General features: G+C 32.6%; 4 protein-coding genes and 2 long non-coding RNA genes across 8 annotated transcripts; 3 read left to right on the forward strand and 3 right to left on the reverse strand.

Annotated features, from left to right (window-relative positions):
• The first annotated feature begins 4894 nt into the window (after positions 1-4894).
• On the forward strand, positions 4895-6487 carry LOC107900289 (uncharacterized). Its single transcript, XR_001684870.2, has 3 exons — positions 4895-4945; positions 5418-5500; positions 6358-6487. It is a non-coding gene; the product is annotated as an uncharacterized lncRNA (long non-coding RNA).
• A 4167-nt stretch (positions 6488-10654) lies between these two features.
• Positions 10655-12781, forward strand: LOC107901093 (WD repeat-containing protein VIP3). The gene is made up of 2 exons (XM_016826960.2): positions 10655-11149; positions 11795-12781. Exons 1-2 carry the CDS (start codon positions 10799-10801, stop codon positions 12407-12409), a joined length of 966 nt encoding a protein of 321 aa, XP_016682449.2. The 5' UTR covers positions 10655-10798; the 3' UTR covers positions 12410-12781.
• A 6809-nt stretch (positions 12782-19590) lies between these two features.
• Positions 19591-21601, reverse strand: LOC107901092 (threonine synthase 1, chloroplastic). The gene has a single exon (XM_016826959.2). It carries the CDS (start codon positions 21428-21430, stop codon positions 19820-19822), a length of 1611 nt encoding a protein of 536 aa, XP_016682448.1. The 5' UTR covers positions 21431-21601; the 3' UTR covers positions 19591-19819.
• A 23330-nt stretch (positions 21602-44931) lies between these two features.
• LOC107901090 (L10-interacting MYB domain-containing protein-like) lies at positions 44932-50647 on the forward strand. Of its 2 annotated transcripts, XM_041095333.1 has the most exons (5): positions 44932-45476; positions 47829-48197; positions 48288-49653; positions 49739-49970; positions 50085-50647. In XM_041095333.1, exons 3-5 carry the CDS (start codon positions 49267-49269, stop codon positions 50303-50305), a joined length of 840 nt encoding a protein of 279 aa, XP_040951267.1. In that variant the 5' UTR covers positions 44932-45476; positions 47829-48197; positions 48288-49266; the 3' UTR covers positions 50306-50647. The 2 variants fall into 2 exon arrangements, with proteins under 2 accessions (XP_040951267.1, XP_016682446.1); XM_016826957.2 differs by lacking the exon at positions 50085-50647 and having other exon boundaries at positions 48288-49862.
• On the reverse strand, positions 45082-47547 carry LOC107901091 (uncharacterized). Of its 2 annotated transcripts, none has more exons than XR_001685131.2 (4): positions 46963-47547; positions 46658-46801; positions 45722-45837; positions 45082-45554 (listed from the first exon to the last, which is right to left on the reverse strand). It is a non-coding gene; the product is annotated as an uncharacterized lncRNA (long non-coding RNA). The 2 variants fall into 2 exon arrangements; XR_001685130.2 differs by having other exon boundaries at positions 45082-45551; positions 46963-47532.
• A 15820-nt stretch (positions 50648-66467) lies between the features above and the next one.
• LOC107901089 (glycerophosphocholine acyltransferase 1) lies at positions 66468-69830 on the reverse strand. The gene is made up of 8 exons (XM_016826956.2): positions 69648-69830; positions 69407-69526; positions 69182-69239; positions 68990-69090; positions 68799-68894; positions 68608-68701; positions 67076-67313; positions 66468-66970 (listed from the first exon to the last, which is right to left on the reverse strand). Exons 1-8 carry the CDS (start codon positions 69723-69725, stop codon positions 66619-66621), a joined length of 1137 nt encoding a protein of 378 aa, XP_016682445.1. The 5' UTR covers positions 69726-69830; the 3' UTR covers positions 66468-66618.
• Between the last annotated feature and the right edge of the window lie 2259 nt (positions 69831-72089).

Raw genomic sequence — 72089 nt, forward strand, 5'->3', positions numbered from 1 at the left:
GAATATATCTAACATAATTGAGTGAAGTTACATGCAGTCATAGAAATAGGACAACATAAATTTATTGGATTAAGGTCAAATCTAATAAGAGAATCTATAGATCGAATTAATGCGACAATAAAAGTTTTAATTAGAAAGTGATTTCAATTAATTAACCTAGAGTCAGTTGTTCTTACTCTCGAAAGAAATATTAACATAATTTAGAGATTTCTACAGACAAGTGAATAAATCATTTAATTCAAATTCAAAATAATAAGTGAAGTCTAGGTGAATTCTTTCCTTAGTGTTGTCTTTTTCTTTGATTATCTTTGATTATTTTCCCATTTCGTTCTTTGTTGCATTCATAGTTAAACTAGATTAGCAAATTTAAATTACAAAACAATCACTTCAATTTGTCGACTAAATTATAGTTAAACAGTAAATACTAGTACTTTTAGTCCTCGTAAATATGATATTTCCTACTCAACATAACTATACTATTGTCCGATAAGTACACTTACCTTAGTCGTATTTATAATTAATTTAGTAACCATCATGTATTAAACCCCTGTCACAAGGAGGAAAGCAAGTATTTATTAAAAGAATTTTACAAGCAATTCCTACTTACATGATGTCATGTTTTCTTTTTCCAAATTCATTTTGTCGTGAAATGAAACAAATTATTGCCAAATTTTGGTGGTAAAATGCCATGGTAAAAGAGGCATTCATTGGTGTGATTGGAAATCATTGTGTTTTTTAAAGAAGGGGGACTAGGTTTTTAGAGCCTATCCAAGTTTAATATAGCCTTATTAGCTAAGCAAGGATGACATTTATCTTGTTATCCAAATTCATTATTGGCACGCACTCTAAAAGCGAAATATTACCCGAATGCAAATTTTATGGAGTCAGGGTTAAGATCAAACCTTTCATATACCTGGAAGAGCGTTTGGGCAGCCAAGGGATTGCTCAAGTTGGGAATGCGTTGGAGGGTGGGTTCTGGTTCCAGAATTTCGTTCTGGAATGATGCTTGGGTGCCAAGATTGGAAGATTATAGGCTGCAAGGAAATGGTATGGGACAACATTATAATCTGGTTTCTGAATTGCTAGACCAACATTCGAGGAAATGGAAGGAAGAGATAATTACCCACATTATGTCTGCAAATGAGGCGAGGAAAGTCTTGAGTATTCCTCTTTCTCGTCACTTGCAGGAGGACAAACAAGCCTGGAGAGCTGAGGCGTTTGGTAAGTATTCGGTGCGTAGCGGCGGATACAAGCTCTTGTTGAAAGAGTCTGCTGAAGTGGAGCCTAACTTACAACGATCTACATCTAGGCAGGTTTACAAGAAATTATGGCTTATAGAGCTTCCAGAAAAAATAAAAATTACACTTTGGACAGCCTACAAAAAATTTATCCCTATTTACAAAAATCTACAGAAAATAAGGCTGCGAAATACAGTTGCTTGTCCTAGATGTACACATGATGATGAGTCTCTCGAACATGCCTCTCGCGACTGTCAAGGAGATTTTGAGGATGTTAAATATCTCTTGGCCTACGTCAATGTCGTGCGCAAGTTACAAACAGTGGATGGACTGGTTATTTATGAATACCTCATCAGATTTATGCAGAACAATTACCTGTGCCATTTGGGTTTTTGGGGTGACAGGAACAAACAAGTGCATGAAAGGAAAATCAGACATAATATAGAGACGGTTCGATTCATAACAATGTATTTAAAAGGACTAGAGGAGATCAAGGGTCGTTTATCTGCCAGATGCGTCCAAAAGGCGAGATGGCGGCCTCTTGAAGGGTCGTTTGTGAAGATAAATTTTTATGCTTCTTTTCAAGGACAACTGTTAAAATCATGCTCGGGGTTAGTGGGTAGGGATTCAGCAGGTCAGATTGTGGGGATGAGAATGATATTGAACGATTATGTACCTAGCCATTTTGCGGGAGAAGCGATTGCATGCCTCCAAGGAGTTCAGATGGGCCTGGATCCTGGCTTCCATGGGGTGATTTTGGAAGGGGATAGTCTCACAGTGGTGAAGAAATTGCAAAATAAAAATAAAGATATCTCAGAGATCAACCCTTTTTATTCAAGATGTGAAAAGAGCCAGTCGGGGCTTCGTAGAGTGTAGATTTAATTTTGTGGGGAGAAATACAAACGGGACAGCACATCGGTTGGCAAAAGAAGGATTAGTCAATGGTGAAACTTCTTACCTGGATGGAGAGAACCCCTAAGGCAGTATGGAAAGCAGCGGAGGAAGATAGTCGCTGGGCTGAGTTAGGGCATCTGCATCGCTTTGGTTTCCTTGGGAGGGATCCTTGATAGGACTGAGAGGAAATGAAAGGTTTCTGCGTGTGAAGTCTCTATCTACTTTTCCAGAATTGAGAGTATAGTAATTCTTCATGGCATAAGTGGTGCATCTCTTATAAGTTTGGGTTTCAGGCTTGTCAAATTTGACCGTTGATGTTTGTTTGTTTTATTTCTTTTCCTAATGAATAAAAGTACTGTTTGAGTTTATTTTTTTATATAAAAGGAAAAGTATTGGTATATTGATATATCATAGTTTTTATTAGTTATATTGTTTGATTGAAAGTTAATATATTGATACATTTTATTAATTGTTTGTAGAATAGTAGGTTTATTTTTTGTTTAAATGTTAAGGTATTTTAAAGTTTTGTATATTTTTTTATTGTTTTATGTTTATTAATGGTTTTTATTAGAAAATATAAAGAATATTTTAAAGTAAGATTATTTTATTTTTAAATTTAGTTATTAGTATTATTTTTTAGATTATTGTTAGGTTCAATATTAGTGTATTGGTATATTGATATTTATATATATTATTTTTAATTGTTTGAAAATATATAGTTTTTTACTAGTTTAAATATTATTTTTATGCATTTTTTTTCTTTTGTTTTAAGTTTATAGTAAGATTTTGTTTTTAAGTATTTGAAAAAATTATTTGTATTTTAATTATAAATTTGTTATAGATTTATGTTTATGGAATTGTTAAATGTTAATATATTAAGATATTATTTAAATGTTATTATATTGTTATATTTTAGTTTATTGTCAATTTAAATGTTAGTTACTAATTGCACATAAATTACAGATTCTGCAACAAGGGCTAGTGAAGGGTTGAGATCCGAATATAGACATATTTTGTCATGCATTGATTAATCGTTAAAATCTTGTAATTGAAATTTTTTTTGCATGCAAAAAATTTGGTTTTTTTTAAATTTTATATTAAGAAGTTTTTATTTATTTTATTTAAAAATTGTAAATAATTAATATATATATTATTACTGGCACTGTTAAAGGCAGCAGATGAATGGAGGCGCATCATCTGGTATCGAAATTTGGGTATCAAAGACTCGTATTCAGTCATTGTGTCATATCTTATTAATGTTGGGTTTTTCAATGTGTCTCTCTCACGACATTGGAAAATGATTTCTACATTGGTTATAATGTTGGTTGGACATTGGAGGCCTGAAACGTACAAATTCCACTTTCCCTGCTAAGAATGCACGATAATATTAGAGGACATAATGCTAGAGGTGAGCAAAACTCAATTTGACTTGAAAAAATTGAAAAAAAATCGAATTTCGAGGCAAACGAATCGAGTTATTCGAACAATCAAGTTATTCGAGTCAACTCAATTTTTTTTTCGAATTTCGAGTTCGAATCAAGTTTGGTTTTTACCTCGAATAATTCAAGTAAATTGAATATCAAACTATAATAATTTACATTATTACTCTAAACTCCTAAACCTCTTCACTTTCCTCCCAAAACTTTTACTCCCTCTCACTTTCTCCCCATAACTTTTGCTCTCCTCCCATCACACCCCCTTCTACCCCAAACCAATTCCCCCCTGCCCTATTTTTTTGAATTTTTCTCTTCCAAAATTTTACTCCCCCTATTTATTACCCCCTTAAATTTTACTCTCTCAACCTCCAAAACTTTTTATTTTCCCATAAACTTTACTTCTCGCTCTCTACCCCTAAATAAAAAATTAAAATTAAATTTCACATTTTGTACTATTTATATTATTGAATTGTTTTATCATATTGAATCTTTATAAATTTTTACTAAATTTGAATTATTGATGATGTCATAAAATATTCGTATTAAAATTTTATGTTGGTATCAATTTCACATTTTATCTTTAAGATATTTTTTACATTTAATATATGTTTTAATTTCAAAATACATAGTGACAATAATCAGAAGATAATTAAAGCAACTAAGTAAGCTAAGAAGTTAACACGTATATAAAAGATTAATAAATAAATTATAAGTGGATGAAAGTTAATAACAAATTTGATTACGGTGGACAAATTTGATTATGGTGGGTGACAGTGATTACAATAACCTAAAATATATATTTTTTAATTTAACTCGAACAAATATATTCGATTCAATTCGAATTCCATCTCGCTCAACTCAATTCGAGAAAATTTCAAATCGAGTTAGGATGATAAATGTAACAGCCCGATTTTGACCCTAATCGGAACAGTAGTTTTGGGACCACAAAATCGAGTCTGAAAAATATTTTAATATTATTTTCTGTGTTAATTATGTGTGAATTTACATATGTGAAAGTTTCGTGAATTAATTTTATGTTTGTGTGCTTAATTTGAAAAAAAGGGCTTAATCACGTAAAATGAAAATTTGATGGTTAATTAAGAAAGTGCCTAATTGTTGTTGTCTTTATAAGTTTGAGGCCTTATGTTGTAATTTAGCCAATAGTAATAGGTAGTGGATGGCATAATGATGATATGTGATTTATATATATATATATATATAAAAAATAAAAGTTAAAATAATAATAATATAATAATATATGTTATAATAAAACAAAACATTAAAAGCCACCATTTTATGTTCATCTTTCTTCACCGAATGTAGAAAAGAAAAACAAGGTTTGAAAGCTTGAAACATTATTTTGAAGCTTAATTCAAGGTTGGTTTTTGTTCAGTTTTTGATAATTTTTACGTTTTTGAAATCATTGCTTTGAATACTTCAAAACCCATATCTTAATTTTGTGAATTGTTGATGATTTTGAGAAATGCCATTGATGAATGCTTGAGCTTTGTGATAGTTGATGATGGAATATGAAAGATATGTGAAAGATTAACATGTTTTGTCTTTGAATTTTTGATGAATTTGAGTAATTAGGGTTTAATTGTAAAAATAAATTTTTGAGGGACTAAAATATGAAATAAATGAAATATGTGGGCTTGTATGGACACTAGGAATATTCGGCCCTTAAGGAGTGAAGTCAAATTTTGTGTATTTTGTGTTTTGAGCAAAAAGAACTAAATTGTAAAAAGTGTGAAATATTAGGGGCAAAATTGTAATTTTCCTATTTATGTGTTTTTAGGTTAAATTGAATAGAATGATGTTTAAATAAACTTAATTTGAATATGCTTAGATCAAGAATTAAAGAAATCAGATTTGGATCGGGGAAATACAAAACTGGTTGAGTAGCCGATTTAACAGTCGACGACATCCGAGGTAAGTCTATTAGCATATAAATGTTGTTGAATTTGTAAATATATATATGTTATTTGTTGAATTGAATTTTGTGGATATATATGTGTATTGGTCGAATGTGTGATAAGCCAGGAAGTTTTATTTCGTGTTTGATTCGATCGAGATACATTGTCCGAGAGCCCGTACGAACCTTAGGAATAGATAGGATACATATGTCATGACATAGGATTTCCGATATGTGTTATCGTGTAAGACCACGTCTGGGATGTTGGCATCGACTTGTGTTTACGTGTAAGACCATGTCTGGGACATTGGCATCGTATTTGATTCGTGTAAGACCCTGTCTGGGACAGTGGCATTGATATGTGATTACATGTAAGACCACGTCTGGGACGTTGGCATTATACGAGTCTTTCGACTATCCGAGTATCCTTTTTAATTCTGAATGGTTCAACGGGAAAAGATAAGTTGTGTACGAATGTATAAATTAGGTTAAGTGACCAGGTATGTGATCGTTGATTACCTTTTGAAAATAAGGTAAGTTGTATACTTGAATTGATGATATGAAGTTATGTGAAATATGAATTATGTGATTGCATATTTGAATATATATGTATTCGGCCTTTGATGTATATGTGCATTGAGGAAAGTGATGATTGGATATATTAATGTTCAATTGATTATTCGGTAAAGAGGAAAGTTATTACAAATTATATAAGTTTTGATATATATAAATTGATAAATTGAATTATATGTGAAATTATAATGATTTATTACTAATTGTCTAGCTTAATTTATGTAAATGATTAAATGTTTATTTGCTTATGGCTTACTAAGCTTTAATAGCTTACTGTGTGTAATTGCTTTCAATTTTATAGATTTGGAAGTTGGTTAAGAGCACGAGAATCGTCAGAGAAGTCTATCACACTATCAATTGTTTTCGGTATTTTACTAAGTTTGAATTTAAACTTATGGCATGTATAGTCTAGTTAATATGTTTGATTTTTTGGGTATGTAAATATGAGCCATGCAAAAATGGCTCATTTTTTTGTTAAGCATGGTTTTTATACTTTTGATCAAGTGATAGATATGTTGATTTTGGTATTTCAGCTATGGCATATTTATTTTTGTGAATTATGTTTGATATGTTTTGTTAAGAAGGTGGTAAATAATTCGGCATAGGTGAGCTTAGTTAAAGCATATAAGTGAAGTGAGTTTGGTATAATATGTTAATCTCTGAATTGGCCATGGTGTATATATATATTATGGTGTTTTAGTCATGTGCTTCGGTAATAAGGTAAATGATATTCAAGCTTAATTAATCTTGGTTATGTGTTATATATATATGATATGTGTGATATGTTTGGTTTTAGTCTTAGTGTTTCGGCTATGGTTTATTTATAAGTAAATATATGTGAATCTTGTTTGATATGCTTTGTTAAGGTATTGTTATGTAATTTAGTAATTAAGTGAACCCGGAAATGGCATATTTTGACTTATGATTTAATGGCTAAATCTTGTACAAATTATGAGGTTATTTATGGATGTCAATTTGTTATGAAATAAATTAGGAATGTGGAGTATTTAATAAAGGTACGATTTGCTCATGCAAGTGGACTTAATATTCGATTTTATTTTTGTAAAATGATATGAATTGTATGGATTTTTTTTTTGATATGGCTAAAATGGTGTATTCATATGCGCAAACTTGTAATAGATAAATATGCATGTTTTTGGTCTTTTAAATGATATATATAAATGATTTCAAGGTAGATTTAAAATTTATGAATAAGATACATACAAATTCGGGTAATGATAGTTAAGTGAGCAATACAAGTTTGAATTTAGCTTTTATAAATTTATTGGATTAGTCGATTAAATGATAAGTTGATTTGTATTGAGCGTATATAGTTTATGATTGAATGATTTCATTGAAATGGTCATATGTGTATAATATAATGACATCAAAGGTATGTACGACCATAATATAATGTTACTAATGTTGTAAATGTGATTGGACATTAAGTTGTATACATATTGGTTTCATTATGTACATATACAGAAGTTATGAAATGCAATGTTTGATATTTAAATAGTGAAATTATGTACGGACATATTTTCTATATATGAAAAGTGAAGATATATGCTTGAATATGATTTAATTATGAAAATGTCATTAATACGATGGATTTAGGGAATTCGAATATTGAAAGTATTATATAATTTAACATGACTCTGATGTATACAAGTTTGGTTCGAATTTGTTAATTATAGAATATGTTCGATTGAGCTTTGATGTATGTTTAAATTGAATTAGTTTGAATTTTGAAATGTGTTTATTTGTGATACATGCTTAGTAAGGTATGATTGATTTGAATTGTAATTATTATTTTATATATTTGAATTTAAAATAAGTAAATTGAGGATATTCAAGTTTAATAATGTTATAAATGTATCGTTATTCTTTGGTGTATGAAAAGAGATAAATGATTGTGCTGAACTGTGTCTTGTTCGGTAATGCCTCGTAACCCTAATCTGGTGACGGATACGGGTTAGGGGTGTTACAATAAAATATGATTCGTCAACTTGATTAACTCAAAATTTTTTCATTCGATTCGATTCGATCGAAAGCTCACCCCTACATGGCGCCATAACTTGGTCTCTCAACCGACAATTGGCTTGTGATTGGAAATGATATTGTCAAGCACAATATTTATGAGATTTATGAGGAGTACTTGGGCATGGCTTCGGAGGGTGAATACGTAAAAGGTCTCCATGTAAAAATAACGTGGTTGAAACATAATTTTACAATGAATGAAATTCAAGTGCAGAGGATTTTGAGGCAACTAAAAAAGTATATGTTCTGCGCTTGATAAGAGGAAATGATGCAAACTCTTGCTCGGAGTTGATTACGAGTTGCGAATGTTCCCAATCGCAAATTAAGTAGTATCGCAATTGAAGGCTAATTTTGAAATGGTTTCAAGATGGTCAGTTTTCAAAGGGGTGTTAGATGGATAATTTGGCTAAGTTGAGTTTAAAATTAAGGTTGAAAAATGAACCAATATTATAGATGGATATTGACTCGATTCTTATGTCAACACTTAGTGAAGGAATTGGCTAAAAATAACAAACCGTGACCCTCTATCTAAAAACATAGGAACCAAACAGTATAAGGATGAACGCCACACTTGCTGGAAGTGATAAGTTTAGAATGAATCAGATTGACGCCACTAGACTTAGCTACATAATTCAATTGAGTCACAAAAGAACAAAGAGTTGAATAACTCACAATTTGTTTTAAATTCATAAAAGGTGCAAAAAGTTCTGATTACATTCTTTGGATCAAATATTTATAGGCTGATACAAGATCCAACCGAATGGACAAATTCTGAATCAGCTTAATTGAGCTGGCTGCCAATTAAATTGAACAATGATTTCCCTTGAATGTTTCTAAGCTTGGAAGACGCCAACAACCATGGTCTTTGCATTTCCCGAGTGGTCAGCTAGATGAACTTGGAAGTTAGCTAAATCATGCAAGTATCTGATCATCTAAGATGTATGAACATGAATTAAACATTCTTGGGTAGCCGAACAAGCATCATTGATTTATTGCTGGTTGTGGTGCACAAACAGCCACCAGGTGTGAACAGTCAAAATTGGGTGGACACTTAGGTGTGAACTGAAATTATTCAGTTGTTTAATCAAGTGAGGAAACTCTTGACCATTGGCTTCCACGAAGAGGTGATTGGGAGAGAGCAAACAACAGCTTCTTGGTGCATGCATGTCCAGATGCATGATTTCCTTAAATGATGTCCATTGAATCTGTTAATGAGCAGCCAATGCATTCAACCTACAAGACAAAATTAATACTCGGTTTAAATACAATCAAAGACTTAATTTAGACACAATTTAATTTGTCTAAACAATAGACACAATTAAAACGTCTGAACTAAGACCAAATTAAAGCACATAATAAAGCTGTACAAAATAAGACAAGATTAATAAACTTAAGACATATTTAAAATGCTCAGGTTATGACATATTTAAAACTAAAGTTATTGATGTTCAAACCATGTCATAATTATGAAACCTTAAACTAATTTAATTAACTAACTAGAACCGAGTTAACTCTTTATTCCAGCAATTATATTAACAAACTGAAATTAAAACTTCATTTTGCACTTGGGCCCCTCATGCTTGGGCCAATTCCGATGTCGTCGAATTGTATCATGACATGATGAGGCCATGAATGTCGGACAAATCTAGTAATTTGGTTCACGTGGCATATCTCCCAGTGATAGCTAATCTAGAGTAATGTAGAGGCTGCAGTTAGGGTTCAGTTGTCCTTACATTCTCATACTGGGAGATGTGTCGAGGTGCATTAGATAGGGTAGGCCAGATGGAGCCATGGAGGGTTGTATAACGTTGTTGCAATCCTAGGCTTGGTATAAAGTACCATTCCTTACCCCAATTACAAGAGCCTCCATTGAATACCCTCTGGTGGCAAGGTAAAAGTATTTATTTTCCTATTTGATTACATTCACAGTGTAGTTATTATTTTTTAAATTAAATGGTATTGTTATTTTTTAATAAAAAAATTATAACTTTTTTTTATAAATTTTGTTTATAAATATTTAATAATTTTTAAATTTTAAAAGGGCTTAATTTTTTTTTAATTTGTTACTAAGGCCTTTTGGATCCTTTAGCCTTACTAGTTTCAAAAATTTCTAATTCACTTCCAATAAAAGAGTATGGGTCAAATTGAATAAATGTGTAAAGGTTGAGAGCTAAAATTTGTTATTATAACTTATATATAAACACTAAAACAAACATTTATCAGTGCAATTTTAACGGAGGGGTTTTTTTTTTGCTCACTCATTTAACGTAAACGAGTTAATGTACCCATCTTTAAGTAGAAGGGGCTAAAATGCAATCTAGAATATAATAAAAAGGTTTTGTGCTACTATTATCGATAAAAATACCTTCAATTATACTTATTGTTTTATAAAAATATTAAATTTTTGGTAATTTTACAATTGAGTTACTGCCGTCAGTAATATATATTTTTTAAATTAAATAAAAACTTTAAATAATAAGTGTAGGTATGAGTAGGCCTGTTATATTGTCATGGATCTTATATGTATAGCCCAAATCTAATAAGGCCCTATACCTATAACCACTGCAATCCAATTTCCAATCCTTCTTCCACATCACAAATCCAACAAATCGGATCTCCAGAAAGGAAATCTCAAAACTCCCCAAAAAACCCAAACTTTTTTACACTTCATTTTTACTTGCAAAATCAGCTACCTGCTACAAATGGCGAAATCAATGAAACTGGCGGGCCTCAAATCCGTGGAAAACGCCCACGATGAGTCGGTTTGGACTGCAACATGGGTTCCCGCCACCAACTCCCGCCCGCCCCTTCTCTTAACCGGCTCACTCGACGAAACCGTCAAGCTGTGGAGGCCCGACGAGCTCGAGCTCGTGCGCACCAACACCGGTCACTGCCTCGGCGTCGTTTCGGTGGCTGCCCATCCTTCAGGTGTCATCGCTGCCTCCGCCTCGCTCGACAGTTTGGTTCGCGTGTTTGACATTGACACCAACGCCACTATTGCCACTCTCGAAGCTCCGCCTTCCGAGGTCTGGCAAATGCAATTCGATCCCAAGGTAAGCGCTTTTTATTTCTTATTTTGCTCTTTTTCTTCAAGTGAGCAACTATTTTAATTATGGAAATTGATTAATTTATGAATTATTTGAATATTAAATTTGAAGGCCACTGATAAAGATACAATTTAGTATTAAATGAAGTGTTCATTCAATGAAAGAAATTCAAAATAATGATGGATGCCTCAATCAGAATCTAATAGAGTAGCGCAGGCAAAATCGAGTATTCCATTGTAATGAATGGAATTGTTATTGTAGCCATTACAATTGGAACATTACGTTAAATGAAGTTAAGCTTGGTAATTGGCAAATGCACTCTTTCCAACATGTTATATCACTTTTCCTGGTAACCTCATGTTAACAAAATTATCTCCAAGAGGCTTGCTTTGCATTAATCTATCGGTTTGTGTTTGCTACTTTTGTCATGATAAATTATCTCTATTTGTCTTTGTTGAACTTCCCTGGGATTTAATGATAAAATATTAATATCTTTTCAGTTTTGCTTGTAGTCTTATTTTAGTATCATTCCTACTACTTAATGATGAATAATTTTCGCGATGATAATTTGTGAATTAGGTGCTATGCTGAATGTCTTTTACACTCTTAAGGGCTTTTTTAGAATTTGTTTTGGGTGGCTTTCAAAATTAGGGTACAACACTTGCTGTTGCTGGTGGGGGTAGTGCATCAATCAAGCTGTGGGACACTGCAACATGGAGGTTGGTTTCAACTTTATCAGTCCCTCGTCCTGAAGGACCGAAGCCCTCTGATAAAAGCAGTAGCAAGAAGTTTGTACTATCCGTTGCATGGAGTCCTGATGGACGACGACTTGCTTGTGGCTCAATTGATGGCACAATTTCCATTTTTGATGTACCTCGTGCCAAATTTCTACATCACCTTGAAGGCCATTACATGCCGGTTAGGTCTCTTGTGTTTTCTCCTGAACCTGATGGACGGAAGCTGTACTCAGCATCTGATGATGGTCATGTGCATGTCTATGATGCTGAGGGGAAAGCTATAATTGGGGCAATGTCAGGTCATTCTAGCTGGGTGTTGAGTGTGGATGTAAGCCCCGATGGTGAGGCTATTGCAACTGGCTCAAGTGACAAAACTGTAAGACTATGGGATTTTAAGATGAGAGCAGCTATACAGACAATGAGTAATCACACAGATCAAGTCTGGGCTGTGGCGTTTCGACCTGGTGGAGGGGGTCGCCTTGCTAGTGTGTCAGATGACAAGAGTATATCGTTGTATCATTGTTCCTGAAGTATTGATGACTTATTGAAATTAATAACATTAAGGAGCATTTTCGTTACTTGATGTTGCTACATGTTTAGCTGTATGAAACTTGGCTTTTGATTTTGTGCTGTCTCGTTTTTTCATTGAAAAGAGAAGTAAAATTTTGGCAGACTTGCATGGAGGAAGGTTCCTTTCAACCATGAAGAAACCTGTCTTGTGATTCGCTTTGTTATTGTTTGGGAACATCATAAATGTTAGGGTCACTATTTAACTTAATTTCTGGCTTTGTATTTTGTTGTTACTTAGTGGTTTCAATGATGTTGTACATAAACTTGACAGTGAATTTGGAAAGTTTCATTTCACATTGTAAATGGAAATGGAAGAGACAATTTTTCTGTATTGATGCTATCCTTTTTATCGTAATATTCATATATTTGGCAATTTCTTATTTCAAAGAAATGCAGTTGGTTTTAAGATGTAGCTTACCGTGGGCATTTATATCAAAGATTCAAACCATCAATGCATTAAAGCTTCTTGCATGCATCATTCAAGTAGCAAGATAGTGAACCAAATGATATGCCACTATTTTGCTAGGCTAATTATACTTGGATTAGCAATTTCAAAACATAAAGAACCTTAAAAGATGATGAAATAAGATACTGAACGGTCGTTTTCACTTCTCTTCAATGGAAAAACCACGGTAAATGGGATAAAATACAGAAAATGCCATTTTCTTTTTGAAAAAAAACTAGATTAGGCTGATTTTTCCAAAATTTATCGGATAGGCCGAAAACATGAAAACGCTTCCAATTAGAAGCGTTTTCCATAACGGCTACCCCACCTCCAACGACTATTTTATAGGCTGTTTACCCCCATTCCCAAGTCTCTATTGTTCTCCCTATATAAACCTCTAATTCTTATTCTTTTTCAATTCAATCTCAACTCAACTCTCTCTCACACCGACACAAGAACAAGGACCGATGGCCGTACCACCCCTGATCAGTATGGCTCGACTTATTCCGGTGTTTTCCGTAACATGTCTTAAACAATACTTATGGTGTGTGTGGTCCTAAAGGTTTTTTTGTCGTTCAATTGAGGCTAGTATTCCAGGTCCCCTGTCGGAGATGATGCATATATTGTGTTGGGGGACAACATGTCTCTTCAACCTAGACAGAAAGAAATCCCAACCGTCTGTCTTCTCCTACAGTGTTATTGCAAAGGCAATTGGCAGGATTTTCCAATTGTCATTTTATGTCAAAACCAACAACAACCGATGCGTATATCTCTCGTACATAATGGTGTCGTCGATTTGTACCAGTGGTTTATTGTACCAGAATGTCTGTCAGCATTGCTTGAAGGTCCAGAAGAAACGATGGAACACTCAGCATCCATGGACCAACCGATCGTTGTAGTATGTAGGTATAATTTCCAGATCGATTACGCAATCTGGAACGTACTACTTCAGTAACTGACACCATTGCCACAAAATCATTGTACGACGTGCCCCGCCTATTATGCATCTTATTTAATGCCTTCTGTTTTGCGATACATGCCTTGCGGTATAACAATGTATAATCGTACTGGCTACGAATATTTGCAGTTAAAACTAGAACAACAATCCTGGAACAACACGAGTACGTTAAAATTAGGGATTCAATATCCCAAATATAATACAAGCATTGTACGATGAGTACAGGCAACACATGTATGCGAAGCGGTATATTTTTTATGGTCCACAATCCTGTCTTTTTTTTTACAGAAGCCATGACTTTTCACGCACATTTATTGTTTCGCATTGCGCATTTCACCTCGAATTTGTTCGATTAAGATTTAACAACATGGAAGTTTACCCTGCTCTTTATGCTGTATTGCTTCACTACTGTGACCAAACCATCTTTAGAGGAAAACTCATTCTCCACTTCAAAATCATCTGAATCCAACGAAGAACTCGCATGACCCGGTCTTCTATGTAGGAATTCCGCAAACTCTAACCCACTTTCTGTTAAGAGGCCCACATTAAGCATGTGGGTTGAAGGTGAGTATACCCTGAACCACGAATCTTCTTTGGCATCTTCGCTTGGACCTTCACCATCTGAACCTCCATCTTTTAGTTTAGTTGGAACTAGCTTTGGTTCAAAAAATAATGTAATTTTTGAACCATCCGCCTTGGGCTCCCAAATTGGATCGACATCGAATTTAGTGCCCTCTTCATTCTCAACCCTATCAGCATGTCTAGGGTTGGATGTCCTCTCGCTGTTAAAGGTCGTAGAGAGTACATAATCCCTTCTTGTATAGTTATCAAAACAACCAAAATCACCTGTTGATTGCCAACCGCTGGAACTAGATGTCATACCCTTATAAGTGTTCCCAGCGTTGAACATCAACTAACCAAAGTTCAAATCAAAACCACTAACTGAGTGTCGTACCGGGGTCAAGTATTCTGGGTTACCACCAAACCCCGACTATTGGACATTCTGCCTATCGTGGTTGAAATCTAAGGTTGAAACTGGTGAGTGTCCTCCCATTGATGATTTAAGGATATTATAATGGGAACTTTCTAATAAAGTAGTGAACCCATCGCACAATTGTGTCGTTAGACTCTCAGCTTGTTCTTCTGTTTTGGACTCTCGAACTGGAACATATGTTGTCACACTTGGTTTTCTTTAAGTCCGGAGATTTAGGAATAGTTGATCGATTAAATTGAAAGAAGTCATAAGTTGGCGACCTTTACTGAAAAAATTAGGAAAGATTTGTAACTAAATGAGACAAGGTTGAAATCCAAGTCTGATTCAATTGCCGAAGAATGACTTCCCAAGAGACTTCTTCTCTAGTTTGTTTTGTTTTCCTTCTTCAACTTTTTTCTTAGTAACCCCTAAAAGAAAAGGATATAATAAAGCTCTGTATGGAACGATGATCGAGAGGTTTAAGTAAAAAAAAGTAGAGAAATTAGTAAGCTGGTAAGGTTCTAAGCCCTTCGATATACGTAAAACTTAGAAAACAAAGCTAAGGGTTTTTAGAACCATTTGAATTGGTTGTCATGTTTAGCTGCCAGGAGAAATATAAGCTCTGACGTTTTGGAAAGCTAAGCGGACAAAGAGAATAAGCATAAGGTGAGTTTTTGCATTCAAAACCTTACAATGCTAAGTATGTTGTAAGGTTGCATGGGTTTAAAAATATCCGCCATTATAGTTCAATGTGCATGAATTATCTATGATTCAATGGTATTGCATCCATGAAATACATGTAATTCATGTAAGGGAAACATTGTCGAGGTACGTGAAGTTAGGAAGGGAAAATGGGAAAGATAGTAATTCTATTAGATACCATCATATGGTATTGTTGAGTGCAAACCTTGATGAGCAGAGTTCCGGGCCTTCGAAGGGGACACTGCGGTGTTTAAGCATCAAGGTTAGAAATGGTAGAATGGAGGAATGGAATGAATGAAATGAGAAGAGTAAAGATCATGGTGAGACCATGGGATCAACCGGAGGTTATACGCTTAAATTGAGTATGACCATGGCTAAAAGACGTTATGACATCATGATAAACAAGACTAAGACCATAGCTGAAAGACGCTATAACATCCTAATAGTTCGCCAGAATAGTAAACACGGGAAATATAATGTGTAAGACCATAGCTGGACTATGGTAACCCAGATATTCTGTTGGGACAGTCAACACAAGGTTATATTCTGTAAGACCATAACTGAAAAACGTTATGACATCAATTGACGAATTGACAGTAAAATGAGTAAGACCATAGTTGAAAGATACTATGACATTGTAAAGAGTCCGATGGGATGTTAAACACAGGAATACGGAAGTGAAGGATCATAATAGGACTGTGACAATTGATGAAGTCCGTTAGGACATCAAACATGAGACCATGTGAGTAAAGCCATAGCACGACTACAACAACTTGTGGAGTCCATTGGGACACTGAACAAGGAGAAGCTCACTTGGATAGTAAACACGAGTGTTCATCCGAAATGATAATCATGGGAAATGTTGCAATAAGGAAAAATGTTAGAAAGATAATGAAAGTATGAGATGCAATGGTTAGCCAACGGATTGAAGGAATCTGTCAATAAATGAGGAATGTAATAAAAATGGGAAGAGACTACTAGAATGGTAGTTGTGTAAACCAGTAGGGGATATTGGTGGTAACTCAGCCAGAGAGAGAGTCATGGGAAATGGCATTCTAATAGTGCTTGGTGTGATGGCAAATGAAAGATGGTTTATCCAAGGATCGTAGATGATGTTCCACTATTACCAATTGCCAGATGGTCCTTAGAGGAACCTTGTAAGCTAGATGTTGGATATAAGGTATACTGGCCAGGTTATAAGGAAATGAGGAGTTAGAGAGAACCCACTATTAAAAAAAGGTATACCGGACGAAAAATATGCTTGCCAAGACCATTCCTTCCTAAAGAAAAATAACTAGGTAAAGGGTAACAGTCAAATGGCTAGTTTCGTAATAACCAGAAGGTAAGAAAGAGAACTCGTGAACCGAGATGGTCCCTCATTGACAGCGATTGAGTATTTCAGGCCTTAGTGGTCTGCAGTAGGAGGATGTGCTATGTTTAAGAGTAATGCGCTCAAGGTGGATTATGAGGAAGTAATCTGGTTGCCATTTAAAACTAAGCAGGATTTAGTTTGACAATGTGGCATGTGACCCTGTTAGTCATATCACCGAACGGCCGGACGAAAGAATCTGCCATGGACTAGTTAGATTGAGAATACTCAACAAAATCCTTTAGGAAGGCAATCAGGTAGGCCACATTAATCAGGCATAATGTTGGGAAAGAGAAATCCATATTGAGAGATAAGTGGAAGAAAGAAAATTAGTTTAAAGAAATGATAAAGTCCACCGAGATGGTGAGACATCCAGAGAAACTGGAAATGCTGATTGAAGGTTGATATAATGGCCGGAGAAGCAACCACACTAAGATCTATTTGCCAACGGATTGGATAAGGAATAAGATAAAATCCACTACGATGGATTAAGAGAAGTTACTTGTACAAGCAGAGAGTTATTCGTATCTAGTTCTTTTTATTTAAAACCCCTGTAATGAGGGGTCCATTATTGTGAAATGCAGAAACTCACTAAGTTCATTTGAACTTACAAGAATTGTTCTATGAATGCAGAAGATACAAGAATAGAGACTCAAGAAGGGACCAAGCCAGATCGTGCTGATACAAGGAAAGTGTCATGCATATATGATAGGTGGTCACCTTTAGGAACTTCGCCAAGAAGACGAATAGGTTGTAACCATATAACTTCTTTAAGAGGCCAGAGTTAAACCAATAAATCTCTATTTTAAATTTTATAGACGTTGTTGTACAACCTTTAAATAAATAGGAAATGTAGTTTGACTTTTTAAAACCTAGAGAATTATGTGTATATACAATAACCTGATCCAAATGTGACATCTCATATCCGGATCTGATGTTTGGGTCGGGTAGGAGTGTTACATATGTTAACCTCCGATTGCCTTTATATATGTTTGCAAACTCCGCATATAACTTGAGTATTGGTGATCCACTAGCAATATGCACCTACACCATTGCCTCCATCCCCTCTTGCGCCTCTAATATCAAAAGTATCATATTTGATGGGGTTGACCGAAGCACAAAATTGATATTTCAATGGCGATACTCTCATCTGGGTGGATCTGACCATTTTCACCTAGTTATTGCAAGCAACTCTGCCAATTTTATGTTCGAGTTGAAAGCCAACCACGCTGTGTTTTTCGATGAAAAATGACCTCATTTTCGATGTTACGGACTTCACTGTCGTAATAAACAACATTAATTTGTCCACTCATTTTTAACGAAATAACCTGTTTCACATGTTGGAAACAAAAATATTATGCAGAAAAATAGATTTGTAATTATATATGAACAACAAAAATCAAACCTTACCTGATGCAATTACGTCTTTACTCCAAATTATGCCTTACAAATGCTTTGTGAACTTCCTCTTCTTGCGATTCTTCATGCTATTTTGTTTGCTCGAAATTGCCTTATGACACTCAATGCTAAAAGTCATCCTTTTATAGAACAGGGGTGAGTGGCAATTGATTTAGAAAATTTTTTCAAAATATCTCACGGGTGAGTGGGAAGTTTGCATGCGTTGAAATTGGTAGAGGAAAAATGTTCCACGTAGGGCGTGTTTTCAATGACATGTCAAAAATATTCACTGAAAGCGCATCCAGCGAGACTCATTTTCAACTGATATAGCATGAAAACGCGTCCAGTTGGACGCACTTTCAGTGCATTTTTTTGTCAATGCACTGAAAACGCGTCCTACGTGGAGCATTTTCCCTTTACCAATTTCACTTCCTACAAATTTCTCACTCACCCATAGGATATCCCGAGATTCTCAGGATAATATTTTTTGAAGATTTCTAATCGACCTCAACTTGTAGTAAACTATAGGTGATCAAAACTAAGTTCCATTTGAAAAAAAATAAAAAAATACAAATTAATAGTTAATCAAATCGAATAGTTCGACTTTTGATTTTGAATCGAATTAAATTTTACAATTCGAATAATTCAAATATACAATTGGTATAAATACGATTGTTGTAAATACTCTTTTGGTACTTGTCATTTTTGAAAAGTATACCAAATTGGGCTCTAAATAATTTCAAATTTTTAAAAATAATATTAACTTTATAACTAAAAAAATTAATAAAAAATTTCTAAAGAATATATAAAAAATTTAAAAAGCATAAAAAACTCTAATCCCTAATCCCTAAAATCCTTAACCTTATAAAACCTAACCTAACCTCTTAATAAAAATCTAAACCTTAACCCTAAAACAATAAAATCACCATTACTCGTGGAGAGAGAACAAAAACATTTTCAGCTGAAAGTGTTTTCTTATCAATCCACTGAAAATGCGTTCAACTGAAAGCATTTTCGTTTTTTCGGCTCAATCTGGTGAATTTTGCCCCATGAACATAACCGATTCCACTCATAAAGTAGTCATTTTCATTCTCCAATTTCCACATGTTGAAAAAAATGAACAGTAAATCACACAATTTCATGGACAGGACCCTACAAACACGACTAATCCAAGCTTTAGAAATAAAGTAATTTAACACTTCCTTTAGACGAAAAACTTACAAACCATTTTGATGGGTGAATGCAGAATAAAGGGAAGCATATTCTTGAGGCACAATCATATATCTAGATTCTGATTACCCAAAGCCACAATATAAAGCTTTTATTGAACAAGTTATTGAGGCGACTGTAGCAAATCCTGATCTAGGTACAAAAATATCGAGCTTCTGGCTCAAAAAATGTAAATAAATTACGTGGCTACCAGGTGATTTCTGTGCTGAGTAAGGCGATCTAGAACAAAATTTATATAAAAAAATAAAAGCAAGGTAACACCAGAATTAAAATCATGCATACCAAATGCTTAGCTTAGTGATTTGGAGTTTTATTTCCCAAATACTTCTTCAGCACATCCATAACAGAACCAAAGTCTGCCTTCACTTGCACTGGCGGATTAGCAAACCGGCAGGCCATATCCGGGATCTTCTTTGAGTGATAATCGACCTTAGATTGCGAAAACTTCAATCCATGAGCTGTGCTAACCACAACCGTTCGATCCCCCGCTGCAATAACCCCACTATTCCTAAGCTTAATCAAGGCAGACAATGCAACTCCAGTATGAGGGCAAATAAACATCCCTGTAGAATCTGCCTGCGCCATTGCATCCATTAACTCTTCCTCCGTCGCTTCTTCAACAATCCCATTTGAGTTTTTCAAAGCATAAACAGCTCTATCTATAGAAACAGGGTCACCAATTTGAATAGCTGAAGCAAATGTAGTATTTGCCTTGACTGCCTTAAACTGAATCCACCCTGATTTATAACACAAATAAAGGGGATTAGCATTGGCGGCTTGGGAACAAACTAATCGAGGTTCCCTATCAACAAGCCCTAGTTCTTGACACATTTTGAACCCTTTGTAGAAAGCATAAATGTTCCCCAAATTACCGCCGGGAACAATAACCCAATCTGGAACTTCCCAATCAAACTGCTGTAAAATCTCAATGGCAGCCGTTTTTTGCCCTTCCAGTCTCAAACTGTTCAATGAATTGGCAAGGTAAATCGGTAACTCTGAGGTGACTTCCCGTATTAACTTCATGCAACCGTCAAAATCGGTGTCGATGCTCAGAACGAAAGAGCCATTCGCTATCGGTTGAATTAATTGGGCAATGGAGATTTTATTTGCCGGTAAAAAGACAATGGAAGGGATCCCAGCGGCGGCGCAATAAGCGGACAAGGCAGCCGACGTGTCGCCGGTGGATGCGCAGCCGACTCCGACGACGGGTCGTTTCAGTTTTCTCAGACGGTTAACTTGGCTGACCAAAACGGTCATTCCCAAATCCTTGAAACTACCGGTGTGGCTGATTCCACAGTGTTTAACCCACAAATCGTTCATCCCCAAGAACTGTTTCCCGTAACGTTCGGCCCAGAACAGATTGGAGTTCCCTTCGAAAGCCGAAACGATGTCGTTCGGGTCTATCTCGGGTAAAACCCATTCCTTTTTGGACCATACTCCTGATCCGTACGGCCACGTGGTTTTCCCCACGCGTGAATCGAACAACTCCCTCCAATACGCGCCGTCGAACTTCTTCAAAGCCTCAATGTCATGTTGAACGTCGAGCAGTCCGCCCGAAAGGCTCCGGTATACGATCTCGTCGAGCGAGTACGACTCGGTGGAGTCGGGTCCAGCATTGAAGGGAACGTACTTGGCGGAGAAGGTGTTGTTGGCAATGAAGCGGTGGCGACGAGCCTCATCGCGGATGTTCTCATCGGCAAGGCGTCCGCTCTTTAGTGGAGAAGGGGAGTTACTGTTAGAGGAGGTAGTAGAAGGGCAGGGATCGTAGGTAGATGAGGAGGTGCATGAGATAACAGTAGGGGGAGGGCGATTGAATTTGGTGTTGTTTTGATGATGGGGCAATGGGAATTTGGATTTGGATTTGGAGGAGAGAGAAGAGTGAAAGAGAGAACAAGAGGAAGCCATGTTCGGGGATGGAGGCGGCCGCGGGTGGTGGTCCGGCGTGTGGGATTTTGGTTGTCCTTTTTATCTTTGCTCTTAAATTGGAGGATGGTCTTAAAATGAGAGTGGAGGGATTGATTTGTTCTCCTTCGTTTTCGACAGACCTGTTCACCGGACGTAAATGAACGGATAAAGTTGTTAATTACAAATTTGATAATTTTTTAACTTAATAGATTAAGCATAAGAGTAATTAAACTCTCTTTATCATTATAAAAAATTATAATTCTTTATGCTAATAGAGTATAACTAAATTGTAATTTGCTATGTTATGTTTAGTAGTACAAATTGTAATTATATAGCTATATAGTTTATGTTTTTAAAAAAATATTAATTATTAAAAAATTATTAGCATCATAAAAATAATTTCTAAATAAATTAAAAATTAAAATCAAATCATCATATAAAATAATAAGAAAAATAAACATAATGTGCAATTTTATATAATTATTCTATTACATATTTATTGAGTTATTTCCACTTTAATATTTAACATATGCTCCTTATTATTATTTGTTACTCATTGATTGAGTTCATCATCATCATTTGAATTTGAATCTATATCATTAATATTATCGAGATCTTCTTCTTTCATTTACTCTTCGAAGTATGAATCATCTCAATTCTACCTATAATTGAAATTATGAACATATTAGTACTGTAATGCCTAGATTTTGCCCAGCCTTTAATAAACAAAAATAAAAATAAAAGTCCAGTATTTTTTTACAACACTAAGCCTAAAATCACAAAACCCAAAGCTCCAGACCCAATCTAAAAAATGGCCCAATCATAGTGTGGCCCCAAACAGTTTCAGAAATCCCTAGGGTTTTTAGGGTAAATTTCAGCCGCCGCAGCCAAGTCCCTCTGCACGAGCCGAATCTTTTTGTGCGCCTTCTCCAAATTCGCACGGCAAGAAAGGCAACAGAATAATATCAGTAGAATAGCAAGAAAATCCAAAAAAATCAGCAAGCAAATAATGTATTAGATATGTCTTACCTTTTTTCTTTTTTTTCATAAACTGCTATAAAAAAGCAGATTCAATATTGTAAAAAGGAGGGAAAAAAATCAAATAAAAAAAACAAGCAATTTCACAGCACAAACAGAGAGTCAATCGGAATTAAAGGTTGATATTTTTAATTTTTGTTTATTTTTTCTATTGTTATTTATACATATATATTTCTTTTTTCTTCTTTTTTAAAAACAAATAATATTGAATCAAAAAACGAAAGAAATTACCTTTCTTTGGACTCTGAGGCGGTGCTGAAGCGTTTGAGGGAGCCACGCCGAGGATCGGTGGCCGGAAACTGAAGGATTTCCTCGATTTATTTGCGGCTTCTGTCAATTTTCTGAAAACCCCAAACCCAGATTTGGGTTTAGAGAGGCCCAAGGAACCGAATAGGAGATTTTCTCCTTTTTGGCCAGCGCAGACGGCGGTGCCAGCGCCAAAGGTTGGCGGTGGCGCGGTGGCCGATGGTCGAACCGGTGCTTGGATGACTGGGGAGGGGAGAGCCTTTTTTTGAAGTTTTTTTAAAGGTTCAAAAAACTGAAATTTTTGAAAGGATTTTTGGTTTAAATAGCTAATTAAAACGGCGCCGTTTTGGGCATGGGTCAACCCGAAACTGACCCGACCCAGCCTAGGGTCCGCGCATTTTTGAGTGGAGGGGCAAATTACGCTTTTAGCCCCTCCGCCTTTTAACGCTTTTACAATTAGGTTTCTTTTATTTTTAAAATTTATCCCTTCAATTTTTCTTTGATTTCAATTTAACCCTATTTGAAAAGACGCTGTTTTGGAGGAGAAGAGATAATTTCATTTTCAGCCCCTCTGAATTGTTAGCGTGTTCAATAGGATCCCCCAGTCTTCAATTATTTGCGAATTTACCCCAGATTTTTTATTTGTAGTTTAATTCAGTTTTTTTTAACATTTTTCTTAAAATTAATTAATTTTAATAATGTAATTATTTTTTATTTTTATAATTTTCATATGTAATTATTTTTTTAAATCTATATATATTTATATTTATTTTTTTATGTACATATTTTTTTTCAACTAATATTTTTCTCATGTTTATATATATACATATATTTATTTTTTTATAATGTAGATATTATTTAATTATTTTTAATATATTTTACGTGTACATATATATATTTTAATAAATATTTTTATATTTATATATATATCTATACATACCCATGTTTTTTTTCAAAAATGCTTAAATATATACTTATATTTTTAACACATATTTTACAATATTTATTTTCTTAAATGCATTATGACTTTTGTTTATATAATTCTATAATCCAAAATTTTATAAGTAAATCATTTTTTTCTCATAATTTCAACGTATATATTATGTACCTTTTATTCTTTATATTTTTTTGTTTATTTCTTTCATTTATCTATTATTTTGTGTTTTCATTTACATTATTTTATTTTAACTCGTTTATTCGATATTTTGCATGTCATTGATTATTTTCTTATGTATATTTATATTATCTCTATGTCATTGTTATATTCATTATCATTATTTGTTAAAGCGGCATTTATACATGCATTCAATCTAATATTACATCATCTTTTTACTCGAATTTAAAAATAGAGTTTTTCAAAATAGAGATAATACTCGTATTTAGGATTTTCAAGAAAGTTGAGCCCTAACGTATTGGGTTCCGATTTTCTTCGTAAAATCTAACAATCGAGGATTGCTCTTTAATCAAACAAAATAAAACTTGTCATCGGGAATTCAATATGTTGTGTCCTAATGTATTGGATGTGACACGTCGATTTCTCAAGACTAAGATTTTTTTTAAAAAAAATAAAGGAAATATTGATTGTTTGGAATTTTAGGAAATTGTGCCCTAACGTATTGGGTTGCGATTTCTTCATAAATTTTAAACAATTAGATATTTTCTTAAATTTTATTACACGAGTTTTTTGGACTAACTCATCTTGAAGAGAATAAAATGTTGTGCCCTAACGCATTGGGTGTGATATTTTTCTTTTTTAAAATGAGAAAGTCTTAATAAATAATTTAATTAAGGACCGTATTTTTTAAACTCTCGACTTTAAGACATTAATTAATCAATTTGGTACCAATTTTTGGGCGTTACGAGGGTGCTAATCCTTCATCGTACGTAACGGACTCCCGAATCCGTTTTTCTGAAACTCGTAGACCAAAGTCGTTTTTTAGGTGATCCAATCACACCTTAATAAAAGATTGGTGGCGACTCCCAATTTTTGTTTTTTTTAAGTCGACAACTAATCTTTGTTTTTTTTTCTCAAAAAGAAATGGTTTCGACAAGTACGATTCAACCTTTTTTTTATACTATACTAATGTGATGTTGTTAATGTGAAATATTTTTTAGAACAATAAATATCTTCTCAATCACATTTCAAAGCTTTGAATGTATAAAATTAAAGAATTCTCAAGCTGTCTAAGGTACTTGTGTCTGGCATCATTATCTCCAATGGTATCTACCCCACAATATGGTGCAAAAAAACCTTTTTTATTTTCATAATTAACACCGACCTTGTAATATTTGAGCTCATAATCCAAATAATATGTAATTTTAAGTACAAATATATATAAACTTAATTTGAAGAAAAATTTATGGTAAGTTATAACCCTTTTTATAATATGTATATTAAGTAAAAATAATATAAAACTTATAATATATAACCTTAATAAATTTTTTTTATAAATTGTCTAAATTTTTCATAGCATTTCTTATAAACAATATAATTTTTTCACGATAACTTTAGAAAGTTATCTTTTTATAAATAAGTTATGATAAAAAAATTATAACATTTTTTATAAATAAGCATATTATTTTTATAATATATAGTATGGACATATAAATAAATTATTTCCATACTTCTTTGCCATAATTTTTTATAAATAAATATTGTAAAACTTATATAACATGTAAATTATTTTTATAAAAAACTTTTTGGTCATAATTTTAGAAATTTTTTAGGATTTAAATAATATACTTTTTGTTATAATTTTATAAAATACACAATTTTTTTATAATATATTTTTAAATATTTATAATGTAAAAAAAATTCCATAATCATCTTAAGCACTTTGTGTATTCATGCTTATAATATATTTTTTTATAACTTGTATAAAAATAATTTTTTAAAATTGAATTTGGGTGTAATTACCTACTAATTACTTTAATTCACACCCATTTCTTAAGAATTTGAAAGTGTAATTGGGATGTTGCAATTACACCCAATTCGATAGGATCCACTAATTACAATGACTACCAAACATGCCACCTTTATGTAAGTATAAACAATTACACTCAAATATAATTATAAGGAGGCTTTTCAAACACTACCTAAAATGAGATGAGAAAGTGCCCATTATCACCTAAAAATTTTAAAATAAATATAAAATATAAAAAAACCAAGAATATTTAAAAACTACAAATAAATTATAATTTTTTTAAAAAAAATTAAGTGATGATATTGCATAATTTTAAAGTAACGTTTCATCTTACTTTAATCAAATCTAAATTTAAGGATCAACTAGGAAAAAACTACCAAGTTTCCACGCTAATGTTTGACAAAAAAATTTGAAACCAAAATGAGAAAATTCTCAAGATCAAGGATTAAATGTTATTTTATACCTAAATAAAATCCAATTTTTTAACAATCAGAACTCAAATCTTAAGCAAAATCTAGCCTCCAAATTATATATATATATATATATATAATCTTACAGTGGTATTGAAGTCCTTATTGTAGTTTTTATTCCAAAACTCAAATGACATTTTGTTAAACTAAGCTTTATTTGATAAAAGATTTTGATATAATAAACTAAAAGTGTTTTTTAATATAAGTTAAAATTGACAAAATAATTTTTAAATTTGAAGTCTAAAAGATAAAACTTTGAAACAATTTTAAAATCAAGTGGAAATGATTTTAACCAAGTCAAAATGATTTTAACCAAGTCAAAATGATTTCAATCATGTTAAATGTTTTTTTTCAAACAAGTCAAATTTGCTTCAGGACAAAAGGTATTGATACCTTACGGACAGGTATTGATAATTTTGTAAATATTGATACCTTTAGAAAAATCGAGACCAAAAAGGCATTCTGTTTTTAAAAACCCTAAAAATTATCGATACCATGCTTTTGGTATCGATACTTTTTGAAAAACAATCAATACCTTTCTTAAAAATGATACCAAAATAGTATTATGTTTCTCATAAACCCTACAAAGTATCGATTCGGTACCGATACCTATTTCAGGAAGTATCGATAAAATAATTTTTAAGTATCAATTATTTCATTCCAACGGCCGCTGAATTAGCATTTATGACAAAAATATCGATACCCTTTTTGGAGGTATCGATACTCGTAGTTGCAAGTGAAATAAATACTCTGGTTTTACATCCCCAACGGCCATATTAACTTCTCCAACAACCTCAATGGCTGAAAATCAATTAGGGGGTATAAATACCATCTTTCAAAGTCTTACAACATCCAAGAAATCACTTTCAAGCAAAAATCATTAATCAAACAACCTTAGAGCTTAAATTTTCATATTCTTCTTACATACACTTGTGACCTTTATCTTTATTCTCTTGCTCAAATGTATCTCATTGTATTTGTGCTTCAATTTGCAAACAATTTTATCTTGTAAAGATTGTTTATTTGTTTGCTCATTTGTATCTCTTTGAAAAGGTTTGAAGCTTAAGATTTGGGGTAGAAATCTTAAGGAGTTGTAAGGTTAAACCTTGTCCTCAGAGGTCGAACAAATTAGTGAATTTGAGAAAACCCTTAGTGGTGGAAAGCTAAGGTAGTGGAGTAGGCAATTGGGGTCGAACCACTCTAAATTCTTTGTGTTCTTTGTTTCATTCTTGTCATTGCTTTCACCAAATTTTTTAAAGGCCAATTCACCCCCTCTTGGCATTTTCAATTTGCTTCATAGAGCTATCAATTGTAATCAGAGCTAGAACTCTAGAGATGTTTTTACCACCAAGAAAGAAGATCCTTAAGGTATTCAAGATAGAAGCTACAAGTCAAGAAATTTCCTTCATGGCATCGGAGCAAAACTCCACTATATTGGAAGAAGGGCATTCCACCATGAGGCCTTCACTATTCAATGGCACCAACTACTCATATTGGAAAACAAAAATGAAGCTATTCATCGAAGCCAACGACTATGAAGTTTAGAGGATAGTTACTAATGGGTCATCCATCCTAATAAAGAGGGTCGAAGGTGTTATTGTCCCAAAGGAAGAGAGTGAATGAGATGAAAATGATATCAAGAAAGTGCAATTAAATGTAAAGGCTATTCACACTCTATTTTTTCCTCTTGGTCTAAATGAGTACAATTGAGTCTCGTTGTGCGACAATACAAAAGAAATATAAGACAAACTTAAAGTCACCCATGAAGGGACAAGTAGAGTTAAGAAGCCCAAGATATGTCCTCTCACCCTTGATTATGAATTGTTTAAGGCAGAACTGGAAGAAGGAATCAATGAGATGTCCGATTACTTCACTCATATCATTAATGGTCTCAAAGCTTTTGGGAAGACATATCCCAACAAGGAGATGGTAAAGAAGATGTTGAATAGTCTTCCAACATCTTTGGAACCTTGTAACACCCCTTACCTGTATTCGACACCAGAATAGGGTACGAGGCATTACCCAAACACAAACATTTGTAAACGTATTTAACCGTAATATAAAATTTCATCTAAATTAAAAATTTCAATTTTTTTTAACATGCTTTTATAATTCTTCACAATATATCCTCAAAATATTATATTCATAATAAATAGGGCCTACGAGACCTGATACATACCCATGCAATTCAATGCTTCAATTCGATTTCATTTAGTTCACAATTTTTCATGCTCACAATTCAAATCATATCACTAGCAATTTCCATTTAATTCACGTACAATTCAATATTAGTAAGTCCAATACTAATACATATTTACTATTTAACTCAACTTTTTTCGATTATACCATTCATTAACACATTTATGAAATTCTCAATTTTGCAATGAAAATATCACTTTATCTTAAATAACAACATCAATTCAACTCATCATCCCCTTTTTCGTCATTTTTCACTTCAAATATGAACTTACTATTTCATTACCTTTCCACACCTTTTTCCTATGCATATCACACAAGACATAAACATATCGTTCAACCGTAGTAGCAAGCTAGTGCATTTAAGCATAATTCTTTTTGGAACTAACCACATGATAAACCATTTCACTAGAGATTACATAATTTAAACCTTACCACCCCTGTCATGATCACAAGCATATTTCCATTTAGGCACTTACCATTTCAATGCAGAACTTATAAGTTTAACATGGCATAATCCAGCCACAACTTGGTCAAAGCCTAAGCATGTACATCAAATCTGTTAACCAAATAAACATATAGCATAAGCATTATGAGCATGGATAAGCACAACATTTATTAATGTATCAAACTTACCAACATGTGTTAATTCATAAACCATTCATGACATTACTTCAAGCTAAATCATATTCCAAATATACCATACACACATACTATGAAACTTTATTTTCCCACATGAGCTTAAATCATGACCAATAATACGCAAATATAAGCATAATTTCTATTTCATCATTTATCAATTATAATTGAGCATATTACCAATTATACACAAATAATTCATATATTTTCCAATTTTCCTCCTCCTCCTCCTCTCTATTCCACATACTTAATGTGTATAACACACTTAAACAACATTATCCATACTTTCACTATTTTCCTGTATGTAAATTCAAACTGTCTGTCTGAGTCAGAGTCACTAATTTATTTATATCTCGAGCTACCGAGCTCCAAATTAAGATTTGTTAATTTTCCCCGAAACTAGATTCACATATCTTCTTACCATAAAATTTTTTAATTTTTTTTCTTAGCTAATAAGTACAGTTTATTCTTTAAAATTTCCCCTATTTCACTGCTCAATAGTTCTGAACTTTCTTCACTAAAAATTAATTATTTCATAGTACAAAATTATAATGTTCTCGTTTATTTATTTTGAAAATAGACTCATTCAAGATTCTAAAAATATAAATTTTATCCCATAATTATTTTTTGTACAATTTTTAATGATTTTCCAAATTCAAAATAGGAGATTCCGAAATCATTCTAGCCCTATCTCACTAAAATTCAAATATATCATAATATAAAACTCGTTTTCTTGCTCTCTCTCTTTTATGTGAAAATAGACTCATTCAGCTTTAATTTCATATCTTATTCACTCTTTAATTCGATTTCCATCATTTTTGCTGATTTTTCAAAGTCACACAACTACTGCTGTCCAAAACTGTGTTGTTGCTAAATTTACTCTTTCATAATTTCACTTACTCCATTGCATCTTACCAATGGTTTGATCAAATATCGAGCACATTGTTCATTAATTTTCACACTTATACTTACATTCATTCATCACATAGTCATATTCAATTACACTTAGTCGTTACATGATCTAATGTATTTTTACTTAGTCAATTTCCTAATGAACACTTTGGAATAATAACAGATACACGGTGGAATCAGCACATAACAACCACCTTCATAATCAATGGTACCTGGTGGAATCAACACACAACAGTCACCTTTATAATCAATGATACCAGGAGGAATCAGCACACAATAACCACCTTTATAATCAATGGTACCCGGTACACGTAGTAGCCTACAGCTAGTACTACACACGTGACCATTACTATCTCTTTCACAAAGTGGCCTGCACACAGCCCGTGCCACACATGTGATCATTATTGTCACTTCATTCGTATCTTTTCTATTCCGGAGGTTCAACCAGAAAATTTTTCACTTTTCTTTTTCACTGATCAAAGTCAATTTCTCGTCTTTCTTGATTTATAATAACACATTTAACTTAATTAAAACTCACATTATTCAATTTAGTCCAAAAATCACACTTTAAAAAATTACATTTTTGCCCCTAAAGTTTCACAAAATTACAATTTTGCCCCTAGACTCGTAAAATAATTTTTATTCAATTTCCTTGCATTTTAGGCCTAGCCAAACCATTTTCATAACTATAGCAGTCCACAATTCTCACTTATTCACACACTTGTGACATATTTTATAACTTTTACAAATTAATCTTTTTAGGCATTTTCATCGAAAATCACTTAGTAAAAGAAGTTCATCACACTCCAAACATTCATATTCTTCCATAAAACATCATAATACATGCATATCATTCATGGGTAAATTTTTAAACACAAACCCTAGTTCGAAATAATGGTAAAAATAGGTAAATCTTGTTACGAGGATTTCAAAAACATAAAAATCATTAAAAACGGGGCTAGAACGGACTTACAATCGAGCTTGGAAGCTTGAAAAACCCCAGCCATGGTTTATCCATGCAATTTTCGGCCTAGGGGTTGAAGATGGACAAAAATTGGCTTTTAATTTTGTTTTTAATTCATTTTAATAACTAAATGACCAAAATGCCCTTAATGAAAAACTTTGGAAACATGCCTAACCATGTCCATTTTTGTCCACCAACTTAACCAATGGTCTAATTACCATCTAAGGACCTCCAATTTAAAATTTCATAACAATTGGAGACCTCTAACATGTAGATCTCAACTTTTACACTTTTTACAATTTAGTCATTTTGACTAAATTGAGTGCCCAAACGTCGAAATTTTCAAACGAAATTTTTAAAAAATCATTTTTTGAAATCGTAGACCATAAGAATAAAATAAAAATAAATTTTATCCTCGTCAAATTTGTGGTCCTAAAACCACTTTTTCGACTAGGCCCAAAATCGGGCTGTTACAAACCTAAAGTGACAGAAATAGAAGAGTCAAAAGATCTCAACTCACTATCCCTTGATGGGTTCTTGGTTCCTTGTTGACGTATGAAATGAAGATCAACTATAACACAAAGGAAATCAAAGAAGTTTCAAAGAAAGTGGGAGTTGCATTCAAATCAACAACTTGTGAAAAGGATGAAGACTCTAGCAATAATGATGACGATGAAGAAATGAAAATGTTTGCAAAAAGATTCAAGAGGTTCATGAGGTCCAACAAAGGAAGACAATTCCAAAAGAAGGAATGACTCAAGAATGAATCTACTAAAGAGAAGGACCCTATCATATGCTATGAATGCAAGAAGCTAGGACACATCATGTTTGAGTGTCCTCAATGGAAGAAAAAAGGGTCAAGCAAACAAAAGCTTAAGGCTCATGTTACTACTTGGAGTGATGAGGATTCATTGGACAATGAAAATCAAGAAGTAGTCAATCTTTACCTTATGGCCATCAATGATATTAAGGTAACTTCTAACTCATCTACTTTAAATGATTATTCTTTTGATGAGTTGCAAGATGTCTATGATGAAGTGGGTTTGGAATTTGAAGTCATGATGTCAAAACACAAGAAAAATGTTTCAAAATTTAGAAATGGAAATGAGTTACTTTCTAAAACCAATCATGAACTTGAAGAAAAAGTAAATAAAATGCAAGAAATTATTAATGACTTTGAAAAAAAATTTAGACTTGCATTATTTACTTTCAAAAGCTTATGAGGATCATCAAAAGTAATTTGAGTTGCTTAAGAGTGAAAAAGCTCACTCTAACAAAGTTTTAGAAAAATGAGAAAATGAGAAAATTTGAAACAAACATTGTTAAAAACAGCTTTAATTTCTATAAACATAGAGGTCCCCAAAATTTTTACAAGAGAAAGATCATTAAAAGTGTATGGGTCCCTAAAATACTCATAATTTCTCAAGATAGAAGCATGATTTTAAAATGGATACCCAAAGAGACTAAAATTATATGAACTAATGCTTATGGACCCAAAAGAATTTGGGTACCAAAAATCAAATCTTAATTCTATGTTTATAGGAAAAGGGGTATTGCTTTGAGGTGGGTTATTCAAAGAAAAACTTATGGTACCTTGATAGTGGATGCTCAAGACACATAATCGGTGACAAGAGTCACTTTATTGATTTGAAGCCAAAAAGTGAAGGAGAGGTGACAACTCTACAAAACAAATTGAAGGAATAGGCTCTATTGGTAAAACCTCTTCTATCATTATTGAAAATGTGTTGTATGTCAATGGCCTTAAGCATAATATTCTAAGTATTAGTCAATTATGTGATAAATGTTTCAATGTCATATTTAAGTCTACAGGTTGTGAAGTCATTGACATTGCTTCTAATAAGATTATGCTTGTAAAACATATGATAGAATATATATATATGGTGCATTTAGATGATATGCATAACTCTAGCTTATGTCTTATTGCTGAAAATAAGAATAGCTCTTTGTTATGGCATAGAAAACTAGGACATGCTAGCATGAGCATATTGCATAAATTAGTTAAAAATGACTTAGTAAGAGGATTACCTAAAATTGACTTTGACGTGAATAATGTTTGTGATGCTTGTATTAAGGGTAAACATAAAAGAGTTTCTTTTAAACCTATTAATGATGTATCAACTAGTAGAGTTCTTCAACTAATTCACATAGACTTGTTTGCTCCAATTAGGACATCTAGCGTGGGTGGAAAATAATATGCTTTTGTGCTTGTTGATGACTATTCTAGATTTACTTGAGTTCTTTTCTTAAGTACTAAAGATAAAGCTTTAGAAAATGTATCACATTTTAAAAAATGATCCAAAATGAAAAAGATTCATCTATCACTAGTATTAGAAGTGACCATGGAACCGAATTTCAAAATCTTGGTTTTGAAAATTTTTGTAACTCAAATGGAATTAGCCATAATTTTTCTGCACCTAGAACCCCTCAACAAAATGGATTTGCTGAGAGGAAAAATAGAATTTTAGAGGAAATGGCTAGAACCATGCTTTGTGAAAATAATTTACTAAAATATTTTTGGGCAGGAGCTACAAACACCGCTTGCTATGTGATTAATAGAGTGATGATTATGCCTATTTTAAAGAAAACACCATATGAACTTTTCAAAAACAAAAAGCCTAACATTAGCTATTTCCATCCCTTTGCATGCAAATTTTTTGTTTTAAACAATGAGAGAGACAATATTGGTAAATTTGATGCAAAAAGTGATGAAGGAATTTTCCTTGGTTATTTTTTAAATTCTAAAGCTTATCGAGTCTTTAACAAAAGAACTTTAGTAGTAGAGGAGCCTATACTTGTTATTTTTTATGACTCTAATCCTCCTAGAAAGGATTTTTGTGTTGATGATGATGATGCAGAATTTTTCAATAAAGAAGATCAATAATAAAATGGAAAAATTCAAGAACAAATACAAGATGCTCTAGAAGAAGTTTCAAATAAGGAAAGGGAAGTTACTCATCCAAGAAAGTTCAACTATGTGAAGGATGATATGATTTTGGGAGATCCATCCCAAGGGGTAATTACTAGATCTTCTCTTAAAAAGACTTGTAAGTATGTTGCATTTATCTCATGCATTGATCCTAAAAATATCAAAGAAGCATTAAATAATAAATATCGGATATTGGCCATCAAAGAAGAGTTAAATCAATTTAAGAGAAGTGAAATATGGACCCTAGTTGATAGACCTAGTGATAAATCTACTATAAGTACTAAATGAGATTTTAGGAACAAAGATGAGAGTGGTAACATAGTGAGGAACAAGGCTAGACTTGTTGCTCAAGGTTACACTCTAGAGGAAGGAATAGATTATGATGAAACATATGCTCCCATAGCTAAGATGGAAGCCATTAGAATGCTCTTAGCTTTTGTATGCTTTAATAATTTTAAATTATATCAAATGGATGTAAAAAGTGCTTTTCTAAATGGTTTTTATAAATGAAGAAGTGTATGTTGAACAACCACCCGATTTTGAAGATCCAAAATTTCCAAACCATGTTTTGAAACAAGCTCCTAAAGCTTGGTATGAAAGGTTACCAAATTTTCTTATTGAAAAAGATTTTTGTAAAGGGAAGGTTGACACAACACTTTTTATTAAAAGAAAAGACAAAGATTTATTAGTAGTTCAAATCTATATTGATGATATTATTTTTGGTTTTACTAATGATATTCTTTGTCAAGAATTTTCTAAACTAATGTAAGGTAAGTTTGAGATGATCATGATGGGAGAACTAAATTTCTTATTGGGTCTCCAAATCAAGTAAAGAAAGGATGGTATCTTCATCAGTCAAGCTAAGTACACAAGTGACATGCTCAAAAAGTTTGGGATGGACACTCTCAAACCGCAAGTTACTCCAATGAGTTCTTCTACAAAGCTTGACAAATATGAAGAAGGTAAATGTGTCGATTTAAAATTATATAGGTCAATGATTGGTTCTTTACTTTATCTTATTGCAAGTAGAACCGACATTATGTTTAGTGTACGCTTGTATGCTAGATACTAATCTTGTCCTAAGGAATCACATTTACAAGCCCTTAAGAGAATCTTTAGATACCTTAGAGATACTTCAAATTTATGTCTTTGGTACTCTAGAGACTCATCCTTTAGCTTGCATGCTTTCGGATGCGAATTTTGGAGGTTGCAAATTAGATAGGAAAAAAACCTCCGGTACTTGTTAATTTTAGGCAACATGCTAATTTCATGGTTTTCAAAGAAACAAAATAGTATTACATTGTTCATCATCGAAGCGGAATATATTTCTGCTGGTAGTTTTTGTGCTCAAATTTTATAGATGAAACAACAACTTAAGGACTATGGAATTGATGTAGATACCATTCCTATCAAGTGTGACAATACTAGTGCTATTTGTCTCACTAAAAATCCCATCCAACATTCTAGAACTAAACACATTGAAATTAGACATCATTTCATTAGAGATAATGTCCAAAAGGGTGAAATAGTTCTAGAGTATATAGACACCTTAAACAAATTAGCTGACATTTTTACAAAACCATTAGACAAAGAAAGATTTTGGACATTTAGGGGAGAACTAGGTTTAACAACCTTGCCTTAACTTTATGTTACAATCTTCTTGTACCTTATTTGATTATTTTATCGCAAAAAGCTTGTTGAGTATAGATTTCATGGCTTTTATATACAAAAAGGTAAGGGGAGTTTCATGAGAAAAACTGTTCCATTTTGACTTCATTTCCTTTTACATTTTAAAGACGTGGTATAAACTTAGTCATTTTTAACATATCTTTTCTTCATGCATTTCATGCATTTTACTCACACTACATATCTTTATGCATATAAAATGTTTAGGAACAATTTTGGAGTCATTTTAGGACCCTTAGAAAACTATACAACCTAAAAATATCATTTTTGCTATTTTACTGCACTTGGAAAACAGAATGGTAATTTGGTATTGATACCAAATTAATAATATCTATACTTTTATAAAAATATCGATACTACTGGGGTTTTAAAGGTACCTGCTGCTGTTTTAAACCAAAGAAACCTAAAATTTGTTTTTCCTTCCATCGAAAAACCTCTCATCTCCTCTCCAATTTTTTTTTCAAATTTCTTCAATTTTTTGACAAATATTGGCCCTTTTACATCTTCAAACATCCTTTTCACAAGATTTTCTCATCATTTCTTGAAGATTTTTCCTAATTCAACATTTTTGAGGTAAATAACTAAAACTTTCAACTTGTTGATTTTGACAAATGTAGGTAGAAATCATGTTTGTTGATGATTTATTGGGATATTTTGAACAATATATATAATGTATTATTGTAGGAGGTCACCTATTCCTCAAGATCTTTGTTAAAATTTTTCTTAAACCTTAACTCGCCAAGTGTTTGACAAAATTCCTCAAAGAGATTTTTTTTTTGGTTTTAGTGTTTTTCTAAGTGGTTAATAGTTAGTATGGTCCCAAAGAAGTGTTCTAGGACTAGTGCATCTTCTTCTAATCCATCTAGTGAGTTGGAGTTATCGTTAAACTTATATTTTCAAGACTCGCACACTAGGTATATTTTTAACTCATATTTTGCATCAAAACGTGTTTAGGAGGCTAGGAAAGTTGATATAGCCATGTTAGAGGCTATTAGTTTTGCTTATCTACCTATTTTACAAAACTGACGGTGGATGGAATTTTTAAGTATTTCTTTACCAATTTATTTAAATCTTGTTCGAGCTTTCTTTTCAAATGCCAAACTTGAACATGATGAGTCTGGTGATACCGTTATTGCCATCACCAAAGTTATAATGGGAACTCCTACTCGCCTCACTCTCGAAGATTTTGGCGATTATCTTCACTTACCTTCTGAAGGTTCCTTCGATGAAAAAGGGCATTTTGATCCCTCCATTTTTATCCAATTTGGATCAACATCCGAACTCAATCTCCATGATCCCGTCCTCCATTTAATTCTCAGTTGGAACCTAAGACCTATCAAAAAGTATGCCAAGCTTCGAAACCTCGATTATTGGTGGCTCGATTGTTTTAAATCTGATAGGCGTCCTGACCTTGCACTTATTTTGTTTAATGATATTATGAAAGCTATTGGAAGGGGGATGAATACAATTATCACTCTTCCTCATGGTACATATTTGTCATATATTTTTAGGCAATTAGGCATTAGCACCTATGGAGACACCCCCGTTTCTTTTAACCAATCTATTAGTTATGAGGCCCTACATCACGAGAGATATGATTTCGATGCTGCCACTAACACTTGAAAGAAACATGACCATCCGACAAACAGTGAAGATGACGACGTTGACGCTGCTTTTGATGATATTCTGGTACTCGAGCCCGTTGCTCCACCAGCTTATTCTTCGCATGCTGCTCAACCCTCCTCCGAGGGTAATAGTACTATCCTCGTTGCTATCCATTCCTTGAGCAATGATATTCGAGGTCTTAGGGAAGATGTTAACTCTCATCTCTCAAATTTGGAGACGCAAATGGCATCTCTTTTAGCCCGTTTCCCTTCGATGCCTTCTTTCTCCCCTCATCATGATAATTAGACCAACTCTAGACCATACATTTCATTTTCATAACATTTGCACCTTTATTTTTATGTTTATGCCTATATCCTTTTATTGCACTTTATTGTTTTCCTTGTATTTTAAGATACAATTTTTTTTAAATGCTCATTCAACTTGATCTATCTTTTGATGAGCTAACTTCTTTTCTCCTTAAGCTTTATTTGTCTTTTGATATAACAAAAAGGGGAAGAAGAAAAGGTAAATCAAGGTAAATTAATTGATTACACTTTGATGATAACTAAATGCAAATTTTTGTGATCAATTTTTTTTCAAGTAAAAAGAATGCCAAATTGAATGATAAATTTTATTTTGGCCCCAAATTTAAAATGTCTTTTATTAAGGGGGAGCAATTATTCAAAAAAAAAACCAAATGTTTTGTTATATAAAAAAAGGGGAGATTGTTAAACTAAGCTTTATTTGATAAAAGATTTTGATATAAAAAATTAAAAGTGTTTTTGAATATAAGCTAATATTGACAAAATAATTTTTAAACTTGAAGTCTAAAAGATAAAACTTAGAAACAATCTTAAAATCAAGTGCAAATGATTTTAACCAACACAAAATGATTTCAATCATTTTAAAATCATTTTAAATGTTTCTTCAAACAAGTCAAATTTGCTCCAGGACAAAAGGTATCGATACCTTATGGACAAGTACCGATAATTTTGTAAGTATCGATACCTTTAGAAAAATCAAGACCAAAAAGGCATTCTGTTTTCAGAAACCCTAAAAATTATCGATACAATGCTTTTGGTATCGATACTTTTTGAAAAATAATCGACACATTTCTTAAAAATGATACCAAAATAGTATTCTATTTCTCATAAACCCTACAAAGTATCGATCCAGTATCGATACTTATTTCAGGAAGTATCGGTAAAATAATTTTTAAGTATCGAATATTTCATTCAAATGGTCTCTGAATTAGCATATATGACAAAAAAATATCAGTACCCTTTTTGGAGGTATCGATACTTGCAGTTGGAAGTGAAATAAATGCTCTGATTTTACATCCCCAACGGCCATATTAACTTCACCAACAACCTTAATGGTTGAAAATCTATTAGCGGGTATAAATACCATCTTTCAAAGTCCTACAACATCCAAGAAAGCACTGTCAAGCAAAAATCATCAATCAAGCAACCTTGGATCTTAAAATTTCATATTCTTCTTACATACACTTGTGAGCTTTATCTTTATTCTCTTGCTCAAGTGTATCTCATTGTATTTGTGCTTCAATTTACAAAAAAAAAATTATCTTGTAAGGATTCTTTCTTTGTTTGCTCATTCGTATCTCTTTGAGAGGGTTTGAAACTTAAGATTTAGGGTAGAAATCTTAAGGAGTTGTAAGGTTAAACCTTGTCCTCAAAAGTAGAACAAATTAGTGAATTTGAGAAAATCCTTAGTGGTGGAAAGCTAAGGTAGTGGAGTAAGCAATTTGGGCCGAATCACTCTAAATTCTTTGTGTTCTTTGTTTCATTCTTGTCTTTGTTTTCACTAAATTTTTTAAAGGTTAATTCACCCCCTCTTGATATTTTCGGTTTGCTTCATCGAACTATCACATTTAAAAGAAAAAGGACATGCACCTAATCATTCGTTGACACATATACATATTATGTATAGTTGATAAAATAAATACTAAATATGATTTTTTTAATTTGAAAATAAATTAATAAAATAAATAAATAATAATTTTTGCTTAAAATATTTTGCCTTAATTTATTTTTAATCTCAAGAAAAGAAATGGAAAGAATTTTTCATTTTTTTCTCTTTGGCTTTTTGCAAAATTCTTCTTTATTTTATTTCTTAAATTCCAAACTCATTGTAAAGAAGTAAACATAGTTCATTTGGTCTCGTGGAAACCTCAATTGATTTGTGTTAAAATTGAAATCAACATTTGAAACTATTCAGAAATCAATTCCCATTTTTTTAATTCAATTTATTTTGAGTTTTAGAAATCATTGGTTTTTTTTAAATTGAAACCCTACAAATTAATTTGTTTGTTTGTTTTATTATTCGCTACAAAATTAAATTAAAATATGAAAAATTTATTAATAATAGAATTCAAGTACAAACCAACACATTATACACATGAATACATTTTATTCATTTTAATCTTTATACATCCTAATATCTAAAACGCTCATTTCTCACCCAGTCGAATTTAAATCCAACTTTATAAATATAGTACATGACCCTTTTACAAGTATTATTTATTACGAACCCTCAAAATTTTTATTCTTTACAAATAAAACCCTTAACCAAATAATTTAAACTTGATTTTAACTTATACACTACCATCTATCACATTTATAACATGATCTTACTTAATTTATTTAACCCATTTCATACATAAATCTTAAGTTTCCTATATAAAAAATTTAAATCTTTTTAACAATAAAACCCAAAACTAAAATCTTTTCTTCGCTGATGACTTGATACTTTTTGGTCATGTTAATGATAGTGAAGCTCAGGTCATTAAAAGCATTCTGAATGAGTTTTGTGACTATTCAGGGCATCAGATCAATTTGCGAAAGACAAATATCTTCTTTTCAAAAAGTGTGGATGACAACTTTGGGTGACGTATAAGTGGTTTTTTTTGGTTTTCAAAAAGATAAAAATTTGGGATATTATCTTGGTGTGCCTCTTTTTTGTGACAAGGTTACTAGCATCACTCTGCGTTTCGTGGTGGAAAGGGTGTGTAGTAAGTTTTCTAGATGGGATGCCAGTCAACTCTCTTTAGCTGGTAGGGTTACTTTGGCACAATCCGTTCTTCTCTCGAATCTCAGTTATTTCATGCAGACGATGATGGTTCCCAAAGGTGTTTGCGATGAGATTGAACGCATGGTTTGAAATTTTGTTTGGGGAGTTCATAATGGCAGCTCGAAGACGGCCTTGGTTAGTTGGGATTTGGTGTGCCAACCTAAGTCTCACAGAGGTCTTGATCTCAGACAATTGAAAGACCATAATACCTCATTCATGATGAAGGATGATTTTAACATCATTTCAAATTCCAATGCCTTCTAGATTTAGGTTTTTCGATCGAAATATAAAGTCCTTAGCGGTGTACTAGAAGATTCATCAAGGGGTCGTTGTTCCTTTTTATGGAAATCCATTTCTAAGGTATGACCCCCCCATTCGTGAGAATCTAATTTGGTCAGTCAAGGACAGAAATAGTATCAAATGTTGGCAAAGACCCCTGGATTCCAAATTGTGGTCATTTATTAAATTTTATTCCTTCCTCTGCTAACCTAATTGTTCCCTTAGTAGTATGATTAAGGGTGATGGCTCTTGGAACTTGGACCTTTTTAGACTTTGGGTGCCAGAGGAGATCATCAAAAAAATAATAGGTGTTTCACCATCACATCCTTCGTCAGGTCCAGATAGAATTATTTGGAGTGCTACATTGACTGACTCTTTTTCTCTTAAAAGCATTTATGGGAAGGTTTGTGAAGGCACTTTCAATTTAAAAGAATGGTTCTGGGAAATACCTTGGAAGTTTAAAAGACTTCATAGAATCCATTTTTTCATCTAGCTAGCTCTAAAGCAACGCCTCCTTACAAATGCTGAAAGGGTAAGGCGAGGCTTTGGGAGTAGTAGTGCTTGTGGCCTTTATAGACACGATTATGAGGATGTATTGCATATACTCAGAGATTGTCATACTGCCAGAGGCATTTGGGATAAACTCATTCCACAACAAAGTCTTCCTGAATTCTACACTAGACCTCTTCTCGACTGGATGAAGAACAATTTTCAGAGTAATCTTTTTTCCTTTTTGAATGGAATTGATTGGCCATGTCTCTTTGGGAGTATCATGTGGAGTATTTGGAAGAATCATAACTTGTTTATTTTCCAAGGCATTTCGTGTATTGTTGATGAGATCATTAAAATCTCATATAGTTGGGCAAAGCAATATTCCTCTGCTTCAAGGATTCCATCTCATAAAGCATAATGTTATCTTCATAACTGGCCTTTATCTAATAGCTAGGTGAGTTTGAATATAGATGGTTCGCTTAGGCTTGAAAAGAGCTTTGCAACAGATGGTGGCTGTGTGAGGGATTATAATGTTGAGTGGATAATTGGGTTCGCTAGATATTTGGGTAATTGTATTTTATTGGAGGAAGAGATTTAGGGGATACTAGACAGGTTAAACTTTATTATGGATAGGCATTTCGAGAGGATTCTAATTCAAACAGATAATTTTGAAGCTATTAATGTAATCATGGAAGATTCTTCGAGGAACTCTAATTCTGCCATAGTCAGGAGAATTCATCATATTCTAAAGAGGGTGAAGCAGTGGGAATTTCAGCATATTCCCAGAGAAGATAACTTAATTGCTGATTGCCTGACTAAGATAGTTTGTACTAGGAGACTAGGCTTAAGATTGTTTGAATATCCTCCTTTGAGGGTCTAAGTTTATTAGCTTTGTATCTTTATTTTATTTACAAAAAAGAAAAAAGAAAAAGAATTCTACTAAAATTTGGAAGAAATCTTACCAAATTAGTCATGAGAGGTCACAACAATGGTGAAAGCTTGGAGGAAATATTCTTTTCTTTGGTTTTTTGGTTTAGTGGAATAAGAAAGATGAAAGAAAATTATCTTTCTCTTTCCTTCCACCATTTAATCATTAATAATAACATTTAGTTAATAGGATAATTAATAATCAATGGTTAAAACCATAACATGGTTAGCTTAGTGGAGTTTTATGGCCATGATCACATTAATTATCTAAACTAATTTAGTATTATTTTAATTGCTATTGTAACAGTGACATAATTATCACTTTAGGTCCTACCAATTTCTAAATCAATTCCTATTCGTTTTGGTCATTAAATAATTTAGTTTCTATACTATTTATAAAATATTTTATTAAATTAATTCAACTTAACTGTTCTATCTTAAAATTCTAGACCCAACACGCAAATACTCGATTCAAAATTTTGGCTAACTTGATTTACTAATTTTGACCTTTAAATCGAATTTTCCAATGTCATTTAAATTTTGATCGTTATAATTAAAGTAGCATACATTAATGTAATCAATACTTGTTATATATATACCTACTTTAATCTATTCTTAACATAATGAATTTGAATTATATTAGCACCACTGTGTATTCAATACTCAACGTACTGTGTATTCAATACTGGACGTCAGTAAACATAGATTTTAAATGGTCAAGCATCCAACTCAAAAACTCAACTCAGAACACACCTTATTACCTCTTTTGTATGTATATATGTCTTGGTGTTAAAATGACATGTATCTAGGTTGTTTTGGGCATGTTGTTTAAGTGGTCATTATGGTATATTTGGTACTTGGCCTATAAGGTTTTATGAGATGAATTTTAATCTTTAATTGGTAGATAATTATGCTAGTTTATATAAGTTTGATTATGTGAATTAGTTGGTTAAATGATGATACATTGATGATTGTAATTTGATAATGTTTGGTTGTGTTTGTATATGTTAAATTGATTATCTTGTTTTGATATAAAGTTTAGGTATATTTAAGGTACCATTTGGCATCGTTTGATCACTTGAAAATGTGCATTTAAGGTTATTTTACCATTGAGTCTCGAGATAATGTAAACATGTCTCAAGACCATAAAAACAAAATTTACCTTATATTTTGACCTACATGCTCAGTGTCTCGAGACTTGGCAAACTAGTCTCAAGATAATCCTATTTAAGCCTCGAGACTATCTTGAGACAAGTAAACTTTGAAGCTAAATGAAATTTGCCCAACTCCAGGTCTCGAGACAAGAACCCCTTGTCTTAATACGTTCAAACATTGAAGCTAAAATAAGTAAACCTACAACCATTCACCTTGTACTACCAATTATTGTTCAAAATTAGTAGTCACTTCAATAGATTGATGTAAACAATGTCTTTCTACAAGGTTATATTGATGAACAGGTTTATATGAGGCAACCATCAAGTTTTGAAGATCTGAATCATCCTGACTATGTCTTTAAATTTAAAAAAAAAATGTGATATAAGGACTCAAGAAGGCACATCAACAATGGAACAAATAACTCACAAAATTTCTATGAAAATTGGCTTCAAATAATTTGCCTGTGAAGAATCCTTATTTGTCTGTGATTAGATGACATTATCATGACTAGTAGTAATTCAATTGTTGTCCAATAGGTTATTACTTCTATTTCACAGAAATTTACACTTAAAGAACTTCATCAAAATTTTTTCTTAGGGTTGAAGTAATACCAACTAAAAATGGTCTATTTTCGTCAAAAAGAAAATACATTTAGGATATCCTAAATGACATAGGGATGCAAGAAACAAAGGAATTCTTACTCCCATGAGCTACTCTCACCATTACACGCTTCAAGATGAGTTTGACAATACTGATGCCACTATATACCGAAAAAACTATTGGGAAACTCTACTATCTTTCTTTTACAAGACCTGATAGTCTGTTTCCTGTGAACAAAATTTTTCAATTTATGCATGCTCCATCATCCATACATTGGCAAGTAGTGAAACACATTCTTTGGTACTTGAAGCAAACCTTCAGCTAGGGTCTTCAATTCACTTGTCATTTGGATCTTAATCTTTACATGTAATCAGATGTTGATCGAGCAGGTGATCACACTAATCAAAAATCGGCAATTGGTTTTATTCTTTATTTTGGTCCAAATCTAATAAGTTGGTCCTTAAAGAAATAATATGCAATTCCTCGCTTTTCCACTAAAGCTAAATATCGAGCAATTGCAAATGCTGTCTCTAAAACTCTTTGGATTATGAATCTGGTAAAATAGTTCAAACTTTCACTATCTCATCCTTCAAAAATCTTTTGTGAAAATCTAGTTGTGACATCTCAGAGTCAACATCCGATTATGCATAGCAAAATGAAGCATCTTGAAGTGGATTTACATTTCATTCGTCATCATGTTTAGAGAAAAAATTGGATATCACTCACATTTCTATGACCGATCAAATTGCCAACACACTTACAAAAGCACCGCCCAAAGTAGCCTTCATACATAACCTTAACAAGTTAGTTGTTGCTTGACAACCCCAAACTTGAGGGGGCGTATTTCCTAACCAAGTCATGAGAAACCTAGATTTCTTATTTGAATTTTATGTTGGAAAAATCCGGTTTAGAAAATAATTTTCAGTCATAACGAAAATTTAAAAATTTGAAAACCAAGTTGGTTTGTGATATTTATAGTAATAAAATTTTTCCCTAAAAGTACTTGTGCTTTGTATGATACGGATATGTATCGTTCCCGACTTTCAACCGAATAACCTTCTCAGTTATCCTCGTACCCCGAATTTGTAATTTATTTTATGAATAATTGTTAAATTAACTATACTCGAAAGTTCTTTCAACTAAAAAACTTTTTTCTTAGATTTAAACCACTTCACAAAGTATCTTGTTGTGTTAACTTCTTGTAATAGTGTAGACTCTCTTTCCCATCATACATACTAATTTCATGAATGAGTCTCAAGATTTTCGTCTTGACATGTTACAATTAAACAAATAATATTTGATGAATGAAAATTTTAAGGAAATTAAGAGTTGATGACCAAAGATTTAAGTTTTTGTTTTAGATATTTAGAAATTAGGGATTTTAATATCGATGAAAAAAATTTGAGGAAAGAGCTTGGATTTCATGTTTTTATCATGTCTTTGTTATGTTTTTTCTTCATTTATTATGATACACATGGAAATTCATGTAAGATTCTTTGTTGGAAAATGAACAATTTGACAAGATCTAGGGCCAGTTCTTTTCCCAAGTTGAAAAGCACTTTTACACCCAAAAGTGCTTTTGGGTGAAAAGCAATGAAGAATAGAATACATTTCATTTGGGGCCAGTAGACTAACTTTTTGAAGTACTTTTGGGCAGATGAAAAAGCAGAAAATTTCTGCTTTTCCGGCCAAAAAGTGCTTCTAAGCTGCTCATTTACTTTTTTAGCCACACACACAAACTGGTTCTTTGCTCTCATCTCTTCTCTCATCGCTGCTTCTTTGATCCTCTGCTGGTGCTAGTTCTCTGTTCTTCTGTTGGTGCTGGTGTTGGTTCTTTGTTCCTCTGCGGGTGCTTTGTTCCTCTTCTCCACCACCGGTGAGTTTATCTTTTTTTTCATAGGATGAGTTTTGTTGCCTGAACTTTTATGCATGATGAAACAGATGATATTGGCTGCTAAGATAATGGACAAAACAAATGATGTTAGCATAGGGTTTCTGGAATCAAAACCCAAACCAAAATTTAACCCTTTCTTTGTTTTGGCATGCTTTATTTATTTGGGGGGTTAGAATCCATGCATTCATCCTAACAAAAACTAAAAACATTTAGTTAAAATAGAAAACCTGTTTCTTTGGCTCTGTGTCTCTCTCTATCTGTATCAATCAGTTCTGAAAACCCGGAATCGATATTCTACCACTCCCACCAGATACAACAATCCCTTAATGCAATCTTTGAGTTCCTGTATAACAACAGACCAATCAAGGTGGTAAAGCACAAACCTTCACAAAGGAAACATTTTCAAGTTCAATCCTTCTAATCTAACTTAAGGAAGCAAACCTTTCTTAAATGAATGTAAAGTTCAAGCTAAAAAGGCAAAAACCAGTCAATAAATTAATTAGAGCCTAGACTTCAGTCATTCTAATATACCAAAGTCCAAATCAATGTGACACAAAAAACACTTAAAAAGCATAATAGCTATATTTAACAGATTTTGTTTTCAGCAATAGGTTATTGCATTCTAATTCCACTAACAAGCCAAAGACAAGAAACATATAGTTCAAATTGGTCAGTTTTCAAATAGTTAAAACTTTTGAATATAATACTCGAATTAATTTTCCAGTTTTCAAACATTTCTCAGCAACCAAACAGGACTTTGAATTTCATAGTTATTGCAATTTTTAGTAGTAGATTAAGAGTTTATGACATTCTTAACCCCATTGATAAGCCGAATATAAGAAATGTATCGTCGAAATACTTCAAAACTGATTGATTCATATAATCTAATACTTACATTAGCTTTCCAAGCATTTTCTCAACAACCAAATAAAACTTTCAGCAACTTCTAAATTACGATTCAGAAATAAAATAAGAGAAAAGACAAAAAAAAAGATATTCTAATATGGTTGCCTCGTACAGAAAGAAGAGATCAGATCCACTAACAGGAAATCAAATCCCTAATAAAATACTCATCGATAGAGATTCAGAAATATAATGAAACAAATTAGATATAAATAAAAAATAAGAAAAATAATAATTGAATAATCAAAACTGAAAATTACCATTATCGAGTATTAGAATTTTTGCTAGTTAGCAGTGGAGAAGATGAAGGGAAATGGCAAACCTCATCTCTACGCCGTTGTTACCTTCAGCAGCAAAGTGGAGAGATCCTTAATAATAGTTGAAACTCATTCTGTAACAAAAATCTAAAAGCAAACCATCAATTCTACAAGAAAAACAAACAAAATTTAACAAATTTCAGATCATAAAAGAAGAACATACAGTATTGAAAGACTTTACAGTTTACATACGTATGTAGTACGCGTATATATACGTGTCTATATATACACGAGGAGTTTAAACTCACCTATGAAATTGAAGTGATTCAGATTTGGGATTTTGTTGATGTGCTGTGGTTTCAATGGAGAAAAATCTCAAAACTGGGATGTTTGTTTGTTCAAGCTAAGTCCCAAGCAATCTGATTTAGGTAAAAGAAGTGGGGAAAAAAGAAAAAGAAGAAGATAGCAATTAGGTAAAAGAAGGGGAGAAAAAGAAAAAGAAGAAGATAGCAATAGGTAAAAGGAGGAGGCGTGAGAAAAGAAAAGAATCTAAAACGTCTTTTGACTGATTAATTATTTTAGTATCTATTAAGTTGTTTTACGTTTTTCTTTTCTTAATTCTAGTGAAAAAGAGAAGTTCACTTCAAATTGAATTTTAAAAAATTAATTAGTATAAATTGCCCTCTATTTTGCTTCCTTATCAATAGAAGTCCCTTTTTTTTAGGAATAAAAAGGATACTATGAATTACATTGACCCGGGACTACAATCCCACCTACATCATTCCATAGTAATGCCCATGCACCTGGAATTGGGCACTGGTGAATTTGAAACTATGTAGCTCCCCATTTTACCTATACAGCAACCTCGCACAAATGCTCCTGATGAGTGACTAGGCATGGCTATAATAATCATCTTAAAGGGACTATTTTTAATTACATAAATATTAATTAAAAACTTGTGCCCATAAATGTTCATCAAGAGTAATTCTCGTGATTTTTTTTCATTTTTTAATGATGGTAATTATAAAGTTATATCATTTTATTAATCAATTTCTTGGATTACTTCATTATTATCATTATTACTGTTATTTGTTCATGTATATAGTTAAAATTTTGATACACATGTAAACATATATACTTACGTGACATTTGATTTTCTTGATTGCTTTACTAGCTGAAACGAATTTGTTCGTATACGCAATAGATGAGTACTTCGGCTATTGAAGTTAGTGATGAAAAAGTAAAAGCAATGTGGGATAAGAGATTGACAGAAATATTTTGTGATATTTGTATTAAAGAGATATTGAAAGGCAATAGACCTGGTACTCATTTCACAAGAGATGGATGGTTGAAAATAATGACAAACTTTGAGAAAGAAACGGGCAAGGGTTTTTCACAAAGACAACTTAAAAATAGGTGGGATGCCCTAAAAAAAGAATGGAAAGCTTGGAAGAAACTTAAAGGCGAAGATACTGGTTTAGGGTGGAATCCTATAAAAAGAACCGTTGATGCTTCGGATAAATGGTGGGAGAGTAGGCTCCAGGTACATTAATAATTCTAAATTTTTTTTATTTTTTTCTTATTTATGATGTTATTGATAATTACTGTTATTAAACTATCATTTTATATGTAGGTTGTGCCTGAAGCTAAAAATTTTAGAACATCGGGCATTGATCCTGAATTCAAATGGAAGTTGGACCAAATGTTCATGGGGATAGGTACACTCCCTACTGATTTTTTTGAGAATGTTAACAACGAAATACCTGAAGAGAATGAAGAAGAAAATATGAGAAATGATGTTCACATTTTAAATGATGTTCAAATTGATGGAACCAGTCAAAAAAGAAAAAAACCCTGAGATGTCAAGTTCACATTTTTAAACTGGAAGAAAGAAATCCTCAAAGCAAATTGGACGGGCTGCAAGATTGTCCAGTCAAATAGAAAAATTATGCAATGCAGCTGACAGTATGAGTCAAGCCACATCTAGTTTGACTCCTGTTATGGATCCATTTGGTATTCCACAAGCAGTCAAAATGCTGGATAGCATGTTGGAAGAAGTTCCAGAAGCTAGTTCGCTATACTTTTTCGCACTTAGATTATTGCTCAATAAGGACAAGCGAATTATGTTTTTATCAATTAATCCCAAGATAAGAGCTTTGTGGCTTAAGACAGAAATGGAGGATAGTTAAAAATTTTCTGATCTTTTAGGGTTCAAAGATATCTATTATATGACTAAACAATAATGCTAAACTAGTTTTATCAATAGTTATTTATGTTTGGTTTTTGGATATTGAATTTATGTTCTACTTATTTATGTGTAATCTAGTTTTATTAAAAGTTGTTTATGTTTGGTCTTTAGATATTGAATTTATATTCTACTTATTTTTTACTAAATTAGTTTTATCAATAGTTGTTTATTTATATGTGATTTTGGATATAAAATTTAGTCACAGGTGATGAGTATAGTCGTGGATTATAGCCGTGATGAAAGTGACGATGAAAGGGAAAAGAAAGAGATTTTACAACGCATGGAATGTTTTAACTGATTATTTGTTGTTGCATCATCTTCCAGGCAATTATATTACGAGAAGTATATATTGAGGCAACCATGCATGGATTCAAAACAGTCAGGTGAGACATGGATCCGAGAGATCCTTGACAGTCACGAATCACGTTGTATGATTAATTTTAGGATGTCTAAAATGGTATTCACAAGTTTGCTGAGAGTTTTGGAGACAAGATACAACTTGCAAACTTCAAGAAACATATCTTCTACTGAAATATTGGGAATTTTTTTATACATCTTGGGCACCGGTGCAAAAGTTTCCCATTGTCGAGAAAGATTTCAAAGCTCTAGATCAACAATAAGTCGACACTTTACAGTTGTGCTTGAGAAAGTTTCAAGGATGGCCACTGATCTAATTGCACTCGAAGATCCTTTTTTTAGCTCAATACCCGAACAAATACGTAATGATCCTAGATATATGCCAAATTTTAAGGTTAAAATTTAATTTTATATTATTATATTTTAATATATTTGGTCGACTAAAAATATGCACGAGATTAATATGATTATTTGTTTAGGATCGCATAGGTGCAATTGATGGTACTCACATTGCGGCTATTCTTCCACCAGATGAAAAAATTCCCTATATTGGAAGAAAAGGTATCCCAACTCAAAATGTTATGGCAGTATGTGATTTTAATATGTGTTTCACATTTGTTATGGCTAGATGGGAAGGATCGGCACATGACACTAGAATATTTCTTGATGCAATTCCAGATCCAAAATACAAATTTCCGCACCCTCCAAATGGTTAGATATTTTATTTATATGTGATTTTTTAAATAATAAAGTATATATTCTTTAATTGATACTTTTTATTAAAAAAATTCTTGAATTAATTTTTTGTTATATTATGACTTGTAGGAAAATATCATCTTGTTGATTCTGGGTATCCTCAAATGAAAGGTTATCTTGGACCATATAGAGGTCAGCGATATCATTTACCTGACTTCCGTAGAGGTAGATCGATATCTGGTAAAGAAGAGATATTCAATCATTCACATTCATCATTACGTAGTGTGATTGAACGAACTTTTGGTGTTTTAAAAAAAATGGGTCATTTTAAGGGATATTCCAAGTTATAGTTTTGAAAAGCAAACGATGATTGTTGCTGCTACAATGATGATACACAATTTTATCCGAAACATGTCGGTCGAAATGATGCAGATTTTATGGAATACGAAGATATTAACTGGGCATATGAGAATAATATTGATTCAGAAAATGCGCATGGTCGAGAAAGTGATGATGATGACGACGACGACGATGATAATGATGATGACGGTGAATCAAACAATTTTAGTGGTTTTGAAATGGAATTAACAAGAGATGCTATAGCTTCTAGTTTAATGAATTCACTTTAAATTGTAAATGCTATTGTAAAATTTTTAGTATTTATATCTGATATATAAATATTATCCCTTTTTTAAAACTTCAATCCAAATATATGTAATATTTTAATTTGTTAGGTTTATGTTTTCTATGTTATGTTAATATCTAATATGAGTTATATATTCAAATACATTTTAAAATAAAATAATACAAATGTGTTAAAAGCATTAATTAAAATAAAAAATATTTTTTATAATAATACAATTGTGTCAATATCTAATTACAAATATTTAATTATTATAAAAAATATTTAAATATAGTTTATATATTATAATTAAATTTAATAAATAATTAATATTAATTACTTAGAAATATTTAAAATTAATATTATATATTAAAAATAAGTTATAATAAGTTATAATAAATTATTTTTTATATTTTTGCTAAAATATCATAATATTAACTAATTTGAGCATTATTTAAATACATATTTGTTACTTTATAATATCATGTCTAAAATGAACATTTTATTCTTCAAAAGCACTTTTTGACAGTAATACCAAACACTCAAAATTTTCAAAAGCACTTCTCAAAATCACTTTTCCACAGCACTTTTCAAAAGCAATGAAAAACTGGCCCCTAATAGTTTTAAGGTTAAAAGAGGCGAAAAAATATAAAGCGCTAATGATAAATTTAACCCTTAAAGTTTTTTTTGTCAATTCGACCTTTATTCTTTTTTTTAGTTAAATTTGACCCCAACCTTTAAAAACAAAAGCCACATTTAACCATCAATCTTTCAAAAAAACATTAAATTATTATTTTTAATGAAAATACTGATTAAAACATTAAGCCTATGTTTTGTTTGAAAATGGGGAGAGGAAAAAGAAAGGAAAATAAGAATAAGGGTTGTTGGATAATTTAGGTTAAGGAAAGTAAGAGAAATTGAATATCTATTATTTTTCTTAGAAGTTAAATTGTTTTATGGTAAACTAAAAAAATAGTCACTTATATATGATTTAAATTATGTTTTGGTCACTAAAATTTAAATTGTTATGAAATAGTCACTAATGTTATTAATTAATAATATTTTAGTCATTGTACTGTTATTTAACATTAAAAGGGTTACGAAAGTCTGATGTGGCACAAATTGTGTCATTAACTTCTGACATGGATTCCATGTCATCGCCCTATAATCTAAACAATTTTTTTTAAAAATTTTAAATTTACTTTATTTTTTTCTTCTTCTTCTTCCCTTTTTTTCTTTCTTTTTCCACATTTCTTATGTTTTCCTTTATTTTTTTTTCTTTTTCTTTATCACCATCTTCATCTCACCAAGAACATTCACCATTATCATCTTCAACATCTAGCTCCCATATTCAACCTACTAAACCTACTAACAACTCATGAACCAAGATCCCTAAACCACCAAAAATAGAACACAAATGTCAACAGCAACAAGACACCAAACCCATAAATCTAGTCAGTGGAGAGGAAAAGCTCGGTGAAGTTTTGGAGCTCCATTCGCAAATCCCAAGGGTGAAAGTGAAGCTTAAGAGTAGAAGAACAACATAGAAAAAATGAGGGGTTGATTCGAAGGTCGAGGAGGGTGATCGAATAAAACTAGGCTGCAACTTTGGTTTTAGATCTAGGAAAATCGGTAATGATTTTGAAGAAACGGTGGATAGATTTTAAAAGAGCATGAGAAAACAAGTTTAGAGTGAAGCAAGATTTCGTCAGCCACTAGAAATGATGGTTGGCATAGTGACTCGATACCCGAGTTGTCAGATTCTGAGTTTTGATATGGAATAATCAGTAGGAATGATTAACAACAACCAAATGTTTAAATTTATGTTATTTGAGCCAATATAAAAACGTTGCGTTTTAAGTCTTAGTATTTTAATGAAAATGGTGCATTGTGGGGAGAGAGTTAGGGTTGTGTCCAAAACGGTTCATTTAAGTTAAATGACCGTTCAATGAAATGGTGCGACTTAGGAAGCATTATTGTCACCTACTAGTGTGTCATTCCATGGCCTTTACTCACCCTTTTAATGCCCAATCAGGAAAAGGGAAGACAATTAAGAAATATAGCTTAGTTTTCTTTCTATTTTGAGTTTTCTCCCTTAACAAAGGTATCAGAGCTTCAACAATCCTCATGGCTAATAATGGAGTTACCATGCAACTGCAAAAGGAGATGGGCTTGCTGCAACATGAATTGTCTAAACTGCAAGTGGAGTTAACACGGATCGATGCCAAACTGGATTCTTATTTTAGGGACTTCCATGATGAGTTCAAAAGAGAATTAGATCCAAGTTACAATCCCTTTTTGAGCAATATCTGGGGCAATCATCGATGAGTGCTGCTGGCTTACCTCAAGACAAGGGCAAGGTTATCTTGGGGAGTCCTCCTATAACAGTCCATTTTTCAATGGTGTCAGAAACAGAGGTTTCAGAACCACAAATATGAAAAATGAGTTTGTAAATATCATTAATTAATATTTATGAGTCAAGTATAATATTCATGACATTTTGATTTAATACATTTCATTAATTGATCATATAGTCAAGTATTTGTGATTGTCTTGAAAGTCAAGTGTTTTTGGAAAATGAGGTATTGGGACCTCTTTTCTGAAAATTGAGCTTGTAAATATTTATGGGGTTACTATTTAGTTATGTGAAGGTTCGGTTCAGAAATTTTATTGTTTGGTTAGTTAATGAGTTAAAAAGGACTAAATCATAAAATATGTAAAACTTAATTTTTATTGAATTAAAATGGTTAGATGGCTTAATTATTAAATGAGGGAAGATTTATATAGTAAATAGACCATAGCAAGTTTAGATGGACTGTTTTGGGCTTTTAATTTGTTAAAATGCATGTTTGATAAAATGGTAAAGTTGTAACTAATTAAAATAAAAATAAAGTACAATAAAATAAAATACACATCATCTTCTCTAAATGGTTTTTCTACTGAAAATTGAAAGAAAAATCCATAGGAGAGTATTAAAGGTTCGACCATTTGAGAAATTCTTGTATGTAAGTCTGTTTTAAATCGTTTCTTGTAATTTTTATATTTTTGAGATCGTTGCAACTAGGGCCAGTTAACCTGTATCTCCTTTTTTGAAACTGTTAAAGATTTTTTATTTTTACATTAATGAATTTTAGTTGTTCTTGATGTCAAATGAAAGATTTATAATCTAGGTTGTTATTTAGGACTATTTTGTAAAAGAATTTTAGTTAGTTTTTAGTTAAAGGACCAATTTTATAAAATAATAAAATTACATGGAATTCTTGTGAATTTTGAATAAATATGGGCTGTATTAGTTTAAAACAAAATTCGGTTCGCTTGGGAATTTATGAAATTTTGATTAAATTTGGAGTTTTGAGTTTATGGACTAAATTGAGAGAAATGTAAAAGTTCTGGGAAAATTTGTAAAAAGATAAAAAAACTAAGGGTCATGCATATAAATGAGTTGATAATATTTTTGAATTGATTGATAAACGAGGGAAAGGAAAAGTCGTCAAGTCGTTATCGTCGCGTGTGGATAGCTACAATATTTTTATAAATTCATACCGTTATCCTTGATTATAATTCATTATTAAATGTTGTTAATGATATTTATATTTTTGAACTCGTGAAATGAAATTTGGTCTATGTGAAATGTATTGAATTTTGAAATAATTTCGATGGATCGAGTAAAAGTTTCATACATGAGATTTCTGACTGATTTTTTGTTCTGGATCGAGCTCCAGCATTTGTTGCAGACTCGAATATACATTTGTTCGAATATACATTTGTTCTGTATTTTTGTAATTTCATACCATTATCCTTGATTATAATTCATTATTAATTTTTGTTAATGATATATATATTTAAACTACTGAAATGAAATTTGGTCTATGTGAAATATACTGAATTTTGAAATAATTTTGATGGATCGAGTAAAAATTTTGTACATGAGATTTTTGACTGATTTCTTATTCTAGATTGAGCTTCAGCATTTGTTGTGGACTCGGATATACATGTAACTCAAATTTATCGTGGATTGGTAATCCGTTGTCGTTTTAAAGGTTTAGCCTGGACTGGTAACCTTACATGTATACATAGCCCTGGTCAGACTAGTTTTATGTGTTGTCATTGGTTTAGCCGGACGGGTAACCTGAGACACTTACTCTGTATTTGACTAGCTCATATGAGAATCATCTGTTTCCGAACTTGTGTATTGAATACTTTTACAAAGATCCATCGGAAGAATAAATGTTATTTGATACAGAACTGTTTCTTTGAAGTAAACAAATTATGAACTCTGAGTATGTGTATGTTTAAATGGTTACTCATTGGGAATTGTTCAATCATGTTGTGTTAAGGTTAACACTTGGAAATGGTTATATGGAAATAATTATATGAAGTGTTATATGAAGTGTTTACATGAATAGATATGTAAAAAGGGACTTTTGAAATGAACACTTAAAATAGAAATGTGAAATTGTTAAATGAATAAATGTTGAATGAATGGTATATCAAATGTGTTTACTTGTATATGTTCTATTGTTGAGCTTACTAACTTGTGGGACTTGTGATGTGTATAGGATTTGAATGCATTTATGAGCCTTTAATGAAATTAAGCATTAATTGTATGAATTGTGCCTATTTGGTAAGTTCATGTTTATGATTTATACGAACTTACTAAGCACTAGTTGCTTACGATATTTGTTTTCTTTTTCTGTAAATCATCAGAAATTTCAATTGGTTGGAATCAAGTCGGAGCACATACATACTATCCATCCTTCATCTCGATAGAAGTTTTGGTTATTTTGATGTCGGGTTATAAATGGCATGTACTAGGAGCCTTTAAATTATTTTGTTTATAATGACGTTGTTTATAAGCTAGTTTGAGTAAGCTTTGTGATTAGATATATGTTTGTTATCTTTAGGTTATGTGTGAGACTTGAAGTGCTTTTAGTTATTGTTAAGTGCCTATTGTGATTAACTTGAGATATGGTTAATAGTTATGATGAAAAGGAGGTCCACACGGTAAGTCATTTTAATTTTAAGTGCAAGTTGGTCCACACGATCTCAGTGAGTTACACGAGTTGGCGATACGGTCGTGTGACCTTACTTCAAATATACACACAGGCGGGCACACGGGCTGGAACATGACCATCTATCCCATATTTCAAATTGAACACGGTTAGGTACACGACATGGGCTTTGTCACTCGATCTTGCCACACGGTCGTGTGACCCATGCTTCCAAAATTTTTAGATTTTTCTAAAATTTTCTATTTCATTTCAAATTAGTCCTTGAATGTTCCCAAACTATTTTTAAAGCTTGCTAGGCTCGGGAATATTGGAAGTTAATGTTAACATTTTAAATTGATTAAATTTTCTATGTGATGCTAATTGTTTTAATTTGTTCTATAATACTTCGTAACCTTAATTCGACGACAGAGATAGGTTAGGGGGTGTTACACCTCTACCGGGGTTCCAAACAAAGGAAATTTTAGTTGTCCCCAATGACAGACTTAGGGCATTTGGGAACTCTCTCTCAAGCCAGTACAATAGACACAATAAGAAAGGCCCTTAAGTTGGTCAGCCCTCGATTCAATGGAATTGATTTTAAGGGTTGGTGGCCTAAGCTCAAGTAATTCTTTGATGCTGAGAATATGGGGGATCATGCAAAGGTGAAGGTAGTAATGTTGCATTTGGAGGGTAAAACCTTTAATTGGCACCACTTTTTTGCACAAAGGTAAGGTGGTCTATGTCAACTTACTTGGGAGGTGTATGCTCGGGGATTGAAAGAATGGTTTGGATCTAACACCTTTTTGGACCCTATGGATGAGTTTGTTTCCCTCAAGTAGCTGGGTACAGTGGATCATTGCCACGATAACTTTGTGAGTCTTCTTAACCAGTTGCATTTACCTGAGAATTGTGCACTGAGTATTTCCATTAGCAATATTAAAATAGAAATTAGACAGTATCTAAGATTGTTTAAACCTAAGATTTTAGTGGAAGGTTATCTAATTGCTCAACAAGTGGAAAGTATTGTGTTCAATACCCTAAAGAGAAGTGTTTCTATAGTAGGAAACACGAGTTATTCCAATCCCACGTTCCCTAATGTTAAGGGGTATAATTCTATTGGAAGTCCCACGGTTCCAGAAGGGCACCCTTTTACAACCACTGGACACAAGATTCCTACCAAATCACTCTCTCAGTCTAAAATGGAATAAAGGAGAAAAAAAAGGTTTGTGCTTCTGGTGTGCCTTCAAGTAAACACCACGGCATAAATGCACTAAGTCTCAATTTTACCAGTTTGTGATAGAGCCCCCAATTTGAACAAGAAAATGAGGTTAATAGTCATTCATTTGAAGAGTTCCAAGACTGGCCTGAGAAATTGGAACCCTTGGATTATGAGGTTGAGTCAGTTACACTAGTTGTATCCTTACATTCCCTCAATGGATCTTAAGGCTACAATACCATGAGCCTGTCAGCTCGAAATGGCCAGGTGGAAATCATTATTCTTGTTGATTCTGGAAGTACACACAATTTTTTGGACACCAAGTTGATGAGAAGATTGAATCTACTAATAGAACAATCCTGCCAACTAAGAGTGATAGTTGCTAATGGGGTTAAGTTGTCCACTCAGGGACTGTTCAAAGCTGTGTCTTAAGAGGCACAAGGGTACAAGTTCATCACTGATTTCATGGCTCTTCCTGTCAATGGTTGTGATTTGGTTCTTGGTATTTAGTGGCTACTCTCACTAGGATCGATTACCTAGAATTTCTCTTATCTGACCATGCAATTTGAGTACCTGGGACAATATTGTATCCTCCAATGTATTCTTCTTGGTAGCATCCACATTCTATCTAGTCTTCAATTGTCCAAGTGCTTTAGTATAATGGGGCACGGTCCCTGCCATGTGCTTCTCACTTCTAATGCCCAAGTAGTTTTGACCTTACTTCTCAATCTTTACATAAGGATATCCAAATGCTTCTTGAAGAATTTGAGGATATCTTTCAACTACCTAAAGGGTTTCCTCCTATCAGGATGTATGATCACATGATACATTTATACAGAAATAGAAAGGTTCGTCCAGGAAATGTTGCAGGCTGGGATCATTAGGGACAACTTCAGTCCTTTTGCATCACCAATTGTAATGGTGTAAAAGAATGATGGTAGTTGGAGGCTGTGTGTGGACTATAGACAGCTTAACCAACTTCATCAAAGATAAGTGTCCAATACCTATCATAAAAGAACTCCTTGATAAGCTGGGGCAAGCCACTTATTTCTCAAAGTTAGATCTGAGGTCTGTTGATCATCAGATCAGAATGTGGGAAAAGGACATTCACAAGACAACATTTAGGACTCATAATGATTACTATGAGTTCCTAGTCATACCATTTGGCCATACTAATGCTCCCTTAAGCTTTTAGTCTCTGATAAATGAGGTTTTCAAGCAATTGTTGAGGAGGTTAGTGTTAGTGTTAGTATTTTTTTGATGATATACTAGTTTACTCCACTGATTAGTTAGAATATATGACTCGTTTAAGGGAGTTATTGCATCTTTTGAGACAACACCAACTATTTTCTAAGAAGAGCAAGTGCAACTTTAGCACCACTCAGATGGAATACTATGGTCATATTACCTCTGGGGGTTCAGTTTTCATAGATCTAGCAAAGGTTGAAGGAGTGCTCAATTGGCCAACACCTCAGTCAGTCAAGGACTTAAGAGGATTTCTGGGTCTATCAGGATACTATAGAAGATTCATAAGGTATTGTGGTGTTTTGTATAAGCCCTTAACCACTTTCTTAAGGAAGGATGTGCCTTGGAAATGGTCTGACACCACCTAAGTAGCCTTTGAAAGACTCAAGCAAGTAGTTTGCCAAGCACCGATTTTGGCCCTTTTAAACTTCTAAGAGAATATTTGTATGGACACGAATGCTTGTGGTCAAGGATTGGGAGCAAATTTGCAGTAGAAAGAGTGAACCATAGCCTTTTTTAGCAAGGGTTTAAGAGTCAAACACCAGGCCCTATCCATCTATAACAAGTAAATACTGACAGTGTTGCTAGCTGTAAAAAAATAGAACCCTTGCTTAGTTGGGAGGTATTTTCACATAACGGCGGGCCATTAAGGTTTAAGATTCCTTTATGTTAGATAGGCCATCACACCATATCAACAAAAATGGGTAGTAAAACTGTTGGGATATAACTAAACCATCACCTATAGGAAGGGAGCTCAGAACATAGTGGTTGATGCTTTCTCTAGGAGGCTTCATTCACATGATGGCCAGCTCTTTTAGTGTATGGGGAGTATTTCTTAGTCTAAGGTATGAGGCCAAATTGTAGACTCTTGTCGTACTAACACCACATTGCAACAGATCTTCCATGACCTTTAGTAGCAGACTCAACTACATCCAAAGTATTCTTAGGATGGTAAGATTTTGAGAAGGAAAAGCAAATTGGTGGTGGGGTACAACCTCAACCTTAGGAGGACTCCCTTTGAATTTTTCCATGGAGGAGCTTTAGGGGGCATTCAAGAATTCATGCTACAAGGCATTGGATTTCAAGATTGCTTTCCTGAAAAGGAATATCTAAGGATGTGAAGTAGTGGGTGAAAGAGTGTGATACATGTCATAGATGCAAACATGATACTTCAACATCTCTAAGTTTGCTACAACCTCTCCCTATTCCTAAGTGTGCTTAGGAAGCCATTAGCATGGATTTTGTTGAAGGGTAGCCCCTATCCAAAGGAAAAAATACCATACCTGTGGTGATTGACAGGCTAACAAAGTATGGTCATTTCTTAGCCTTATCACATCCTTTTACTACTCTCACACTGGCCCCAAACTACTCGAATCATATCTATAAGTTACATGGTGTCCCTAAGTGCATTGTTTCTGATAGGGATAAAGTTTTCATTAGCACATCCTGGCAGGCACTATTCAAGAATTAGGCACCAAGCTTCATTTTTCCATTGCCTATCACCCCCAAATAAATGGTCAGAATAAAGTTTTAAATAGGTGTTTGGAGGGGTATTTGAGGTGTATGTCAAGACAAAGGGCTTCTAATTGGGTCTTATGGTTGCCACTAGCTGAATGGTGGTAGGGGTGAGCAAAACTCGATTCGACTCGAAAAAATCGAAAAAAATTTGAATTTCGAGTTAACCAAATCGACTTATTCGAGTTAATCGAGTTATTCAAATCAACTTGAATTTTTTTTTCAAATTTCGAGTTCGAATCGAGTTGAGTTTTCGAATTCGAATAGCTCGAATAATTTGAATAATTCGAATAATTTGAATATCAAACTATAATATTTTACATTTTTACCCTAAACTCTCAAACCTTTTTACTTTTCCCCTCAAAACTTTTTACTCCTTCCCACTTTCCCCCCAAAACTTTTACTCCCCTCCCCTCCCAACCCTCCAATCTACCCAAAATCCATTTCCCACCAAAATTTTACTCTCCCATTTACTTTTTCTCAAAATTTTACTCCCAACAACCCTCAAAACCTTTTATTTTCCCCCAAAATTTTTACTCCCTCCCACTTTTCCCCTAAAACTTTTATTCCCTTCCCATCCCACCTCCCATCTACCCCAAACCCTCCCCCCTCCAATTCTTTTTTTAATATTTTCCCTCCAAAATTTTACTCCCCCTTATTTACTTTCCCTCAAACTTTTATTCCTCAAAACTTTTTATTTTCCCCCTAAACTTTTACTTCTCACCCTTTACTCTCAAATAAAAAATCAAAATTATCCAAAAAAAATCACTAAACATAAATAGTAATAATTTTATTTATATCTACTATTTATATTATTAAATTAAATTTCACATTTTATATTATTTATATTATTGAATTATTTAGTCATATTGAATATTTATATTAAAATTGAATTATTAATTATGCCATAAAATATTCGTGTTAAAATTTTATATTAGTATCAATTTCACATTTTATTTTTAAAATAAATTTTATAAAAAAATCATATTTTTACATTTAATATATTTTTTAATTCCAAAATACATAGTGACAATAATTTAAAGATAATTGAAACAACTAAGCAAGCAAAGAAGCTAATCAATATATAAAAAAGTTAATTAATAAATTATGAGGTGATGAAAGTTAATAAAAAATTTGATTAAGGTGGACAAATTTTATTATGATGGGTGACAGTGGTTACAAGGACCCAAAATTATTTTTTAAAATTTAACTCGAACAAATATATTTGATTCGATTCGATTCAAATTCTATCTCACTCGACTCGATTCAAGAAAACTTCAAATAAAGTTAGGATGATAAAATGAGATTCGAAAACTCGATTAACTCAAAATTTTTCGATTTGATTCGATCGAATGCTCACCCTTAAATGGTGGTATACTACAACTTACCATTCAACCATACAGACCACTCCATGTGAAGCATTATATGGTTAAAAACCTCCTCACCACATGCTCTATTTAGCTGAATCTTCTCAGGTAGCCACTGTGGATCGTAGTCTACAACAGAGGAAAGTAACTCGATAAATGTTGAGGTTCTATTTTAAAAGGTCACATGAAAGAATGAAGCAGATGATTGAGAATAAAAGATCTGATAGGGAATTCCAAGTAGAGGACTTGGTCTACTTGAAGCTCGAACCCTACAAGTAGCATTTTACAAGAAAAAAAGGGGAAATCAAAAGCTATCACCATGGTATTTTGGTCCCTATCCAGTGGAAGCTAAGATCGGAAAGGTAGCTTACAAGTTGACTTTGCCTGCAAACACTCGCATTCATCCTACCTTCCACGTGTCTCAGCTCAAGAAACACATTGGCACAACACCTAGCTCTTTTACATTGCCTTCTATAGATTTAGATGGCACCCTTGTTAAGGCATCGGTTAGGGTATTAGAAAGAAGAATGGTGAAAAGGGAAACCAGACAACTACAGAAGTGTTGGTGGAATGGGCCAATACTTTCCTGTAGGATTCGACTTAGGAGAATCTGATTGATTTGGAGCAGATGTATCTATCGTTTGATCCTTAGGGACACGGATCGTGTTCGAGAGGAGAGTACTTGATATGGAATAATCAACAACAATGGTTAACAACAACCAACTGTTTAAATTTCTATTATTTGACTCAATGTGAAAATGCTGAGTTTTGAGTCTTAGTATTTTAATGAAACGGTGCATTGTGGGGAGGGAGTTAGGGTCATGTCCAAAACGGTTTTTTAAGTTAATGATTGTTTAATGAAACGACACAGATTAGGCAACATTACTGTCACCTTCCAGGTTGTCACTCCGAGACCGTTACTCACCCTTTTAATGCCCAATCAGGAAAGGGGAAGGCAGTTAAGAAATATAACATAGTTTTCTTCTTTCTTCTCTCTGATTTCTCAATCCCTTTTCTCTCTATTTTTTCTTATTCCTTGATTCTTTCTGTTTCAATTTTTCTCCCTTAACAGGTTTGGCTTTTAGTTTTACATAATTGGTAGAGTAATTGAGTTAGGGAAAGAACATGGAGAAAAAAGTGAAAAAAAACTGAAATGGAAAAAGAAAAAAGGGAAAGGGAAAGGGAAAACAAAAGGAAGAAAGTGGGTGGGCCCTACATGCATTGGAAAGAGAAAAAATTATTATATGTATATATTATTTTCAAATATTAAATAGAAATTACGTGAATGACATGTCAGCCGTTAACGACACAATTTGTGTCATGTTAATTCAGTTAACATTGAATCACAGTACAATGATTAAAATATTACAGATTGATAACATTAGTGATTATTTCATAAGAATTTAAAGTTTAATGGCCAAAACGTAATTTAAATCATACATAAGTTATTATTTCTGTAGTTTACCCAATTTTTTGTTTACTTCAATTTAGGGAAAAAAAACCAGGGAAAGGAAAGTAAAACAAAATTTTAATATGTAGAATATCTTTTTTGTCATCTATTTATTTTTATAAATAATGTTATAATTGTAAAAAAATCATTGGAATTAACCTTTCCTTTTTCTTTCCTTTCCACCGTTCATCCAAACAAAAATTGTTAAAGTTATTTAACTCTATGTTAAAAAAAATCACTTTAGCTCTCATTTCTTTCATTAATTTTAAGGTTACATTTTGCTATTAGTCTTTATACTTTGAGAAAATTATAAATTTAGTCCCTGGGCTTTTATTTGATCAATTTAATCCATGTACTTTTCGAAGTCACTTTTAGTCTTTACACTTTTTAAAATTTAAAATTTTAGCCCTCACCAAATAATAGCAGTTAAATATTTGGTTAATTTTAATTACTAGTATTGTATTATGTGTACAGTTATGGATTTAGCCCATTTTCTCCAATTTGATCTATGCCTTTTGAATTTTGAAATTTTAGTGTTAACGCAAATGGCAATCGTTAATCCATTACTTAGATTTTTAGTGGATAATATGTGAAAATAATAGATTGACATGACATTACACATATGATAATATGTTTGACACATCAGATTGTAGAAATATTAAAACTTAATGAATTTAACATTTACTATTTGGTGAGGATTTAAATTTTAAAATTTGGAGAGTACAAGGACTAAAAAAGACCAGATAAAAGCACAAGGATCAAATCCATAACTTTTGCAAAGTACAGGGATTAATGACAAAAATTAAGCACAAGGATCAAATCCATAACTTTTGCAAAGTACAGGGATTAATGACAAAAATTAACCTAATTTTAACTATACAAATAATATGTATTCATCTACTTTCTTTAGCTTTCCACTCTTTTACTTTCTCTTCCCATTACTACTTTTAATCTAAAGATAGTGTAAATTTTTAAACATAGCAACCCAAACAACAATCACTAAAAAGTACATGTTGAGTGTGACATGTATTTCAGTCAAATTTGAAAGATAATCTCCTAGTTAAACTCTATTTATTTGTTTTATTCGAACTCTAATTAGTATAGATTATTTTATTATTTGACCTACGAATTTAGCCTATAAATAGGCTCTTTTACAACCTTAGAAAATACAACCATTAAAAGATTAAAACTCATAACACTTTTAGAGAATTTTGTGTTTACATTTTGAGGGTTAGTTTTTTTGAGTTTCAGAGTCTAGTTTTTATCTCCATCTTTTGTACTATTCATTTTTTTTGTCATTATAGTAAAATACACACATGGTTTTTTATCCTCTTTGGAGAGGTTTTTCCACGTTAAATTTGTGTATTCAATTTCTTAATTTCTTCCGTTATTTTTTACTTGTTCGTTGCTTAATCAAATCGATCCCTAACAAGTGGTATCAAAGCTAGTTCAATTTTTGTAGATCAGCCCGTTTAGTGATGACAGTAACAAGGTTTGACATTGAGAAGTTCAATTGTGTCACAAATTTTAATATGTGGCAAGTTTGGATGATAGAAATTCTAGTTCAGACTGGCCTAAAAAAGGTCGTTACCAGGAAAAAGCTTGAGAATCTAGATTAGACAGAATGGGAAGAGCTTGATGAAAAGGCCCTGTTTGCAATATAGTTGTGCCTCGAATAGGGTATTGTAGTAAGTATTGATGAAGAAAATCTCATTCGCCTTGTGGAAAAGGTTAGAAACCTTTTATGTGACTAAGTCTCTAGCTAACCGTTTAGTGTTGAAACAACGTCTATTTACGTTTCGTATGAACGAATGTGAGCTTCTTAGAGATCACATTAGTCAAAATATTACTTTTTTGAATAATTTAAAAAATGTTGAGGTTAAGATTGACGATGAAGATCAAGCTATGCTATTATTGTGCTCTTTACCCTCTTGATACAAGTCTTTCAGGGAGGCCCTGATTTATGGCAGAGACAAACTCCCATTTGAGGATGTGAAGGGTCATTTTTTGAGTAAAGGCAAACTCGACAACGAGTTTGGTTCGGATAGAAAGGCAGATAGGCAAGCTTCTATTTGTTAGCATCAAAGAAGTGAGACAAAAAGTGTCGCTATTGTAAGAAGTTAGTTCACGTTAAAACATATTGTTATAAACTACTAAATAAAAGGGTTGCTGAGAGTAATTAGGAAGATGTAACTGGTGCTAATTTAACCAACAAAAGTGGTGATGATTTCTTATTAGTGTCAACAAGCGATAGCTCTGAGCTTACGTCTGAGTGGATCCTAGATTTGGGATGTTCTTTCTACATGTGGTCCAACAGAGAATGATTCTCCACATACAGTTCGGTTGAAGGTGGAGTTGTGTGCATGAGAAACGATTCATCTAGTAAGGTAATCGGTATTGGTATTGTTAAAATCAGGATGCACGATGGGACGATTAGGACACTATCAGATGTCAGGTATGTACCTGATTTACGAAAGAATCTCATCTCCTTGAGTATTTTAAACTAGAAAGGTTGCAAAATCAACATCAAGTCGATGGCATTAAGGTGTCTCGTGGGGCTCTCGTTTTGTCAAAAGGTAAAAGAACCGGAAGTCTTTATATTCTGGAAGGTTCTATAGTGACTGGTGAAACCGGATGTCCCTTTCCCATTATGGAATCGAAGTCAACTCGTTTGGAGTGGAGGCAACGTGGTCATGAGAGGGAAAAATGTATGACCATTTCGTTAAAGAGAGGTGCTCTTTTGGATACAAGTTTTGAAAAGTTAATGCACTGTGTTCGTGAAAATCAGACCTGGCTTAGTTTTGATTTGGCAGTGCACAAGTCGAAGGCTAGAAGTCTTCCAACTTCTAAGCATAAATTCGACTCAGTTAATTTATTGCATAGTTCAACATAGGCCCGAGCAGGATTTGGCAAAGATGGCGTTTTGGAAATACGAGTCAAGGTGGAGATTTTTGAGTGTGCCACGTATTTCAGTCAAATTTGAAAGATAATCTCCTAGTTAAACTCTGTTTATTTATTTCAGTCGAACTCTGATTAGTCTAGATTATTTTATTATTTGACCTACGAATTTAGCCTATAAATAGACTCTTTTACAACCTTAAAAATACACCCATTAAAAGATTAGAACTCATAACACTTTTGGAGAATTTTGTGTTTACGTTTTGAGGGTTCTTTTTTTTAGGTTTCAGGGTTTAGTTTTTATCTCTATCTGTTGTACTCTTCGTTTTTTTGCTATTATAGTAAAATTATCTTTGACCGCGATTTTTTATCATCTTTGGAGGGGTTTTTCCACATTAAATTTGTTTGTTCAATTTCTCAATTTCTTCCGCTATTTTTTACTTGTTCGTTGCATAATCAAGTTGATCTCCAACAATACACATGTACTTAGTGCTACATTTTTGTTATGCCGACATGAAATACACGTAGACTGTCACACGAGTTGCCACATCAACATTATTAAAAAATTAATGTTTTAGTTAACATTTCTATTAAAAATATTTTACTTTTATTAAAAGTTTAATGACCACAATTAACTCAAAAATCAAATAAAGGTCAAATTACAAAAGATATAAATATTAAAAGTTAAATTTATTATTATACCTTAATTATTTAAGAAAAATGTTAGTGCTAAAAATATTACACTACCTCAGAGAAACGACAGGGACTTGAAGAAATTGGGAAGAAGAAGCAAGGGAATTAGAAGTTACTTGAAAGGTAAAGTTTTTTTTAAATTGTTTTTATATATTTTAATTAATAAAAGAAATTAAATTTATTAAGGAAATTAGATTTTTTTTAGTCAAAATTAGGATACTGATAGAGTGTTTTTAAAAAAAATAAATTTATCATGAAATATACTTTATATTCATGGGTAGGAATCGAACCTCAAGATTAAAGGACGAGGCAAACAACTATTGCATCACATCTTATGATTAAATTTTTTTTTAAAATATACCTGACACATTTAATTAGTTTTTTAAATATAATTAGCTGAAAATGTAATATTAATAGAGAACTTTTTGGGCAATGTATTTATGGGTTGTTAAGTTGCATACATCAACTTGATCCAAAAAAATAAATTAGATACTAAAATGGATGGAGCCGACAAGTTAGAGGAACCAAAAGTTAGATTAACCAAAAAAAGAATACAGATTTTCAAATTAAACTTAGGGACTGTCAAAGAAAGCTAATCACCTGTTCTTTTTCCTCTTGCAATCAACAGCTAAGGACTTACTTAATTTGTAAAGGCTTTTACAGCTTTTAGGGCTGGTGTATCTCAGACGAATTGCCCACTAAATCTGAGGGTTGATCTTGTTGACTTTGTACTGGTTGCATCTGAATATCTGATTTCTTTTTCTCCTTCACAATTACCTGTCTAGGCATCACTTCTAACAGGAAGCTTCCTCCATTCCAGACTGACGCAGAAACCTTCAGTATTTGGAAAATCACGTGGAATTTGTATGATAGGAAGATGGGGACAGTGAGTGCCATGGTTGCCACTGTAAAAATGGCTTGACATAGAATGTACATCAGGAACCGGTTTTGATCCCCAAGCAACCCACCTAAACGCCACCATAAGTTATTTGCTTTCTTGGCCTTCTTCGAAAGTTCCCTATTATACAAACAAATCATCAACTAGAACGAAGAGGAGCTGAAGCCAGGCAGCATAAATACATAAAACTATTGATGTGATGTAATGTAACAATAGAAAAAATACCTGTAAGATGTCATGACTTCAGGATCTCTTAACAACCTCTGCCGACGTAGCACGTTGACAATGAGGAAGTAAAGAACTTGCCAGAGGGTATAAGCAGCTAATGGAACCCCAAACAGCCAAGTCCAAAGGTAAGCTTTGTCTTCTACGTAAGGCCACGAAATTCTATGAGATGTTCCTTCAGGCTGCATGTCTTCGAAGGTCACTGGATTCCACCATCGGATTGTGAAAAAAACTATTCCTGAAAGCAAAAATGATCATATTTGGCACCAAGAATATTTGGACTAACTAAAAGAAACATTAGCTTGTCCCTCTTTCAACAGAAGCCTTGACTACCAACATCAGAGGGTTGCCTTTTCCAGAAACACCTGCTTGGTTGCTCCAAAATTTGTGCAACACTTTCCTGCCGTATTCCCTGATTTTACTACTCACAATGACAATGCCATCAAAGGTAGAAACCAACGACACTTTTCACAGGTCGAGTAGGATTTCTCGTACCACAATAACAGAAAAATGATCTAGCTGCTGGGGTTGGTAGTTTCAGAATATACTTGAAACTAAGGTCATGGAATGTCTTTCGACTTCTATTGAAAAGCTGATGTTATCTCTAATTATTTTTCTTACAAGATGTGCAGAAACATGACCAAGTATAAAATATTTTTCATTTTGTATGGCCGTTCTTCTGAACCGTTTATATGCTAGACTTAACATTTCATATTTCTGTTATCCCTAATCAAAGATGTGAAGAAACATGACCAAATAAAATGTTGCTCCAACTTGTATACACTGTTCCTTAGAAGGGCTATATGCTAGATCACTTTTTGGACAACAATGAGTCTTAGCTCTAAAAACAGATGAATCAAATTATCAAACCCGGCATAAGCAAACTATGAATTAGAACTCCTAGTTAAACAACATACTATCAAAATTTTACCGAAGGGCATGTCCTAAAAAGGGGGAACTTCCAGGTACTTGATATATCAGCTTCCTTGAACCTCCTTGAAGGCTGACGATTGATTCCATAGAGATGGCTTTCTGATTCCACTTTTGGAGATTCAAGTTTGAGCAAGTACAAATCATTGAATGGGCAGAATCGGTCAAGGGATATTTGAATGATGATCAGCAATTTATTTATTAGGATATATACAACAGAAGTTTAGAATCTTGGTAGTAGGAAATTTTTTTCTTTCTGCCTATATGTACTACAGCAGATAATCCAGATAGTACATAAAAATATGAACATTCCATTGAGATTGTAAATGAACCTTATAGGTAGAATTTTTTAGCTGTTTTTATGAGCACGGCAAGTTTATATTACCTGTCAACAACTTCATAGTGCGATAAACTTAGCTATTGTTATCTTCCATATATGACAAGTTCAAAATTGAATGTTTAACAACCCTGAAATCCCAAATCACCTCCTGTCCCCCCTTTCCTTCCATTTTGAAATTAAAATGAAAACAAAAATAACAAACTTGCTGTACCTAAAGTGCATTAGAAGTATAGCAAGTGCAAATAAGGAATTGCAAACATACCAGGTAAAAGATGTATAAGGACGCTAATAATTTTGTCAACAGAACTAAAAACCAAGCTACAACGCCAAACAATGAGTGCCCATGCTAGTGGCCCCTACAGGTAGAATCCAGAAGACTGAAGAAGTTAAAAATAAACCGTTCACCATTGTGATGTATCATGTATGTAAGAGACCAACTACCATAGTCTGTACCTCGGCAAATGAGAAGCAAACCAAGAAAAGCTTTTCATTATTTGGATAAAGAAGAAGGTCAAACAAGAAGATTGTGTTGGCATAATAGCAGAAATCCTGACACGTAGAAATGCTAAATCTTCATCAGTTTCTGCTAATTTTTTTATAAATTCCTCAAGAACATGACCAAATCTCATTGAGATGCAACTTACCAGAAGATAGTAATGCCATTTCTTAAAGCGGTAGTATATCCACCGAAGGGGAACGAAGATGACATAGAACAAACAGTACACATAAGGAATATCTTGTGGCCCTAAAGAAAATGAATGAACATATTTAATTGATTCCAGAGCCAACAAATTCTACAACCATTTCCATTAATTCAAGGCTGAGAGTGTACTCACTTGCTCCCAAGAGAAAGCAAAACCCTCCAAATCCAAGAACCCCCAAAAGATGAGTCACCTAAACATTAAAAAGTCCCAAAAAAAGGAAGGAAAAAGGAATCTAAAATTATAACTTCAGTTCCAATGTTCTTAATGACAAATCCATTTATCTTGCATTAATACCCGCAATTATATACATGCGACAAACATAAACGTAAATCAAAGAAAGAACATTCAAACGGTTACCTTGTTGATAAATCGTTCGTGTTCTTCAGCTTGTTTAGCAATCTTAACAGCATGTTTCGACAAAATCTTCTTCGTTTGAACCGCTTGTTTAGACAACATCTCCTTCGTTTTTGCTACTTTCTGTGTGACAAAGAGCAAATATAACACCAAATCATTAGAAAAACAACAGAAAATGATAAAACACAAATATTGATTCAAAATGGCCGAAAAAACGGAAAAAGGATGCATGAAGGAATCGAACTCTGAATCGCGGTTTCCCAGTCCCGGGCGTATCCCCATTCACAATGATGTCCTCCCCGGGTTCATCACTGCTCGTCATCTTTTCCTCTTTTTCGGTTGTTAATTCTACACAAGTTATAAATCGAATCAAATGAATGCCGAAGGGAAAAAGGTGGTGGATACGGGTCCCCTGTTAATATACATACAAACAATGAAACATATCACATCTTATCTTATTTAAACGTCGGGTTAATACTAATAATGACTTTAATAAGGTTAATTCTATTTATAGTCCACGTAGTTATTGATTTATATGAATCTAGTCCTTCTGCTCAAAATTATCCTGTTTTTCGATTTTCTCATTGTGAGTCTTTACATTTCTTCTGCCTAACTTCGTTTAAAAATAACAATAACATAAATTTAACTCTCAACCTTTACCTTTAAAACTTTTATAGACTCTTTACTTTAATTAGCCTTCAATCTTTTTTTTGTCAAATTAGACAAATTTTGTTGCAATTTAACAGTTCGGCAAAAAATAATATCAAATGCCGACATTATGACTAGGGGTATAAATGAAACACTGATGCTCACAAGCTATTCGAGTTCGACTCGAAAAGTTCGAACTCGATTCGACAATTATCAAATCAAGCTCAAGCTATCGAATGAGCCAAGTTCAAGTTTAGTAATACTTGACTCAAACAGCTTGTAAGTCTTATCGAGCTTTTTTATATTTTTATATTATTAAATTATGTTATTGCCCTTGATATATATTATTAACCCTAGACTTAATTATTGAGTTGAGCTTGATCACAAAAATTAATAAACAAGCTTAATCGAGCTCAAACTTGATTATATCTTGAATCGATATTGAGCTCGATTACACGCCTAATTGCAACTCATATGAAAGTCAAAGCATATTTTATAATCGATGTGACATTGTTTTATCTTATATTAACATCAACAAATAATTTAAAAAATTCTAATAAATTCATAAAAATCAACAACAAAAACTCTTCAAAATTAAAATATATTTAACTTTACATAAAATTGATCCTTTTACGGTTGCAAATTTACTCTTTTTATAATCAAATGATGTGGCAAATGCAAGTGCCAATGTGTATTGCCACATAACAACCAAATAATTACGTATAAATTACAAAAGAAAAAAAGAAAGTCGCATTGTTATTTTAAAATGGATTTAACACAAAAGCGTTTTTCAAATGATTGAAAAGGAGTACTTCGATTAGTAGAGTCATCGATTTTTGAGTAATTTTAAGTTTTTATTTTTCTAATTTTAATTAAATTTGAATAATCCTCTAACATTTTTATTTTTAAAAAACTTTAAATTATTTATTAACATGACATATAAAACAAATAGTGTCACATCAATTATGAAATACACGTAAATCATCACACAAGTTGTTGCGTATTTAACAATTTGTCAAATTTATAACGAAATTAGTCTAATTTAACACAAAATAAAAGGTGGAGTACTAATTAAAACAAATAAAAGAAACTATGAAAGATGATGGGTAAATCTGTGATTATGTCTGATTTCCAAAGAGAGTTAAGGAAAGAAATTATCCAAAGACTGAAAACTAGCAATTAAAAAAAATGGATAGACCAATTTGGGGTAAATAGAAATAAAAAGAATAAATCTGCAGAAATTGATAATTGTAAGGACCATATTTAAAAATTAACCCTGTAATCCAGATGAAGAGGTCGAACACTTGGTGGACCCCTGGCCGCATAGGAGATGGTAACTTTACTTGACCGGCTCCCATGTCTCTTTATGTATGTTATATGGCTGCTAAATTTCTTATTATTGTACTACATGAATTGAGTATTAAATTAATTTTTTTGAATTCTAGTTTAAAAATAATAAATGTTATTTTATTAAAATAATTTAAACCAATTGAATTTAACCCCAAAAAAATAAATTCTGAAAGGCGGACATTACAGCTCAACAGTTAGTATAAAACAAATGATGACGTGGAGCTGAGATAAAAGTTGTCAGTAAACCATTGGGTTTTAAAATGCAACATGGATCCGTGGATCTAATGTGGAAAGTTGTAGGATAGAGCAGATGGTTCTAATCGCCTCCAAATTTGTCACGTGATGGATGATGCTTTGCTGATCTCAGCCCTCATCTCTAATCTAGTTTTTATTTTCATACAATTTTGTTCCTCATCAAGAAAGATATACTGCTTTTTTATTAAATAAATATGTTATAAAATTAATAGATTATAATGAAATATATAACATGTTTATAAAATTAAAATATATGTTCCACATTAATTAATTATAAAAACATATGCTATAAAATATTATAGCACTAATTAATTATAATTAAACATATAGGAAAAAGTGGAGGAGTAATTATTAGACTCGCTCCGATAGATACATTGAGAAATAAAATATATATATTAAAGAAAATTTTTTTATTAGCTAAAAGATGCTTGAT

Source organism: Gossypium hirsutum, chromosome D06 (assembly GCF_007990345.1).
Source record: "Gossypium hirsutum isolate 1008001.06 chromosome D06, Gossypium_hirsutum_v2.1, whole genome shotgun sequence".
Lineage (NCBI taxonomy): Eukaryota > Viridiplantae > Streptophyta > Magnoliopsida > Malvales > Malvaceae > Gossypium > Gossypium hirsutum.

Coding starts and splice junctions, on each gene's coding strand:
- LOC107901093 (XM_016826960.2), top strand. CDS start 10,799: ATGGCGAAATCAATGAAACTGGCGGGCCTCAAATCCGTGGAAAACGCC. Junction 11,150..11,794: donor AAATGCAATTCGATCCCAAG/GTAAGCGCTTTT, acceptor TTTCAAAATTAG/GGTACAACACTTGCTGTTGC.
- LOC107901092 (XM_016826959.2), bottom strand. CDS start 21,430: ATGGCTTCCTCTTGTTCTCTCTTTCACTCTTCTCTCTCCTCCAAATCC.
- LOC107901090 (XM_041095333.1), top strand. CDS start 49,267: ATGGATTCAAAACAGTCAGGTGAGACATGGATCCGAGAGATCCTTGAC. Junction 49,654..49,738: donor GATATATGCCAAATTTTAAG/GTTAAAATTTAA, acceptor TTATTTGTTTAG/GATCGCATAGGTGCAATTGA. Junction 49,971..50,084: donor ATTTCCGCACCCTCCAAATG/GTTAGATATTTT, acceptor TATGACTTGTAG/GAAAATATCATCTTGTTGAT.
- LOC107901089 (XM_016826956.2), bottom strand. CDS start 69,725: ATGACGAGCAGTGATGAACCCGGGGAGGACATCATTGTGAATGGGGAT. Junction 68,895..68,989: donor AATGGCATTACTATCTTCTG/GTAAGTTGCATC, acceptor TCTACGTGTCAG/GATTTCTGCTATTATGCCAA. Junction 66,971..67,075: donor GAAGTCATGACATCTTACAG/GTATTTTTTCTA, acceptor TTTGTATAATAG/GGAACTTTCGAAGAAGGCCA.